Source organism: Lepus europaeus, chromosome 5, assembly GCF_033115175.1.
Source record: "Lepus europaeus isolate LE1 chromosome 5, mLepTim1.pri, whole genome shotgun sequence".
Taxonomy (NCBI): Eukaryota; Metazoa; Chordata; class Mammalia; order Lagomorpha; family Leporidae; genus Lepus; species Lepus europaeus.
Window position 1 is genome coordinate 7,854,248 of NC_084831.1, and position 67,090 is coordinate 7,921,337.

Consider the following 67,090-nt stretch of genomic DNA (forward strand, 5'->3'; position numbering starts at 1 on the left):
AAGTTCACAGAAATGTGTATTATGAAAACAACATGCTGTATCATGTATATTTCTTTCTTTTTTTAAAAGATTTATTTATTTGAAAGAGTTACACAGAGAGAGAAGGAGAGGCAGAGAGAGAGAGAGAGAGAGAGAGAGAGAGAGAGTCTACCATCTACTGGTTCACTCCCCAGATGGCCACAACAGCAGAAGCTGTGCCGATCCGAAGCCAGGAGCCAGGAGCCAGAAGCTTCTTCCGGGTCTCCCACATGGGTGCAGGGTCCCAAGGCTTTGGGCCATCTTGTACTGCTTTCCCAAGCCATAGCAGAGAGCTGGATCAGAAGTGGAGCAGCCGGGACACAAACCAGCGCCCTATGGGATGCTGGAGTCACAGGTGGCGGCCTTACCTGCTCCGCCACAGCACCGGCCCTGCGTATATTTCTGATGGTTCCTCCTCCGGTATCTTTCTGACGGGAGCTAGTGCCTGTGCTGAGGAGTCTTTACTGCAGAGCAGATGCTCCACCTGGAGACGTCCCCAGTGGGTGTGCGTGGTGCTGCGGCTGAGCCACCGCGGGGGACACCCGCACCCCACGTCGAGCGCCTGGCTGCAGTCCCAGCGCTTCCTGCTCCCGTGCACCTGGGAGCCGGCCGTGCTCCAGTGCTCGAGTGCCTGCCACCCATGTGAGAGACCCAGGTGGAGCTCCTGGCTCCTGGCTCCTGGCTCCTGGCTCCTGGCTCCTGGCTCTGGTCTGGCCCGGCCCTGGCCGTTGCAGGCATTTGGGGAGTGAACCAGTGGACGAAGATCTCTTTCGATCTCTTTCTCTCTGTGTCTCTCAGCCTTTCAAATAAAATGAAAATAAATAAATACACTTTTTAAATGTTCTCAGGGCATGGGGATTCGGCTTAGTGGGTAGGACGACAGCTAAGATGCCCACGTCCCGCACAGAACTGCCCGGGGCCAGGGCCCGACTCCGGCTTCCTGCTGAGCTGACCCTGGGAGGCAGAGGTGGCAGTTTAAGTGGCTGGGTTCCTGTCACCCACGTGGGAGACCTGAGTGACTTCCTGCTCCTGGCTTCGGCTTGGCCAACCCTAGCTGCCGAGGGCACTGGGGAGTCACCAGCAGGTGGGAGCTCTGTTTCTCTGCCTCCCTCCCGCTTGCTCGTTCACTCGCTCTGCCTCTGCCTCTCAAAGAAAATAGTTAGGAGCCAGCGCTGTGGCGTAGTGGGCTAAGCTCTTACACCGGTATCCCCTAGGGCACCTGTTCGAGTCCCGGCTGCTCCACTTCCAATCCAGCTCCCTGCCTATGCACCTAGGAAGGCCACAAAAGATGGCCCAGGTACCTGGGCCCCTGCACCTGTGTGGGAGACTGGGAAGAAGCTCCTGGCTCCTGGATTTGGCCTGGCCCAGCTCCAGCCACTGTGGCCATTTGGGGAATGAACCAGCAGATGGAAGACTCTCTCTCTCTCTCTCTCTCTCTCTCTCTCTCTCTCTCTATGTGTGTATGTGTGTGTCTCTCTCTCTCTTCCTGTAACTCTGCCTCTCAAATAAATAAATAAATCTTTCCTTAAAATATTTAAAAGTGATTTTTTCAACATCCACAGGTGAAGACCGACCTCCTGCCCCACAGGCCGGGCAGGGCTCCACAGCTGGAGCCTGTCTCTGCACCAGCCCCGGCCCTGTGCTTCAAGTCCTGCCTTCGGTGAGTCCCACACAGCGGGTGGGGGGCCCTGTAAGGAGACTGGGACTGTGACCTCATCCTACCGAGCTCACTCTAAGGACCCCTCCCCACCCCACCCCCGGCCTTAAACGGCTCCAGCCAAGGGCCATGTGCAGGTGAAGTGCAGCCAAACAAGACACATTGATGGACTGGAGTGAGCATTGTCTACGCGGGCACACGTCACGGGCAAGACCATGTGTGCACAACGCTGGGGCCCCTCCCACAGCCTCAGAAGACTTGTCGTCAGCCAGCGGCAAGTCCACACTTGCCTCTGATGGGGACATGAGCCTGGACGGCGGCCTTGTGGCCAAAAGTAGCGGCTTGGCCTCATCCCATTCGCCAGTGGGGGCAGGGCAGAGCCAGAGCCCAGTGAATGGGCTGGGGGGGGGGGGGCACTGGGCAGGTCCCTGCAAGTGTCAGGCACAACAGAGGAGGGTGACCCAGTGGCAGTGGCGGGGTGACCAGATGAGGAAGGGGAGGCGGGAGAAACAGCTATAGGGCAGTAGCCCCAGGACCTTGGGACAGGTGGGCAGGGGCTGGGAGGGGGAAGGGGGCCCTTGTGTTCCCAACTCCCCTCCCCACCCCGCCCCAGCCCCCAGGACAGATTCCCTCCCTGAAGCTGCCCAAGCAGGACCCTGGGACGTCCCTCAGCTAAGAATGCCCCTCCCCCCACATTACTAGTGGGGCCCGTGACCCTGCTCTGGCAAACGCTCCCAGGAACAGGACAGGGTCCTGTCTCAGCCTCTCAGCCTCCCAGGCCCCTGCGAGACTCCGCCCACCCCAAAGCCCCCACCTCTCCAACCTCTACCGCCAAACCCCCTGGGAAGTCGCCCTTCTCCCACCCCAACAACCAAGCTAAGCCCAGAGCCTTTGCGAGCGCTTATTAAGCCACTAATTAATTGATTTTTCCCCCTCATTGCGTGCTGTTAATTAGTTTCTTGTAGTAACAGAGACTATTATTCTTGGAAGTAATAACTTGGTCTAGGAGGCAGCTTTAATGTTACAATTACTGGGGGGGCGGGGTCTCAGGCTCAGGTGGCCAGGACTAATTCAGGAAAAAAAAAAAAAAAGGAGGAAACTCAACACAGCTCTCCCTCTGAAAGACAATGTCCGCTGGTGGCCTAATTCGTTGTTTTCAGATTTTCTCCAGTGGAAAATGTCATTTTTAAAATAACAAAAGCTCCTTTTTTTTAAAGCTGGGAAGAGTCTGGGAAAACCATCCCTGGGAGGAAGGGCCTGGGGTGCTGGGTTGGGGCCGGGCGGGGAGTGGGCTCCATCGGCTCCGATAGTTTCTGTTCCTGGCTGACCTTTCTGAGCCTGCCCCACGGTTCCCCAGCTGGGAAAGTCCGAAGCCAGCATGAAAACGAGGGGCCTGGCGCGGAGACCGGGGCCTAACCCTGGCCCACATGGCTGGCGCAGCGCGGGGACGCGCACTGGACGCCCCAGAGCCGAGAGGAGGAAGGAGAGGCGTCCAAGCTGGCTGAGCCCCTGTTGCCTGCGTTTCTGTCTCACGGAGCTTGTGTCCCAGTGAAGGAAACAGTGCAGTCCACAGCAAATGGACTGGAAAACCGTAGGGGCAGAGAACACCGTGGATAGGGTGCCCGCCCCCCCCCCCACCGTGCTGAGAGCAGTGGGCGGGGATAAGGGCGGGCGGGGCACGGCAGGTGAGCGATGCCCAAGTCCCACATCAGAGTGCTGGGTTCAAGTCCTGCCTCCACGTCCAATCCAGCTTCCTGCTAATGCACACCTGGGAGGCAGCAGGCGACGGCTCACGTCACCCACGTCACCCACGTCACCCACGTCACCCACGTCAGAGACAGATGGAGCTCTGGCCCCGGGCCTCCGCCTGACCCAGCCCTGGCTGTTGCAGGCATTTGGGAATGAATCAGTAGATAAGATTCTCTCTCTCTCTTTGTCTTTCAAATACATAAAAATAAAGAAATAAACATTGACGTAAAGAGGACTGAGGGAAGTGGCAGCTGGCCTGGTGGTTACGCCGCTTCTGTCCCGTGTCAGAGCCGGAGCTCCATGCCCGCCTCCTCTCCCAACTCCACCTTCCTGCTAACGCAGACCCCAGGGGGCAGCGACGATGGCTCAGGTGCCTGGGTTCCTGCCACCCACATGGGAGACCTGGGCTGGGTTCCAGCTGCCAGCTGTGGCCCCAGGCAGAGCCCATGCAGGCATTTGGGGAGTGAACCAACAGATGAGCACTCTCTCTCTCTGTCTAACTCTTTCTGCCTCTCAAACAAATAAATAAAAATTGGGCCTGGCATTGTGGCGCAGCGAGTTAAGCCACCACCCCGCAGTGCTGGCATCCCATATGGAGGCTGGGTCAAGTCCCGGCTGCTCCCCTTCCCATCCTGTCCTCTGCGATTGCGCCTGGGAAAGCAGCAGCAGATGGCCCAAGCGTTTGGGCCCCTGCACCCACATGGGAGACCTGGACAGAGTTCCAGGCTCCTGGCTTCAGCCTGGCCCAGCCCTGGCCGCTGCAGCCATTTAGGGAATAAACCGGAGGATGGAAGATCTCGCTCTCTCTCTCTGTCCCTCCCTCTATCTCTGTAACTGCCTTCCAAATAAATCAGTAAAATATTTTTAAAATAATAATTAATAAATCTTAAAAATAATAATAAAGAACTATTTGCCAAAGGAATGCTGGGTGCAACAGAAGGCACCACATGCCCGGTGAAGTGCGGAGACCACAACAGCGCCGGGACTGGGGCCTCCGCGCCCTGCTCTGTGCTCGGAGCCTGGCAGAAAGGGATCACCCAGTCAATAAAGCTCTCCTTAACCTGGAGTGAGACCTCAATCAGCAGCCAGGGCCTCCCCCACCGTTAACCTGGGAGGGGCGTGGGAGGGGAGGGGCTGTGGCTGAGCCCCCGAGTTCTTCCAGCAGGAAACAGCACCTTCCAGCAGGAGGGCATCCTGTGTGCTCCCACTCTCTGGACCAGCGGCAAAGCCCAGAGAACGTCAGGCCCAGCGGACAGGTGCAGGGTGGGGCTGCCACCTGCTAACAGCTGGCTCCCCGAGGATGGCAGCATCTGCCAATTTCCCACCATGGCCAATGGCAAACACCCACCTGCCACCGCTGGGGGCTGAGCTGGAAAGGACCCCCCCCCCCCGCCCCCTCCTCTCCCACCCCCCTCCAGGAGCTAAACTGCCACGCCCTTCCCTGCTCCAGGCTCCTTGTGCATAACGGGGCGGGGCCTGGGGGATTAAATGACATCCCAGGAGCAACCAAGGGGAAGGGCCTGGGGGTCGGGGTCTCCTGCTCCCACCACAGAAAGCCAGAGGCCTGGGACAGAGCTGGAAAAAGGCACAGGTGCATCTAGGGACTGGGTTTCTTCTTTGAATTTATTATTTGGGAGACAGAGAAAGCTTCCATCACTGGGTCACTCCCCAGATGCCTGCAGTGACCGCAGCTTGGCGGGGCTGAAGCTGGGAGCTGGGAGCCCCACCCCGGTCTCCCACAGGGGTGGCAGGGACCCCAGTTCTTAAGCTGTCACCTGCTGCCTCCCGGGGTGCGCACCTGCAGGAAGCCGGGCTGGGATTTAAGCCCAGGCACTCTGGTAAGGGGATGTAGGCACCCAAGGCAGACTCAACCTCCAGGCTAAACACCAGGCTCTCTTATCTAAGCACCTGCGCAGAGCTGGGCTGAGCTGGGGTAGGTGTGGGAGGGCAGGCAGGACAGAGAACGTAGGAGTCAGCGCCAGCCTCCAGCCAGCACTCTGGGTGGTGGCAGAGGGCGGAAAGGGGACAGGCATGGAGCTGGGGTGTGTGCCCACTCCCCTCCCCACCCCCGCCGTGTGCCCATCCGCCAGTGCATCGCACAGCAGGGAAGAGCAGATGCTCCATGGATGTCCGCGAAACGAACAAATGGTTCAGAATGCCTCCCCCCGGATCTCGGCGTGCCCAGCACACGTCCCTGACAGGCAGCCCGGAAGGTGGGCCAGGCTCTGGGATGGATGACCAGGCTGGCCGCCTCCAGGGACCCCGGGCCCGCGCCTTGGGGCCTGCGGCGCCGATCGAGGGCGAGTTAGAGACAGCCCTGTGATTCATGGCAGCAAACACCTGGGAAATAAATACCACCATGCCCTCGCCCTTCCCACCTCAGCCTGTAATATCCTCTCCGCGGGAAGAGGCCTTATTACTCAGCACCGGTGCTGACAGCTAACGAGTAAATCAGTGGCCTGGAGATGGCTCCCGGGGGAAATCGGATGCGGCTCCTGGTGATGGCCGCACCGCAGGGGCTGTGTGGGAGCAGAAGGGGTCATGTGGGGCAGGAGTCGGGGCAGGGGGTGGGTGGAGAGAAACTCACTGGCTCTTGATTGGGGTGACCCCACCTCGTGTGCTCACTGTGGACAGGAACGCCCCTACCGCCACCCCAGGGCTGTCAACCCCCTTCCTGGGACAGCAGCAGCTCCCAGGGGACACCCACGGGCAGACAATTGAAAGGAAGCCTCAGAGGGCCTTCCAGGCTCCAGCTCCTTCCAGAGCCTGCCTGGGAAGTTCCAAATCCACGTTCCTGGGCTAAAGTGGCTGGGAACCAAACTCCATGCATAAAAACGGTAAGAGGGCCAGCGCCGCGGCTCACTAGGCTAATCCTCTACCTTGCGGCGCCGGCACACCGGGTTCTAGTCCCGGTCGGGGCACCGATCCTGTCCTGGTTGCCCCTCTTCCAGGCCAGCTCTCTGCTGTGGCCAGGGAGTGCAGTGGAGGATGGCCCAAGTTCTTGGGCCCTGCACCCCATGGGAGACCAGGAGAAGCACCTGGCTCCTGCCATCGGATCAGCGCAGTGCACCAGCCGCAGCACGCCTACCGCGGTGGCCATCGGAGGGTGAATCAACGGCAAAAAGGAAGACCTTTCTCTCTGTCTCTCTCTCTCTCTCTCACTGTCCACTCTGCCTGTCAAAAAAAAAAAAAAAACGGTAAGAGATCATCTGCTTTCCCCATGTTAATACCTAATTCTTTACTGTGTGCCTGGAACATAATAGCTCCTCAATAAATACTGGTGGAGGGAACGGATGGACAGCTAAAGCCTGAACAAATGGCTGCAGGAGGAACAGGCACAGGGGTGCATTTTTCTTCCATTTCTCCGCCTCGTTACGTCCCTAATCCTTCCAAGGACGCGTCGCCACTTGCCATCACCGCAGTGATATAACTCACTGGGTCACGCTCACTTCCAGTTTCTCGTTCCAAGGCTGTTCGGCTTCTCTCCCTGTCCGCCTCCTGTCACGATGGCTCTACCTGCAAGTCCTGTTCCCTGCTCCAGGGGTGGCCATCACCAGCAAGCTGACCCCGGTGTCCAGCGGCCATCAGCACAGCAACCCCCCACCCCGTGGGAGAGCCCTCCTGGGGAGAATTCCTGATGTGGGGCTGGCCAAGGAGCTCTTCCAACTGCACACTGCATGGGGCTCTCCCGTTGCATCCACTGAACCTCCCGGGGAGTGAAGTTCTGAGCACCTGTGTCCACAGGGCGTGGCAGAGAACAGCAGCCATGAACTTGGTCAGAGTTAAAGGCCCAGTTCTCAGGGCTCCCCTGGTCGGCAGGATACAGCCGCACCACACCTGCTGACTGCCACTCCAGCCAGTCTTTCTCCTAATTGTATCCGAATTATGCAAATCAATATCAATGTCGATACACCATTTCCTCTAACAAGTCAAGAACACACAAGAAGCAAAGACCTGGGGAGATGGAAACCTACCTAATTAGGAGTGAGTTTCTCTGTTTTACTCTTGGCCAAGGAAACAAAAGGCTGCATGACAGCCGGAGTAGATCGGTGGACAGAGCAGGGCAGAAGGTGAACAGGTGGGGAAGATGGAGACGGGGTGGGCTGCAGCGCACGATGGGGTGGCAGCAGGTGGAAGTGTGGTCTCGGAGGCTGAGCCCAGGAACACAGAGCCAACAGTCTCCTACACCCAGCCTTGGGCTAAGCAGGCAATGAGCGAGTGAGTGAGTGAAGGAATGAATGGGGGGATGCCATGGCTAAGCCTCCACGGGACCTCGGCTGCAAGCCAGGACCTCCACGCTCATTTCATCCTCAGCTCTCCCGGTTAGGCACTGGCCTGACCTCATCTCAGAGATACAGACAGTGAGTTCTGAGGGGTGCAGGGTCCTGCCCAAGGCCATGTGGCTGTGAGCAGTGAGGCTGGGGCACCAGCCCTCGCTGGCCAACTGCACCCCACCACCTCACTGAGTGCAACTGGGAGATCACAGGCAGTGCGGGGAATAGGCAGAGTAGCTTATGGAAAGAAGCCCCAGGGGACCTTGGGCAGGGGACCTCACTGTTTTTATGATTTATTTATTATTTATTTGAAAGACAGAGTTACAGAGAGAGAAGGAGAAACAGAGAGAGGTCTTCCATCTTCTGGTTCACTCACTCCCCCAAATGGCTACAATAGCCGGGGCTGGGCCAGGCTGAAGCCAGGAGCCAGGAGCTTCTTCTGGGTCTTCTATATGGATGTAGTGGCCCAAGCACTTGGGCCATCTTCTGCTGCTTTCCCAAGCACGTTAGCCAGTAACTGGATTGGAAGTGGAGCAGCCAGGACACCAACTGGTGCCCATATAGGATGCCAGCATCGTCTATCACACAGGAAGCGGCACCAGGACCAAGCCCCAGGAGCAGGAAGCTCACCTCGGGGGCTGAGGTGCCGCCCTCTGGAGTTTGTGCCTGGTCACTTTGTCGCAGCATCTCTTCCCCAGGTAGGGACCACTGAACCCTAGTGTGTTCAGTGAATAAACATTCTGTGAGCGGAGGGCCTGAGTGAGACACACAGCCTAGGCGTTAAGAGCCTGGCCTCTGAGCACAGGCTGCTCACTGGTAGCCGTGTGGCTTATAACAAGTTACTCCCCATGCCTCAGTTTTTCCAGCTCTAACATGGGACTAATCGTGACGCCTGATCCATAACAGGTGCCCGGTAAATGTTAACTATTGTGATTGCTCAGGGCAGGGCACAGGGTCTCAAGAAGAACAAGGCACCATCCCTGCCCTTGAACAGCTCACAGTCTACACAGCGTGGGGCATACAGAGCACAGTGATGCTGAGTCAGACAGGGAGGTGTGCAAGGGGCCACAGGAGAGCAAGAAGCCTGGGTCAGTGCTCTGTGGAGGCATGGGGGCACTCAGGGAAGGCTTCCTGGAGGTGGTGACGCAAGGGCTGAGCCCTGAGAGATAAGTGGTGCTTACCAGGCAGACAAGAAGAGCAATGCGATGTGTGCAAAGGGCTTTCCCAGCCTGTGTAAAGGACTGGGGACCCTCAGGATGTCTGCAGCTGGGAGAGGCTGGGAAGGGAGTCAGGGCCTCGCCTGCCCGAGGCCTCGAATGACAAGCTAAGAGGTTAGGATTTCACCCTCTCAGTGCAAGGGAGACCCTGAAGATGGACCAAATGACCTTGGGAAAGGTTGCCCTGCTGCTGGGCCAAGGATGGAGCAGAGGTGAGGAGAGGCCAAGGCAGCAGGCTGAGCCCCAGAGCCCACTCTGCAAGCTCCCAGGCTGCAAGAAGTCTCCCTCTGTGGAGCTGCAGTGGGAGCCGGAGCTCAATGGGACCAGAGAAGTTTTAATCGCTCCAAGACGGCGCAGGCCGAGGTCCATTTGCTGCTTCTCCTGGTCTGTTTTGCAACTGCGAAATGAGCCCCAGTCTTCGAGGCAGCCATAATAACCACCCGATTCTGACATTTAAATTACAGATGGCATTTTCAATTAAACAGGCACTCTCAGCAGGTTTAATTTAGCTATCAGTTCTGGTCTGTTCTTTAACTGCTAAAAAAAAAAAAAGCCAGCAGTGATTCCAGGCCTCCCTCCTGGAGTCTGGTGGAGGAAGAGGGTCTTGGGGACTTGGACTCGGGACATCGGCTCTCACCCGCTGACTCTGCAGGGCTCTCACGCAGCCTCCTGCACCTCCCACTGAGTCCCGAGCCCGCCCCCCCCCCCCACACACACCCAGAGGCGCTCTGGGAGCCACACGCTCCTGCCGCACAAGCCAGCAGCTCTGGGGTCAGGGTCGCTGGAAAGCTTGGAGGCTGTGCCTCTCCCTTTGGTTAGAGCCACACAAGAGGCAGCTGCCAAGCCAGGAAAACTAGACCAGTCGTGCTCCGGCACTCAGGAGCTGTGGGACCCGGGGCAACCTCAGACCTCATGGCTGTTGGATGAGAATAAGCTGAGGTGAAACTGTCTGGCGGGTAGAAGTCTGGTCATCCTTGTGCCTCTCTCTGTCTCCTTCCCTGGGATCAAGGACAGGGGCTGGCCACACAAGTCCCAGTCCACTCAGAGACCCGGCCCTCTCTCTGTCTCCTTCCCTGGGATCAGGGACAGGGGCTGGCCACACAAGTCCCAGTCCACTCAGAGACCCGGCCCTCTCTCTGTCTCCTTCCCTGGGATCAGGGACAGGGACCGGCCACATACGTCGCAGTCCACTCAGAGACTCAAGGGCTTGAGTCGCAGGTCTCCCAGCTGTCCGCAGGGAGCTGTCCGCGGTGCTGACCCGCACCTACCTGGGAGACAGGGAGCTGTCCGCGGTGCTGACCCGCACCTGCCTGGGAGACAGGGAGCTGTCCGCGGTGCTGACCCGCACCTGCCTGGGAGACAGGGAGCTGTCCGCGGTGCTGACCCGCACCTGCCTGGGAGACAGGGAGCTGTCCGCGGTGCTGACCCGCACCTACCTGGGAGACAGGGAGCTGTCCGCGGTGCTAACCTGCACCTGCCTGTTTCCTGCTCCCAGCCAATTCCCTGCCTCCCTCCAGCCTGATCAGCTTGCTCTGAAAATCTCACCCCAAAGCCTACATTGTCCCCTAAGGGTCACCCTATCCCTGTCCCAGTGACTGAAACCCAGTGGGGACATAGGCACCCAAGGGAGAAGTACAACCGGCCCTGACTCCCAGGCCACATAACTCCAGAAACCCCCACTTCACCAGGGCAACCCTGAACCTGCTAGGCTCTGGCAGCTTTGGCCTGAGGGTTTTTTCCTGAATTTTTTGAGAGGCAGTCAGACAGAGAGAACTCCCACCTACTGGTTCACTCCCCAAATTCCCAAGCAAGGCCAGACTGGGCCAGGTCAAAGCCAGGGAACTCAGTCCAGGTCTCCCACCTGGGGAGCAGGGACCTTATCATTTGAACCTCCTAGAGTCTGCATTAGGAGGAAGCTGGAGTCAAGAGCTGGACCCCGCAGAATCTAACCCAGCCCAGGTGCCCTGACTCAGGATGTGGGTGACTTACCCAGTGTCTTCACCAAGAGTCCAAGGCTGGCCCCTTGTTTAAAAAAAAATGCAGAAGCAAAAAGACAGCCAGACAGCACTCCCTGAGGTCCTTGCTGTAGCAGGTGGATCACTGCTCTCCTTTGGGGTTCAGGCTCAGGTAAGGATTAATTGGGCTGTCTGCTCTGGCCACAGTGTGGGCATGGTTCCAGTGTCGCAGGGGAAGCTGGCTTTGGGGAGATCTCACCTGTCCCCTTAGCCCCAGATGAACTTCTGCTCAGGTGAATTTGAGCTGAGGGGAGGAACAAATAGGTGTTATTACCACCTGTGGGGGTGGCAACCCACATCCTAGTCCAGCTACCAATGCCACGAGAGAACCAGCACTCCACCCCCTGCCCTACGTGTGAGGTCAGGTAGGCAGTTCTATCAACCTGGGTGGACATCCTCCAAATGCATTAGCAGTTGGGGTGGGGCGGGAGCTGACACTGCAGACACATCTGCTTCTAACAGATGTCGGCCAGCAAGTCCCCACGTGCAGGCCCTGCGGGGACTGTCACTCACTCACACACACTCCCAACACCTCCAAAGCAGATCAATACCAAACTCATTAGTAAGCACCCGAGGTGTGCTGAAGTTTTAAACAGAATCAACTTAACCCTGAGAAGTAAGCATTACAGGTCCACTGGGGCCGGCAGTGTGGCATATGAACGCCAGGTCCAGTCCGGGATGCTCCTCTTCCAATCCAGCTCCCTGCTAATGTGCCTGGGAGAGCAGCGTAAGATGGCCCTTACCTTGGGCCTTATCCTTGGGCCCCTGTACCCACATGGGAGACCAGGATGAAGCTCCTGGCTCCTGGCTTTGGCCTGGCCCAGTCCCAGGTGTTGTGACTTAGGGAGTGACCCAGTGGGCAGAAGAGTGATCTCTCTCTCCCCCTCTCTTTCTCTAACTCTGCCTCTCAAATACATAAATAAATCTTGAAAAAGAAAGAACATTACAACAGCTCACCCAAGTCTACACAGCGCCAGAAATCAGAATTGACCCCAGGACCCACCTGCAGTTTTTCCACCCCTCACTTGCCTGGCTGCCCCAGACTACATTGGGCGGGGGGATCCTGGCAGAGAAGGCTTAGGGGACCCTGGGGGGCTTCCTGGAGGCAGAGTGCTGCTGTACTCCTCCTGCCTAGCCTCTACCTGCCCCGGCTGCCCCCACCCACCAATCTGCAGATGCCCTGGGTAAGGAGTGCACTCTCCCACAGGAGCCTCCTCCTCTTCCTCCCTGGAAATGATTGGTGTGGGAAGGGGGCTGGGAAGCACTGGGGGGGGGGGGCTGGAAGAAGGAGCCTGCAGGGACCTCTAGACCCTTAGAGGAGGACGCAGGTGAGAGCAGCCTTGGAAGTTTGCATCCTCAAAGAGGGGTCAGAGACATCCAGGACAGGCAGGAAAGGGTCACCCCCAGCCCTGGCCACCTCCTCCTCTTCCTTCCAACCCTGCCTCCTCCTCCTCTTCTGATAGCCCCTCCCCCTCCCTGACTTGTCCTAGCCCAGGCAAGTTGCACACAATCCCCCTTTTGGAGGTCAAATCAGAGTTCTTCCTGGGTCCCTTTCCCAAGGGCCCTGGCACGGGGACAAGGTATGGCCAAGGGCATGGTCCCCATTGTCCCCCAAGTCCTGTGGGCTAAGGAGGGAGCCTGGGCACCCCCTTCCCTGCCCTCTGCAGGGCCTCTGCCCCTCCTCCGTGCAGTGGCCTCAGTATTTTAGGGGGGCTCTGACAAAACCTGACGTTCATTTTGTGCCCGGCTATGCCAGAGGCTGCACTTACGCGTTTACACACCGCGTTTGATGCTCTCATGACCGCTGAGCCTTGCCCAGAGCTCACAGCCAGGAACCCAGGCAGCCACACTGCGTCCAGGCCTGCACCGGGGACATCGATGCTCTGCCCCCACCTTGGAACCCCAACTCCTCATCCCTCTGGCTCCAAAGAGCCCACGCTCCTGGCAGGCAGGGGCCAGGCAGTCAGAGCCCTGGACCTGAGGGCCCCCTAGAGGTGCTATTTCTGCCAGCTCTGCCCACAGACTACTTCACGCCTTGGATCCAGAACCTTCCCCATGCCTGTAGCCCCCTACCCTGGCTCTGGTTCCCATCCCAGCCCTTCTCCCACCCAGGGGAAACACCTCCCCCACAGCAACCTTATCCCAGAGCACAGGCGCCAAGGGCTGAGTCTCCCTCCCACACATGGCCATGGTCTCCTCATCTATACCTGCAAGGCACAGGGCAGGGGTGCGTTCATGAGCGCCCCAAGACACAAGCTGCCAGTGCTCCCCCTTCTCCCTCCTCCTCTGCCCCCTTCTCCCTCCTCCTCCTCTGCCTTCCTTGGTCCCTGGGAGCACAAGCAGAGGAGGGGAGGATCAGCGTCTCTCTGGATAGGTCTGAGGGGCAGGGTTTATATTGGAAAGAAGTGAAACAGACACCAGTGACTCCCCAGTGCAGGCAGAAGGTGCTGTAACTCGGTGAGATCATCCCGGCCATCGGGAATGTTCCCTGCTAAGGTGGGGGCAGGGGAGGTGGTAAGGAGGGAGGTGGGGATGCAGGAGGCACAGCGCACCTGCCTGGGAGCCAGCGAGCCCCCGGATCCCCCTCCCAGGCCCCGGCTCCTCTCTCCCTGGCAAGACCTCCGGTCTCTGCAGAACCTGAGCCTGCAGCTCTCTTGGCCCCAGCTCATTAGCCCTGAAAAACCCGCTCAAGTCCGGGGGGAAGGCTTCGCAGCTACAGCAGCTCTGTCTCGGGCTCGTTTCTCCCCCCTCTTGCCCGCGTCATTGCTGATATTGCAACTTCTGCAGCTCCCGGCATCCGAGGACAGGCACACCTGTCCCCAGGGAAAGCCCAGGCCCGGCATCTGGCCTGGGGAGGGACTCAGGGAGCAGATGGGGGGAGACCCTGAGGGAGGCTGATGGGGGCTCCGGCCCTGACCAGAAGGGGCTGCCCCTGCCTGCCTCCATGGAAAGTGGAGCTGTGCTAAGCAGGTGCTGTGCCAGGCACCAGGTGACATCATTCACCCGTGCTGGGGACAGTGGGAGGTGGGCTCCAAGCTAGGTGTCACATTTCTTAAAATGACTTATTGGTCGGCGCTGTGGAGTAGTGGGTTAAAGCCACTGCCTGTGGTGCCAGCATCCCGTATGGGCACTGATTCGAATCCCAGTTGCTCTAACTCTGATCCAGCTCTCTGCTATGGCCTGGGAAGGCAGTGGAAGATGGCCCAAGTCCTTGGACCCCTGCACCCGTGTGGAAGACCCAGAAGAAGCTCCTGCCCCTTGGCTTTGGCTCGGCCCAGCTCCGGCCATTGTGGCCATTTGGGGGAGTGAATCAGCATATAGAAGATTCTCTCTCTCTCTTTCTCTCTGTCTTTCAAATAAATCTTTAAAGAAAACAATTTATTTTGGGGACCAGCATTATGGCATAGCCGGTGAAGCCACCACCTGTGACACCAACATCCCACATGGGTGCCCGTTGGTATCCTGGTTATAACCACTTCTGATCCAGCTCCCTGCTAACAGCCTGGAGAAGCAGCAAAGGATGACCCAGTCCTTGGGCCCCTGCACCCATGTTCTTTAGAGAAAGATCTTCCATCCAGTGGTTCACTCTCCAGATGGCTGCAGTGGCCAGGGCTGAGCCAGGCCAAAGCCAGGAGCCTGGAACTCCATCCGGGTCCCCAGCTTAACCTGCTGCCCTACAACACCAGTCCCCAGGTGAGGTCTGCAGCCACTCTGCATTCAACCACAGCCAGGCCTTGGCCCTCAGCATGCCAGCCCTCTCGCCACAGTAACTGGCTCAAACATGGTTGCAGGAAACTGTTGGGCTCAGTGCTGGAAAGACGTGGACCAGGGTGCCTGGCCCCTTCTGCAGTGAGCCTGCCCAGGATGAAGCCACACAGAACCGAGAGGCGAGAAGAAACCCAAGTTCTGTATACACTGGGGGCTCCCCTAGGTCCTGCACCCCAGAAGAAATCTATACTGGGCATCTCTGTTACATGAACCCAAAAGGTTCCCCTTCAATTAAACCACGTTGGGTTGCATTTCTGTCACTTGGAGCTGACAGAGTGGCACCCAGTACAAGGACTGCAAATAACCCCATTTTTTGGATCGGAGAACTCAGGCCCACAGAGGTTAAGCTGCTTCCCCAGGTCACAGAGCGACAGCTAGAGCAGCACTCCAGGGTGGGACAGAATGCTCCCAACTCTGACCCGCAGCTTCCTGGGGTCGGGTGGGGGTGGGGGTAGGAACGTGGGGGGTGGATTTTCAGCAGGCCCCAGAGGACAAGGACAGAAAGGTGCTAGGTTGCCATGGTTACCAGCTCACTGTGACCCCAGAGAAACAACCTCACCTCTCTAAGCCTAAGACTGGGAAAAAAGCATCTTACTCTGCAGAGTGCAGGGAGTCCCTGGGACAGGCGGGGCGGCGCGCACTTGCCCACACCCCAGATGACTGGGGGGGGGGCTTGAGAGAAGCTGCCAGGCACCCCCTCTACCCACACACACCCCACCTGGCTTTCAGTGTCTCCCCCGAAGACCAAATTGAATTTGGCGAAGCCACCAGATTCTGCAGTGCAGAATCCACGGGCTGAGGAGGCTGCTTTCCGGGGGAATAATTCATTTTTCCGCTGTCGGCTTGGAGAGTAATTGATCCGGGGCTGACGCCTCCCTCTCCACAGCTCTCCCTCCCCGGGGTTGCTCTGATTTCAAATGCAGACCCGAGACTATTAGGTCAAAGTCACAGCAATAAAACAGAGGGGGCTTCTGCCTTAATAGATCGGATTACTGCACTCAGTGGCGTCGGAAAACAAGAATTCCCCAAGAAAATCGTTCTCTGCCTGCTTCCCTCTTCCTTTTCTTGCGTTTTTCTCTTTCTTCTTCTCAAAGACATCTTTGTCTTTCTGCAGTGCCCAGGGCCCCCGCACGCCCTGCACCGCTCCCCACACGCTGCCTGCAGGTTTAGGGAAAACCATCAGGACCCTCCCCACCCACCCGGCTTGGTCACAGGCCCCCCCACGCCCTGCACCGCTCCCCACATGCTGCCTGCAGGTTTGGGAGGAAGTGTCAGGACCCTCCCCGCCCACCCGGCTCGGTCACAGGGCCCCCCCACGCCCTGCACCGCTCCCCACACACTGCCTGCAGGTTTAGGGAGGAACCGTCAGGACCCTCCCCACCCACCCGGCTCGGTCACAGGGCCCCCCCCACGCCCTGCACCGCTCCCCACACACTGCCCGCAGGTTTGGGAGGAACCGTCAGGACCCTCCCCACCCACCTGGCTCGGTCACAGGCCCCCCCACGCCCTGCACCGCTCCCCACACACTGCCCGCAGGTTTAGGGAAAACCATCAGGACCCTCCCCACCCACCCGGCTTGGTCACAGGCCCCCCCACGCCCTGCACCGCTCCCCACACGCTGCCCGCAGGTTTGGGAGGAACCGTCAGGACCCTCCCCACCCACCCGGCTCGGTCACAGGTGCCTGCAGAATCCAAAGCCAGGCTGCTGCTTAGCGCGCGGATAGATCACATCACGCCCCAGGAAACAGCCAGCTGGTGCACAGCTCCCACTGACGGTGCCTGGCACTCGGCACGGGCTGGGGAAGTCACAGAACCATCTAGAATCACCCAGGTGTGTCCACTCACCCCTCCTCCAGGAAGCCTTCCCTGATCAGGGACAAGGTTAGCTTCCCCACATAGCCCCTGCACTGTGGTTGCCAGGCGCGTTCGTTTTGTTTATTTGAACAGCTTGTATCCGGTGCTTCGGAGGGCGGGTTCTGATCTAATGACTCGTGAGCATTAATTCAAGGGCAGCCATTGAGCCTCCAGCTTCCTGCTGGTAAGTGGTTGGGTCCCTGGCACCCTCGTGGGGGACTCGGATCGCATTCCCAGCTCTCAGCTTCAACAGGCATTGGGGAGTGAAGCAGTTAGTGGGAGCTTGCTCTCTCTCCCCCTTTCAGATAGACAAAAAAAAAAAAGAGGGGCCGGTGCTGTGGTGCAGCGGGTTAACACCCTGGCCTGAAGCGCCGGCATCCCATATGGGCGCCGGTTTGAGACCTGGCTGTTCCACTTCCAATCTAGCTCTCTGCTATGGCTGGGATAGCAGTAGAAGATGGCCCAAGTCCTTGGGCCCCTGCACCTGCATGGGAGACACAGAAGAAGCTCCTGGCTCCTAGCTCCTGGCTCCTTGCTTCATATCGACGCAGCTCCGGCCGTTGCAGCAACTGGGGAGTGAACCATTGGATGGAAGACCGACCTCTCTCTCTCTCTCTCTCTGCCTCTCTAACTGTGGCTTTCAAATAAATAAATAAATAAATAAATCTTTTTTAAAAAAGACAAAAAGAAAAAATACATCTTAATTCATTTGACCCTTATACCATCCGTAGGGAGGCAGCACTGTGGCACAGTGGGCTAAGCCACTACCTGTGAAGCCAGGCCGGCCATCCCATATCACAGTGCTGGTTTGAGTTTAGCTGCTCTGCTTCTGATCTAGCTTCCTGTGAATACATTTGGGAAGGCAGCCGAGCCACACATGTGCGAGACCAACATGGAGTTCCTGGCTCCTGGATTCAACCTGAGCCAGCTCTGGGAAGCCAGGTGTGCCCCCTACACACACACACACACACACAGTCTGTGAGCTCCCAGGGACGAGGACCTCACCAACCCACTGCTGTGTCCTCAGTATAACTGGTGCCTGGCACTTGGTGCCGACTATTGCCACACATGAGCCCAGGTCTGTGCCCGAGGCTGAGCCTAAACATAGAATATGCGAGATGCAGAAAACCCGGCAGCTCCAGCACAGCCCCGAAGCCCCCGCCCTGCACCACACTGCCTACGCCCCAGGATGGGGCCCCCCAGCACAGCCCCATCGCCAGGTGGGTGCTAGAGCGAGACGCACTCAGCTGCGTCCCAGCTTCACAAAGTCCCCGCTGTGTGGCGTCTCTGAACCTGTTTCAACTCCATCTCCAAAGTGGAAATAACAGGAGCTGGCGCTTGGGGCCCTGGCCCTAGTCCCAGCTGCTCCACTTCCGATCCTGCTGCCTGCTGATGTGCCTGGGAAGCCAGCAGAAGATGGCCCAAGTCCTTGGGCCCCTGCACCCATGTGGGAGACCCAGATGAAGCTCCTGGCTCCTGACTTCAACCCAGCCCAAGCCCAGCCCGTGAGGCCATCTGGGGAGTGAACCAGCAGATGGAAGACCTTTCTTGGTTTCTCCCTCTTTCTCCCTCATTCTAACTCTTCCTTTTAAATAAGCAAATCTCTTTTTAAAAAATATTTATGGGCCGGCGCCATGGCTCAATAGGCTAATCCTCCGCCTTGCGGCGCCGGCACACCGGGTTCTAGTCCCGGTCGGGGCACCGATCCTGTACCGGTTGCCCCTCTTCCAGGCCGGCTCTCTGCTGTGGCCAGGGAGTGCAGTGGAGGATGGCCCAAGTCCCTGGGCCCTGCACCCCATGGGAGACCAGGAGAAGCACCTGGCTCCTGCCATCGGATCAGCGTGGTGCGCCGGCCGCAGCGCGCCTACCGCGGCGGCCATTGGAGGGTGAACCAACGGTAAAGGAAGACCTTTCTCTCTGTCTCTCTCTCACTATCCACTCTGCCTGTCAAAAAAAAAATTAATTAATTAATTAAAAATTTTTTAAAAATATATATTTATTTATTGAAAGAGCCATGGGTTGGGGGGGGGTGGGCAGAGACAGAGAGAGAGAGAAAGAAAGAGAGAGACTCCATCCACTCCCAATTGTCTGGAACAGTTGGGGCTGGACTGGGCTGGCGCCAGGAGGTAGGAACTCCATTCAGGTCTCCTATGTGAGTGCAGGGGCCCAAGGACTTGGGCCATCTTCCGCTGTTTTCCCAGGCTCGTTAGCAAGGAGTGGCATTGGAAGTGGAGCAGCCAGGACACAACCCTGCACCCATATGGGATGCCAGGGTCGCAGGTACGACACAGCGCCGGCCCCGATCTTTAAAATAGAAATAATACTGCTCAGAGGCTGACCAAGCCACGTGAACACACCTCCCACACAGCGAGGGCTCAGGGGGCGTGGCCTACCACGGACGATGACACTGGGCTTTGGGGAGGCCTCGGCCTTGCTCAGAAAATACCACACCCGTTCTTGATCCAAGCGAGTGAAGCAAGTGCTGAGGTCCGAGTGGGAGGGGGGTTTCCTGCTAATGGTGGCAAGAAGGCTGAGCCACCAAGAATCACACAGAAAAATCCCACGAATCATGCGTGACCATGCACTTCCGGGGGCTACCCTGCAGTGGGAGAACCTGCAACGGGACTCACGGGTCAGAGTCGGCCCCCACGGGGTCGGAGCTGGCCCTCACGGGTCAGAGGTGGCCCTCACAGGGTCGGAGCTGGCCCTCACGGGTCGGAGCTGACCATCTGCACACACAAGCGTGGGCCCCTCGGACAGAGGCTCCGAGCCACGCCGTTCTGCAGGTTGCAGCTTTTTCAGAACGATATTGATTGATGGATTTGACTTGAACCAGCACTCATATAGGATGCTGGCTTCACAGGCAGTGGCTTAGGCCACAACACCAGCCCGGTACAACTTTTTAAAGACTTATTGTATTTGAAATGCAAAGCAACAAAGAGGAGAGAGGGAGAAGGGAAGATCTGCCATCCACTTGCCAAATGGCTGCAATGGCCAGGGCTGGGCCAGGTTATAGCCAGGAACATGGAACTCCATCCGGGTCTCCCACACGGTGCAGGGGCTCGAGGACTTGGGCCATCCTCTGCTGCTCTCCCAGGTGTGTTAGCAGGGAGCTGGATCGGAGGTGGAGCTGCTGGGACCTGAGCTGTCCTCCGTCATACGTGGGACGCTCGTGTCAAAGCAGTGACTTAACCTACTGCGACAACTGCAGCTCCTCCGGCTGCGGCTTCGCGACCCCAGCCAGGGGCCCTGTCTCTCTCAGCCTCAAACTGGGCTGACAAAACGGAACCTCCCAGGGAGGACCACGTAGGAGTCAATGAGAACAAGCAGAAGAAACGCGAGTGCCCTCCCGCGTCGCAACCAAGGCAGCGTGGCTACGGTCGCGTCCACCTCTCCAACCCGGCTGTCTCCGTCAGGGAACCCGGCGACGCTGGGGACCTGGCCGCAGCCGTGCCCAGGAGCACCAAACAGGCTGGCGGCGGGGACCCCGGCTTCCATTTTTACAGATGAGGACGGGGGCAAAGCCAGGTCAAGGCCAAGGGCTTCTGTTTCCAACCCCCCACCCTGCGCCCTGCACAAGCCGCCTCCCTGACTCCTGGGAGGGGAAGGGGTCAGAAGGGCTAGCAGAGTGGAGGCGGCTGCAGACCCCACACATAGCTCCACTGTCTTCAAATTTACCGACTAGTTTTGATTTTATTTGGGAGGTGGAGAAGCAGAGAATCTTCCCCTCTGCTGGTTCTTCCCCAGATACCTACAATAACCAGGGCAAGAGCCAGGCGGGAACCAGGAGCCGGGGACCGAAGCCTGGGTCTCCCACATGTGTGGCGGGGACCCGAGTGCTGGCACATCCACCAGCTGCCCCCCCCCAGGATGCATTAGCAGGAAGCAGGAAGCAGAAGTGGAGGCGACCCTGGTCCCGGGCAGTCCAGGATGGGGCACAGCTCGACCACTGCAGCCAGGCACCTGCCTTGTGTAGCTCCAGAGGGGGACACGAGTGCCTGACAGCCCGGAGCACACACGGGCAGGTGTCTGTGGCTGTGGGAAGCAAATGCCAGCGGGCGCGGGGGTCCAGGAGCCTCCAAGGCCCCGCCTCTCATGTCTTACGACCACCTCCTGCCTGGCTGAGTCCACCCATCTCCCTCCTCAGCCCGTCCAGCTGAGATCTTTCCTGCTGCATCGCCACAGCCGCCCGCTGAGGCGCTAGAAGGCGGCTCCCAGCCCTGCCCCCATGGGCTCTGCCGCGCTGGTGCGGGCGGGAACCCTGGCAGCGCGGGGAGGAATGGATGCCGGCTCATCTTGAACCTCCTTGTTCAGCAGAGTCAACACAAGATTAGGTTCCATTTACGGGGGAAGACAGCAAAGTCCCGCAGCCCCAGGAGGCCAGGCGTGGATCTGCCCGGGTGTTCGGTGTTCGCCGGTGGCGAGGGGACTCAAGGCAGGCCCAGGACTCTGCTGCGGTGGGGACAGACTGGGCCCCCGTCCCCACGAGGATCCCTGGAGATCACCACCCTCTCCTGGTCCTGTGGGACTTGCCCCTGGGGACCCAGCTTCGTCAGTGATTCTCAGGAGCCCCTGGCGTAAGAGCAGCTCCGAGGTCAGCCCCTAGGGGTACTCGGCCCCCAGCCATGGGAAGATCCAGGCTTTGGATTCAAACGCTGGCTTCTGAGGTCCCTCCCTCTGCAGAGAACCGGGCCCCACAGACCCAGCCTGGAGACTGCCTTGACAATGCTGACACCTTGTGGTGGCAGGAGGAACTGTCCCTTCCTTCCCTCCCTCTAGGCAGAACCCAACGCACCGTAACACAAAAATCCGATTTACAAGGGAAACAGGTCAGAAAGGGGGAGAGGGACTTTTCCCTTTACAAAATGGTTAAACGTAAGTAGCTACCAAAACATAAAGAGGAAATGCATTTCCCCCCAGATCCCTGAACCAAAAATGCCCCAGGAACACCTCGCAAGAAACACCATGAACTCCCACGTCCTGCCTGGGGCACGGCTATGCGTGGAAGCCCTGGGGACCACTGTCACCTCCAGCTCCCCTGTTCTCGGCTCTTCTGGTCCTGCTCTGTCTCCCAGCCTGTGCCCATCTTTGATCCTGTATGGCAGTGAATTGGTTAAGAGCCGGAAACCCAGCTCCGACCACTCGCTCTGTGACGAGTCACCGACATCCCTGAGTCACAGCTCGTATCTACGAAATGTGGCTATCTCTGTCCACCAGGGAGGGCGGAGGAGCAGGCCGAATGAGCTCCCGGCACAGGATACGCAGGTGCTCGGCGGACACCTGCTGTCATCGCCGTCACCTCCACGTCATCTCTGGTCAAAGGGCCGAGCACACAGTAGGATCACACAACTCTCAGGGCTGCCTGCCCGCAGCTCCAAGCTCAGGTTAAGTCACTTCCAGCCGTGCTGGATGCCTCTCTGATCTGGGAAATAAGCTCGTTCCCACCCCCAGCCTTTGCACTTGCAGCTCCTACAATGCTTTCCCCGGAAACCCACACACCTGGTCTCTCCCCAACGTTCCAACACCACTGCCTTAGAGAAGTCCTCGCAGCCACCGTGACCAAAGTGGGGCACGCACTCTCTCTCTCTCTCTCTCTCTGCCCCCCCCCCATCCCTCTCCCTCTCTCTCACTATAGACAAGGGCCTCATGGCTGAACAGAGTCCCGGTTCTGACCCTTGGCTGTGTGGTCTCAGGCAAGTTGTTTGCCCTCTCTGTGCCTCCATTTTCTCAACTGTAAAGATGGAATAGCAGTTCCCACTTCATAAAGTGATGAGGATAACAAATGTCCTTTGATTTATCCTTTATAAAGCTCGTACAGTAGCGAATGGAATGTAGATTAAGTGCTACATCATGTTGACAACTATCTTGTTCATTTAAAGATTTATTTACTTGAAAGGCAGAGTTACAAAGAGAGAGGGAGAGACAGAGAGATCTTCCGCCTGCAGGTTCACTCCCCAAATGGCTCCAACAGCCGGGGCTGAGCCAGGCTGAAGCCAGGAGACCAGAGCTTACTCTGGGTCTCCCATGTAGGTGCAGGGACCCAAGCACTTGGGCCACCTTCTGCTGATTTCCTAGGAACATTAGCAGGGAGCTGGATAGGAAGTGGAGCAGCCGGGACTCAAACTGGAGCCTATATAGGACGCCAGCATTGCAGGAGACAGTTTTACCCATTACACCGCAATGTCAGCCCCTAGCCTGTTCATTTTTTACAGATTTATTTATTTATTTGAAATGCATTGTGAGAGAGAGAGAGAGAGCTTCTGCCTGCAGGTTCACTCCCCAAATGGCTGCAACAGCCGGGGCTGGGCCAGGCCAAAACCAGGAGCCAGGAGCTCCATCTGGGTCTCCCATGTGGGTACAGAGGCCCAAGCACTTGGGCCATCACCTGCTTCTCCCCAGGCATGTCAGCAGGGAGCTGGACTGGAAGCGGAGCAGCCAGGACTCACTGGCGCTTGGATGACTGTTCGTTTACTTGCTTGCGTGTTTCTCCTTCTAGACTGTGCACGCCAGCAGGCCTTGTCTCCCACCCCTGACTGACTCACAGTAGGAGCTGAAGAAGTGTCAGTGAGTTAGAAAAGAGCTTACGGGACCTGCCAGGCCTCCTCTATGGCTGCCACCGCGCCCCACTGTTCAGAACAGGTCCGCGGGCACCCCCTGCTGGTCAGCAGAGAGGTGTGTGTGTGTGTGTGTGTGTGTTCCTTAGCTGGTGTCCTTTGCCCCCAGTCTCCTTGTACGTAAGAGGATGACCATGCCCTCTGCCCTGGAGCAGTCCCCAGGGGACCACAGGGTGCCAGGATGGCCTCACAGGCCCGCCTGGCTCAGAAGCTGTCTCGGCCCCTGAACCAAGCTCCACGGACAGCCCCTCCACAACAGCGGGCCTGGGGCACCCCATGATCCGGCCCCGGGGGCTCCCCTGTGGCCCTGAGCCCTGGAGAACGCACGAGGGAGAACCCAACTCAGGCTCCGGCTCCTGCCTGGGAGAGCAGCCAGGGCTGGAGGGACCCCCGGGGCACCACCTCCAGGCAGGGCTTGGACACCGACCAAGGGGAGCAGGTGCTCAGATGTGCCCCATGCAAAATCAGGTGTGGGGAGTGGAGGGGGTGGACAATAGGAAGTGTCATGAACCCGAGAGGGGACTCCTGACCCCAGCAAGGACCCCACGCCCACCCAGCCCTGGGCACCACAGGCCTGTCTTCAGAAGGACAGGGGGTGGGCAGCCAGGCCTGGGAGAGGGGCCTGGGGGGCAGCCCCGCCCCCACACCCTGTTCTGGCCTCTGGGCGGCTTGGGTGTTCTGCAGGCGCCAGACCCAGCTGGTTCCTCCTTGGCCTCACAATCCAGTCTTTGTCCGGCACTGCTGGCCAGGCCCGGCTGGCTCCACACCGGCCCCGCGGCCCCTGGAAACCGGAGCAGCTGGAGCCTCCCCAAGTATTTTTCCAACCCCGAGCGCGGGGGGGGGGTGCTCAGGAGACTGCGAAGGCTATGGGGGGGGGCATTCATTCATCCGTCCACTCACTCGGTCCTTCCTGGGACAAACCGTATTTATTGGGCGCCCACTGGGCGGCAGGCTCCGTGCTAGCGAAGGGATTGAGCAGGGAGCCCAGGCCCAGCCCTCACCCGCCTCCTACCGTGGAGGCGGCCACCTGCAGGCCGAAAAGACCCCCGCGCGCGTCCCGGGCTGGGCGTGGAGCTAGGGCGAGGAGGAGGGGGAGCGGGGGCGGGGCGCGGAGGGCAGGGATGCTACTAAGGGGAGGCAGGGGGGTCCCTCAGGGCTCCACCCACACGCCGCTGTTGGTCACCCGGGCCCCGAACCAGCCCTTCCAGTAGACCGAGTCCTGGCCCCCGTGCTCGAAGCGGACGAAGCGCACCCCGGGCCCGTAGTCGGTGAAGGTGTGCGAGATCTGCGGACCGGGTGGAAGGAGAAGCGCTCAGGGCGCCCCGCGCCGCGCCGCGCCCCCGCCGCCCGAGCCCGGGCCCGCCCAGCGCCGCCCACTCGGGGCTCACCTCGATCCAGCCCGCGTCGTCGCTGTCTGGGGCCACCGCCACCTGCCCGCTGTTGAACTCGGCCAGCACGTCCTCGTGCTCGGACAGCAGCGTCACCGTGAGTTCGTACAGGCAGCCCGCGTCCCTGCGGCCCGAGTACCTGCCCCAGCGGGAGCCAGCTCAGCCCTGCGGGGCCTGCTACCGGCGCCCCATTTCCCAGACGTGGAGACGTGGAGACCGAGGCCAGCGAGGCTGACCCAATGTCCGCGGGCCCCGGGGTTGGCCAGACCCAAGGTCGAAGGCGGATCCAACCCAGAGACACGTTTTATTTGGAGCGCAGACGGATTTAAACGTTTAGAACGTGCATAAATGCACACACACATACACACGTATGCACGTAACGCACGCACGCGCACACACGCCAACATACACACCCCGGGGGAGGTGGCTGTCCAGCTTCTGGAAGCTCAGAAACCGCCAGGCGCTGCAGGCCCGGGGCGCACGTGGCCACCGCCCCCACACGCGCCTCACCCTGCCCGCCCCGGCCCACGCCTCTCACCAGTCCTTCACCACGATGGCCGGCTGGGTCGTGTCCAGAAGCTCCTCCCAGTAGCCCTCCGCCTGCAGGTCAACGACCTGCGCTTTGCGACACCACCTGGGAGAGCCGGAGTCAGCACGCGGCGGATGCCCCCAGCCCCACGCGCGCGCGCGCACGCCCGCCCCCCTGGTCCTTACTCGAAGGAGGAGGCGAAGTACTTCCGGACGCTCTCATCGTGGGTGAATTCCGCCCCGCTGTCCCCGGGCAGGTCCTCCACCCTCCAGCCGTCCCCGCCGTGCTCCACGTCGCACCAGCCCTCCAAGTCCTCTGCGGGGAACAGACGGCCCCGCGTCGGCCCCCGCAGCCCCGCCACTGTGGCAGGGGGTGTTGGGACGGTGGGCACGACCCGGCCGGCCCTGGCTCCCTGAGGGTGGGAGCCCATGGGCAGAGCGCCCACCCCCACCCCGGGAAGCAGGTGCTCGGGGAGAGGCTGCGCCCGGCGCCCCGGTGCCCGCCTCCCCCCGGGTCTGGGGGCCCCAGGCAGCGCCCGCCGCTCACCCTCGCCGCACGGGTTGCGCAGCAGGTTGCGCCGTCGCTTGCTCAGGAAGTAGAACTGCTGCCAGTGGTCGCGCTCGTCGCCGGCGCCGCCCCCGGCCACCAGCCCCTCCTGCTGACACTTGAGCAGCCACAGCGGAGCGCCGTCCACCAGCTCCCGCCAGCGCTGGCACACCAGGCGGCAGGCCTGCACCAGCTCGGCGGCCGGCAGCGCGGCCAGCACCCGCAGCAGCAGCGGCTCGGGCAGCTCGGCCAGGTACGCCGCCGCCTCCGCGTCCTCCTGCTCCTGCTCCTCCTCCTCCTCCTCGGGCCGCTCCTCGTCGGCGCCCGCCTCTGCGCCCGCCTCCTCCGGCTGCTCCTCCGGGCTTGCCTCTTCCGGCTGGCCCATGCTCTCTGCGGGTGGGGGAGGGGGAGGCTGTGACTCCCGCACTGGTCCCCTGCCCGCGGCCACAACCGCATGAGACCAGGAGCTGAAGAGCGTGGCAGAGACTGTCTCCCTGCAGGGCCCATCCGTCCCCTACCTGAGCAGGTGCCATCATCAGTGACAGCAGTGTGCAGCGCTGCCCCAAGCCTTCAGCACGAAGCCTCCTATCCCCGGGGTATTCCGAGCAGACCCCTGCTCCCCTCACCTTGGGCACTGAACACAGCCACTGGGCCATCCTGCAGCCCTGGCACTCCTGCCTCCTGGCTTTCGCCCTGGGATGGGACAGTTGGACAAAAGCACCTTCAGGAGCCCACGCTCACTGGGCACCGGGCAAATGTCACGTCTTGCTCTAAGCATTTCAACTTTCTTTCCTCTTTAAATCCTCCCGCTGTGTCTTCGAGGTTGCTTCTATAGCTGTCCCCATTTCAGTGATGAGGAGACTGAGGCGTGGAGTGGGGAAACAGCCCAGGGTCACCGGCCAATAGGTGGCGGGAGCCTGGATTTGAACCCAGTCTGGCCCCAGAGACACCGTCAACCCCCACAGGCTCAGCAAAGCACGTGCTGATTTGGAGACAGATGAAAAGGCTGGGGCTTGTAGAAAAAGCGACCTGGAGGGGCCGGCGCTGTGGCGCAGTGGGTAAGGCTGCCACCTGCAGTGCCAGCATCCCATATGGGCACCAGTTCGAGTCCCGGCTGCTCCATTTCTGATCCAGTTCTCTGCTATGGCCTGGGAAAGCAGTAGAAGATGGCCCAAGTGCTTGGGCCCCTGCACCCGCGTGGGAGACCCGGAAGAAGCTCCTGGCTCCTGGCTTCGGATCGGCACAGCTCCAGCCATCGCAGCCAATTGGGGAGTGGACCAGCGGGTAGAAGACTCTCTCTCTCTCTCTCTCTCTCTCTCTCTCTCTCTCTCTCTCTTTCTGCTTCTCCTTCTCTCTGTGTGTATCTCTAACTTTCAAATAAAATAAACGAATCTTTAAAAAAGAAAAAAGTGACCTGGAGACCACGCTATTAGTATTCAGGGCTGGGGACAGAGGATCCGAGGCCCGGGGGAAGGGAGAACAGGATCCAGAGACCCAGCTGTGCCCAGCCAGCCGCTGCTGCGCGAGCCGTGTGTGTACTAACAGGGAGATGCACCGGACGCGGAGGAAAGCAGTTTCTCCCCCTCCCGTTGTCCCACCTCTGGCCCGCAGCGGCCCCATCTACCAGACACCGTGATCACTGCCCAGCCCTTCACCCAGGGCTCGGGTTCGGACTCCATGCAGAGGGGCAGGGGCTGCCTGGACAGATGTCACCGCACAGGCTGGACGCCCCCTGGGTCCCCTCCAGCCTGGCCTGGCCATGGAGACCTGGAGTAAGCAGATAGCAGTGGTCCAGCATCCTGGAAGAGGTGAGCCAGTGAGGACATGGGGCCGCTGAGTGACAGGAGGCCATGGCTCTCAGACCCAGGATGGGGCACTCCCGGGGGCTGGGTGCTGCTGGGAAAAGACCAGGCCCTGGGGCAGGGGACTGGTGGCAGGGCCTGGACTCGAGGCTGGGAGTTGCAGGAGGGCACCTGCTGACCCTTAATCAGGGATGCACCCCCCCCATGTGCCCCCACACAGGGAGAGCCCAGCACACACGCAAGTCCTTGCCAGCCTCCCGGAACACAACGCTCTCCTGCCTTCGCACCAGGTTTTGACCACAGGTTTATGATGCGGAGGGGGGAGAAGGGGTCTACCCTGCCCTTTTGGCAAAGATAAGCTGGGGCCCAGAGACTCCAGGTCCAGTGGGAGGCAGAGAGGAAGACGCCTGTCCATCCTGCCACCCACAGCTCCCTGGGGAGCTGGGCCCAGCGTCCTCACCTCTCCACTCCCCCCTGGCCCTGCCCTGGCCCTCGCAGACACCTGATGCTCAGGGGAAAGGTGCACCTTGCCCAGTCCCCTCTCCTGGCCCCTGGGCCTGGCGCTCCGGGCCTGGATCCGATTACGGCCCCCCACCCCCTCTCTCTTGCACACAACTCCCCACATTGTCACCACTGGAAAGTTATCTGGCACTGGAAGCTACCTCCAAGGCCACCTGGCCTGGGCCCTGGGGACAAGCAGGAGCCACGGTTGGGACCCTGTAAGGGCTATGGCGAGAGGGCCACGGCCTGGGAAGGGGGTGGGGGCTTGGCCACCGGAGTGGTTTTCAGTCTGTCTGTCTCACACCGAGCCCCAGCCATGCCCACCCTCTGGGCCTGGTGAGCAACCTACAGGCAGGCCTCTCTCCTGTCCTGACTCCGGCGCCCAGCAGGGGGTGGAGGGATGGGAAGGGGGTCTTTGGTGCCAGAGAAGATGACTGGGCAGTCCCAGAGGGCCCTGAGCACCGGCCACCGGCCCAGAGCTGCCTCCGAATCCGCCCTCGGTGCTGGCCTGCTGGGCATCCTCCCGCGAGGCCTCCCGCACCCAGGTGAAAGGTGGCCCCCTCCCCGGAGGAGGGCTGGGATGGTGGATCGGGGGCCTCAGGCAGCTCACACCCCGAGCTGGAAGGGCACACTGGCAGCCCCCAGCCCGACAGACCCTCCGAGGCTGCGGGGCGGGGGTGGGGGAGCGCCTCTCTCTGCCTGCGGCCCCCAACGCCTCGCGCCAGACCAAGAGGCCGGAGCTCCCTTGAGACCGATTCCAGGGCGCTCCTTGCGGGAAAGTTGGCGGCACCGCGGGGACCCTCGCTTTCCGAGGAGCCCCTCGCGCACGCTCCCGCCTGCCCACTGCCCCTGACGGGCCGGAGCGAGGGGGCCCCAGGCGGCTACCTGGGTCACCGTCTCCGTCCATCGCTGCGGAGGGCGGTCGCGAGTCCCGCGGCGGCGAGTCGGGCGCTGCGCGAGTCCGGGGAGCTCCCAGCGGCCGCGCCTCTTAAAGGCCCCCGCCCCGCCCCGCCCCGCCTCTGGCCCCGCGCCCCGCCGCCCCGCAGTCCCCGCGGTCGCCCCGAGGCCTGGGGCTACGGAGTCCTCCGCGGACCCGGGAGGCCGAGAAAGGTCAGGAGTCGGTGTGCTGTTTAATGGGGGGAGGGGAGATTTGGGGCGCTGGGAGAAGAGGCGAGGGGGGCAGGGAGAGTCTGGGTCATGCGGAGGGTGCGGGGCGCGGGCCTCCAGCGGAGTTTGCAGGGGTAGGAGGCGCCTTCCGGTACCCACCCCAGGTAATTTTCCTACGCCGCGGTGGGGGTGCGTCCAGGCTCTGCCAGGAGCGGAGCACAGCGGCGGGCGGGGCTCGCGGCGGGAGCGGGGCGGGCGGGGGCGGAGAAGGGGCGGGGGCGGAGAAGGGGCGGGGCCTTGCGGCGGGGCGGAGCTGGCGGCGGAGTGAGGCAGGCGGCGGGGGCGGGGTTGGCGGTGGGGAAGGGGCGGGGCCTCTCGGCGGGGCGGAGCTGGCGGCGGAGTGAGGCTCGCGGCGGGGCGGGGCTCGCGGCGGGGGCGGGGTTGGCGGCGGAGAGTGGCAGGCGGTGGGGGCGGGTCCGGGCCCGCATCCACAGGCTACGAGGCCCAGGCGGTCAGTCTGTTCCGCCGCTGCCCAGCGAGATTGCGCAGCGGCCGCTGAGCGCAGGTGACCTGGCCGGAGGTGGCACGGGGCGCGCCGGGGCGGGGTCGCGGCCCTGCGGGGGCCTGGCGGGACAAGAAGGGAGGTTTGGCGCAGAGCAAACCCGGGCCGCGGGGCTGGTAGCGGCTGCGCTGCGGGGCTTCGCGAGGCGGCGCGGGCGGGGACCAGGGGGTTGGGGTCGCCCTCGACGCGCGGGGGTCCGAGCCCCGACCGTGAGGGGCATTTTAAAGTCACAGGGTGGGAATGAGCGGCCGCAGGCGTCCGGAGGTGAGGAAACAAAAAGGGCCGGCCTCCCCCGTCGCCCACCCTCTGGCCAGGCCTAGCGACACGGAAACCTGTGCTTTGTGGCCTCTGAACCTTTGGAGTCCGTGGAGGACAGTGATCATTATCCCCCCACTGTCCCTCTCCGAGCTTTTTGAGGATGGGGGAGACGATGACGAAACCTGCGGTGTTATCCCCCTCTAAAGGCGGCTGGCCCTGGAATCCGGGAGGACCCAGCCTCCTTGCCCGGCTGCCCGTGGGTGGGACCGTGGACAGCTCCTTTGGCTCCCTGGGCCTCCTTAGCGGCCATGGGGAGGCGCGGTGAGGACACCAGGTTCAGCTTTCACTGAGCACCTGTGGAGCCTGGGCTCCCTGGAGCACCCCCGGCCCCTCCTGGAGCAGTCAGGGGCAGAGTGGGGATGGGGGCTCCCACCCCCACCTGGTCCTGGGGAGAGGCCCGGTCTGAAGCCAGCTTTTCGACAGCCCCAGGGGGCCGTCCTGACGCCCGGCCATGGCGGCGGTCAGCATCAACGCGCTGCCCGAGACCCTCCTGCTGGAGCTGTTCACGCACGTGCCCGCCCGCCAGCTCCTGCTGCACTGCCGCCCGGTCTGCAGCCTCTGGCGGGACCTCATCGACCTGGCCACCCTCTGGAAGCGCAAGTGCCTGCGCGAGGGCTTCGTCACCGAGGCCTGGGACCAGCCCGTGGCCGACTGGAAGATCTTCTACTTCCTGCGCAGCCTCCACAGGAACCTGCTGCACAACCCCTGCGCTGAAGGTGGGGTGCGGGGGGACGGGGGTGGCACGCTCTAGCAGGCGCTGGTACCGTGACACCAGCTCGCCTCACCGAGCGAGCGAGCGCTTCCCATCCACTGGTCCATTCCCCTGCGGCTGCAACAGCCAATTCTGGGCTGAGCTGGGGCCAGGAGCCCAGGACCCACAAACTCGCACTTGGGATACAAGGGCCCAAGGAGCTGAGCCATCTTCTGCTGTCTTCCCAGGAGCATTAGCAGGGAGCTGGGTCGGAAGCAGAGCAGCCAGGGCTCAAAGCAGCCCTCTGATATGGGACGCTCCAAGCAGGGGCGTGACCCAGGGGCCAGCACACCAGCCCCTCCCAGTAATATTTAGAATCGGGTTCAGTTCCTGCAGCCATTGTTTAGCTGGGCAGACAGAAGCCCCGGGTGGTGTTTCTTAGGTCTCCCCAGTGGACTCTCTTAGGAGCGAGGCAGCTGGCCAGTTGGGACTCACGGTGCTCCAGACACAGGACTGGGAACACAGAGCCACGCTTTGGTAGCCTCGTTCCCGGACCCCTGGGACCGCCCCAGAGGTGGACGGGGGTTTTGGTTGTGGTAGAACGAGGGACCCGGTCACCTGGAGCCCCTCTTCCCTTGGTGCTTTGCCAGCTGTCAGATGGACACTCGGATGGGAAGGGAGTGTTGTTCTCCATGACGTGGTCAAGCTCCGGAGCACGGCGATGTCCAGAACTTTCTGACTTGACTCCCCCCCCCACCCCACAGGGGTTCTGGTCCAGTGTTTGGCAAACCACGGTCCAGAAGGCAAATCTACCCAGGGAGACAAAAATGTTCTTTACATTTTAAAGTGTTATTTTTTTAAAAATAACAAAACCACGATACAAACAGTGCACAGCCCATCAAGCCCAAAATATTTTAGCCTAGAGAGTTTCCCGGCCACCGCTCCTGACAGCTTACAGAAAGCCACAGCCAGGAGCAGTGGGGCTGGGAGCAGACTACAGAGGGGTCTGGGGTCACAGCGCCCTGAGTCTCGGAGTTCCCGTGGAAATCACTTGCCTGTGCCAGGGACGGGGACACCGCTGTGAGGTGGCACAGTTGATGTGTGGCACGCACCCCTCCAGCTGTTGAGACCAGGGCTGGGAACGGGAGGGAAGGGGCGTTTGGGAGAAGGTGGCCACAGGGGGGCTTCTCTCTGGTGTGAACTCCGCCTTCCCGCCAGAGGGGTTTGAGTTCTGGAGCCTGGACGTGAATGGAGGTGATGAGTGGAAGGTGGAGGACCTGTCCAAAGACCAGAGGAAGGAGTTCCCCAATGACCAGGTCAAGAAATACTTCGTGACTTCTTATTAGTAAGATCCGGGGGCCTGGGGGGGGGGGGCCCGAGTCACTTCACCCTGGGGTCGCCTGCCCCAGGGATGGGCTGTCCTGGCCCTCCAGGACCCCAGTGGTAAGCCCCAGCCCCCCCCCCCTCCCAGCACCTGTCTCAAGTCCCAGGTGGTGGACCTCAAAGCTGAAGGGTATTGGGAGGAGCTGATGGACACCACACGGCCGGACATCGAGGTCAAGGACTGGTGAGTGCCTGGAGCAGGGCTTGGGGAGGGGGCCTGCTCCTCAGGCGCCCTGCCCCCCAACTCCAAGGCCCTAATGGGCCCTCCCTCTTCCTGTAGGTTCGCAGCCAGGCCTGACTGTGGGTCCAAGTACCAGCTGTGCGTTCAGCTCCTGTCGTCCGCACATGCCCCTCTGGGGACCTTCCAGCCGGATCCCGTGACGATCCAGCAGAAGAGCGATGCCAAGTGGAGGGAGGTGTGTGGGCCTGGGGCTGGGGGCTGGGGGCTGGGGGCTGGGGGAGGCGGACCACCCAAGGCTGAGGCTGCAGGCAGGCAGGCCTGGGCTCAGAGCCAAGCCTTGGCCTCCACTGCTCTGCACTTGACTTGCCTTATCTGTAAAATGGGCACAACAGTGCTTCTGTCTCAGTGCTCTCAAAGAGGTCAATGAAATGATACTGGAAAAACCAGGTCCAGAAACTGCCCACCAGGTCAACTGTCAGTTAGTAACCTCGTTTATTACTTACTGTTGCCTGGGTTTCACTTAGCGTTTTCTTTTTCTTTTTAAGGACTTATTTATTTATTTATGTGAAAGAGTTACACAGAGAGAGAAAGAGAGAGAGAGAGAGAGGTCTTCCATCCAGTGGTTCAATCCCCAGTTGGCCCCCAAGGCGCCGGCCCCTTTTTTTCTTAAGATGTGTTTATTTGAGAGGTAGAGTTACAGACAGAGAGACGGAGAGGCAGAAAGGTCTTCCATCTGCTGGTCCACTCCCCAAAAGGTCACAACGGCCAGAGCTGGGCGGATCTGAATCCAGGAGCCAGGAGCTTCTTCCAGGTCTCCCACGTGGATACAGGAACCCAAGCACGTGGGCCAACTTCCACTGCTTTTCCAGGCCATAGCAGAGAGCTGGATTGGAAGTGGAGCAGCCAGATCTTGAACCAGCGTCCATATGGGATGCCGCACTGTAGGCAGCAGCTTTACCTGCTATTCCACAGTGTGGCCCCCAAATGTTTTCTGAAAAGGCCAGATAGAGGGCTGGTGCTGTGACGCAGTAGGCAACGCCATGGCCTGCAACCCCAGCATCCCATATAGGCACCAGTTTGAGTCCCGGCTGTTCCACTTGTTATCCAGCTCCCTGCTAATGCACCTGGGAAACCAGTGGAAGACGGCCCAAGTGTTTGGATCCCTGCACCAAACACCAAACTCCAAGTGTTTGGGTTCCTCCAAGTGTTTGGAGATTTGGAGGAAGTGCCCAGCTCCTGGCTTCAGCCTGGCCTAGCCCTGGCCGGTGCAGCCATCTGGGGAGTGAACCTGCAGATAGAAGATATCTCTGTGTGTGTGTCTGTGTGTCTCCCTCTCTCTAACTCTGCCTTTCAAATAAAAAAATAATTTTTTAAACAAAAAGCCACATTCAAATATTTTAGGCTTTGCAGGTCAAACTCTGTCACAAGCAGCTCTCCAACTCTACTGTTGCACAAAAACATTTTTAGACAATGGGTGAACAAATAGATGTGGCTGTGTTCCAATAAAACTTTATTTACACAGCTCTGGACAGTATGTAGACAAATGGCTGTGGCTGTGTGCCAGTAAAACTTTATCCACAAAAACAAGCAGAGGGCCCCTGATGGAGACCAGCGATGTGCACCGGAACTCTCTGCGGTACCGTACGTGGTCTCTGCTCTGTCCGGTACCGGTGCCAGCAGCCCCAGGTGCCCACTGGACGCCCCGTAAGTGCCAGGCCCCAGCACTGCAGGTGCAGGGCCTTCTCCAGGAGCACATAGAACCTTTCAGTCGATAACCCAGTGGTGCGCACAGGGGCCAGGTCTTGCTCCTTTTTACATGAGACGGGAGCGCAGAGACGGAGAGCAGTCTGGCCAGACTCAGAGCTAGGACGAGTCCATCCTGCGGCCTCCTGGCCGAGCCTAAAGAACTCATCCCCTCCCCGCTCTCCTGTTCCCGAAGACAGGTTCACCCTCGGGGTCAGCCCCCTGACCTCTCCCCTCCCTCCGCCCGCCCCGCCCCCAGGTCTCCCACACGTTCTCCAACTACCCGCCCGGCGTCCGCTACATCTGGTTTCAGCACGGCGGCGTGGACACTCACTACTGGGCCGGCTGGTACGGCCCGAGGGTCACCAACAGCAGCATCACCATCGGGCCCCCGCTGCCCTGACCGCCCGCGCGCACCCATCCACCGACCCCTGACTGGTAAATTGTTGGGCTCAGGGCGGGGAGGCGGAAGTGGGCCGTCCCTGCCCCCTCCGTGTGTGCCCCCAGTTGCCTTCCGTCTGGGCAGTCCCCATGAGCTGTGGAGCCAGCCCTCCCCCATGGCCCCACTGGGATGGTGGCAGGAGCTCGCGTGGGTCCCTCAAGGAGATGGGGCGAGCAGTTCAGGGGGTGCAGGGCGTTCTCCCAGGCTCCCCTGCGAGTGGGTCTCCAAGCCTGGTGCCAACCTAGAGAGCTGTGTGTCTACCGGCCCCGCCACAGAGTGGGGACTGGTAAGATGTGTGGCAAGCGTGCACGTGCTGGGTGGCCACCCTGGGGTCTGCCGCCCCTCCACTCTGTCTCTGCCTGTCCCCTGAGAGAGGCCCAGGTTGGGCCGGGCTGGGGCGTCCTCCCTGTCAGCCAAGCCCCGGAAGCCACGTGGCTCTCAGGGCCGACGCTCCCACAAGCCCCAGGGAATCCTGCACAGGTGACCCGGGCAGGTGGGGGACAGGATCGGGCCCCGACTTGGGGAGCTTGGATGAGTGTGCGCCCCGGATGAGTGTTGAAGGGGGTTCTCAGGGACCACCGAGTACCACCCACCTCCAAGTACCCCCTCCCCATGCCCTTGGAACTGCTGCTCACAGGATCCCACCCCACCCCCCACCCCCGCCTGTGCTGCAAGGACAGTGTTCTGACCTCGCCCTCTGCTTGAAGCCAAATAAAAGGAGTTCCCAGGCCGACCTGTGCCGTGTGTCTTGTGGGTGGAAAGATGGAGCCCGCAGGCGGCCTGCCTGGAGGAGGTGCCCGGGGTGGCTTCTGTCCAGGGGACACAGGAGCCCGAGCTTAGCAGAACCTGGGCCTCCGCCCAAACACCGGCCAGACATCCCACCGGGCAGCCCCCTCCCCCGCGGCTGCTGCCTGCCGCGGGGGGGGGGGGGAGGGGAGGGGGATCCTGTGGCTGCACCTGGCGGCCTCGGGTGCCCCTCGTGACGTGGGCAGTGCTTTACCGTCACTGGAGGAAGCCGGAGCATTTAGGTGGTGCCTGGCACCGGAGGTGCTCGGTGCTCGTCCAGTTTAATCAGCTTAAGAGTGCCCAAGATGAGGGCCTCAGCAGGGTAGGGCCACCCTGCCCCCAGGCTCTGTGGCGGCCGCTGGACCCAGCCCCCTTGCGCAGTGCACAGCCTGCGCAACCCTTGAGAGCTATCTGCAGTAGGTGCTGGAGAGAGAGGCGTCACCCTGTGAGTCATCGAGGCCTCGGCGCTGGCCCTGCGGGGCAGGCCCGCGGCTCGGGGCGGAGAGTGGGCCCCGCCTCTCTCGGCGGGGAGGAAGCGGTGCGAGGCGGGGCTGCTCGGCTTCCCCTGCAGAGCGGAGGAAGCCCGGGGAGGAGGTGAGCTCCAGCGGCCGGCCGGGGAGTGGGGCCTGGGGAGACAGGCTCCCGGCGGGGCGCTGGCGGCCGGCCCGACCCGACGCGGGCAGCTGGCGGCGCGTGACGCGGGCGGGGCGGGGCGGCGGCGCGGCGCAGGCCGCAGGCTCCAGGCCGGCCGGGGCTCCGGTCCGCAGGACCCGGCGAGGGTGGATCGGGGCCGCGCGCGAGGGAGGGCCCGGGGCCGGGGGCGCGGACCCAGGCCCGGGGTTCCGGGGCCGCCTGGGGGTCCCGCGCCCCCGTCGGGCCCTGCCTCCGACTGGGGCCTGGTCGCGGAGCCGCCGGGCCAGAGGAGTCACGAGACTTCCCGGCGCTGGGCCCGGCCCCAGCCTCAGCGGCCGCTTCCGAGAAATGGGCCCAGTAGGAAGGCGGGGGCGGGGCAGGGGGTCCGGGCCAGGGGCGCGGCCAGCTCGGGGCGCCGGCCCGTAGGGAGCCGGGGCTGTGAGTCAGTCCCTTGGGGCTGGCCTGGGCTTTTCCCCAAGGTGCCCCTGGATGGCCTCGGCCCCCCACCCCCACCCCCGCGAGGAGCGCCATAAAGTGAAACCGAGGGACTCTCCTGCGTGTTAGACGCCGGTGATTGGAGCCCAGTGGCTTGGGGGGCTCTACAATGCTTACAGAAGTCGCCCGTTTTTCAGGATCTGAAAGGCAGAGCGTGGGCGGGGTGTGGGTCTTCCACCTGCTGGCTCATTCCTCCAATGAGCAGCAGCCTGGACTTCCATGCAGGCCTCCCACTGCCTTCCCAGGCCACAGCAGAGAGCTGGACCTAAGTGGAGCAGCCGGGTCCCGAACCAGCACCCATATGGGATGGCGGCGCTGCAGGTGGAGGCTTAGCCTTCTACGCCACCCCCACCCAGGTTCATATTACCTTTAGGACAGGTTTACAGTCCAAAAAAGGAGACCTGGCCACGCTGGCTGTTTCTGTTTCCCATCACAGCACTTTCCACAAACACCCAGTTGTCCTGCTTGGTTTGTCTGCACCAAGCGGGAACACTGCCCCCCCCCCCCAGCTCGGCGCCCACCCTTATCTTCTGGGGAGGAGACCTCCGGACTATTCGGATCTGATTCCTGCCGGAGCTGCACCTGGAGGCCAGGGCGTGGCATCTGCAAGTTTTCCAGAAGCTCCAGGGGGGGAGGCGGCCCACCACCTCGGAACCAGCCCCGCCCTGGAACGTAGACTGTTCTAACAATGAACGGCACCGCAAGCCCCTCGGCTGGAATCCTGGGCTTGAAGAGTAGGCAGCTGTGGGCGGGGCTTACTTCCCCTAAAGGCGTGAATTTGGGGGACCGTTTCCCCAGCGTGACGTGCAACTCCGTGTGTCCAGGACTTCCTGTGTCGTTTTCACAAAAGAGGAAACAGGACAGGGCAGGTGCCTGGGGATCGGAGAGTCCCCTGCCTGGCCAGGGCTCCTGACTGCTGTCCCCCGACAGGCCAGCGCGGCCCCGCCCGCCCGGCCATGGCGGTGGTCAGCATCAACGCGCTGCCCGAGACCATCCTGCTGGAGCTGTTCACGCACGTGCCCGCCCGCCAGCTCCTGCTGCACTGCCGCCCGGTCTGCAGCCTCTGGCGGGACCTCATCGACCTGGCCACCCTCTGGAAGCGCAAGTGCCTGCGCGAGGGCTTCGTCACCGAGGCCTGGGACCAGCCCGTGGCCGACTGGAAGATCTTCTACTTCCTGCGCAGCCTCCAGAGAAACCTGCTGGACAACCCCTGCGCTGAAGGTGGGCTGGGGGCTTGGGGGAGGGGAGAGGCTGCCTCTGCACTTGCCAGTCCCCGGGGGAGTGCTCCCTGGGCTCTGTGTGCCTCAGGTCGGCCTGGAGGCCTGCCCCAACCCCGTGTGTGAAGACCAGGGCCGTCACCCTCACTTGGCACCCCTGGCCTGCAGTTACCTTACTCCTTCTTCCCTCTGCTACAAACATCAAGTTCCAAGGATCTGGAGGATCTCACCCGCCCCCCTCTCCAGGGGCCGTCACGCAGCAGGTCTCACACATGCCCATGGAGTGGACACTGCAGACCCACCTGACCCGGGGTCAGGCCTGCCCCTCAGGTCTTCACTGCCCACCCGGGACAGCCAGTGTGCCCATTGCTCAGATGAAGGAAGTGAGGATCTGGAAGTGGCTGCAGACACGTGCTCTCTGCCAGGGTGTCCTCGCTTCGCGTGTCTGGCGTTTACTGCGATCCGGGGCCACAGCAGGGGTGAACGGGCCCTCGTTCTATCTAGAACCCCTTTCCTGTGCACGTTCCGTCCTCACTGTGGTCCCGGAAGGTGGCCGATTTGTGAGGGCTCCAGCTCACAGATGGGGCACTCTAGACCCAGAGACCCAGGACTGCCTCCGACCCCTGAGGCTCCTTAGACAATGGCCGGACACTCGATCTCCCTGCCTGCCCCAGATCCTGTGAGAAGCTGCGGCCAAGCCTCCAGCTCAGCTCACCCGGCCCCACAGAGCCGGCCTGCTCCTTCCCTCCCCCGCCTCGCCTCACAGGGGGCCGTGGCCCCAGCACTGGCCAGCCCGGCCCTGCTGGGCTCTCCTCTGGGGGACTCTGGCCAGCGCCAGCCCAGCTCCTCCAGTTCTCTACTGGGGGACCCCGGGCACCCAGGAAACAGGTGTGGCCTCCTGACGGGAGGACCAAGCAGTTATTTTGGAAAAGCCCCAGTGATGGTTCAGCGGCCTTGGGGAGAAGCAGTGTTGCTGCCGGAGGTCCTGCCACCCACAGCCTGGAGGACACCACCCCCTGCCCCGGGCGCCTGGCGTCTGACCTGGCTCCCTGGGACCCCGAGGTGCTGGCTGTGGCCCTGCCGGGGCCTCCCTCCAGGGAGGCGGCTGCCTCCGCAGGGTTAGACGCACCATCACGGGCTTTTTGAGGACTGAAACTTGTGTATTTCCCAGAGCCCCACAGCAACCGAGAAGGAAGGAAAGGGTTGGCAGAGGGTCCCTGGTGGTGGCCTGTGTCCCGGCCAAGTCACTCGGGCAGGGAGGGAGGGAGCAGGCCCTGGCCGGGAGTGGGCTGGAGGGGAGCCCTGAGGCAAGGTGCCCCTGAAAAGGAACAAGCTGGTTGACCATCCACAGCCTGGGCCCGAGCGGCTTTAAACTCCCACCTGGCTCCGTCTTCCCTAGACGGGCTGAGGGCCTGGCAGATCGACTCCAATGGAGGAGACGAGTGGCAGGTGGAAAGCTGCCCTGGAGCTCACGGGACCAACTTCCCCGACCCCACAGTCAAGAAGTACTTTGTTACTTCCTACAGGTGAGAGACTCAGCGAGCAGGCCACCCTCTCCGACCCCTGGAACCATGGGCCTAAATGTGCCTCTCTGGGCAGCCAGGGAGGGGTTCCCGCCCCACCCCAGCCTACCACTTCTGGAGCCGGTACACTGGGCGGCTTCTCAGTGGCTGGGTGACCTGCAAGGCAGTGAGATCAAGGAGGCCCAGGGGCCCATGCTGGATGTCCACAGGTGTCCCTACCTTGGACAGGAAGTGCAGTGCACCCTCGGTGCCCTGGAGACAGGGCCTCTGGAGTGGTACCAGGTGCTGCCCAGGCACAAGTGGGTCAGCACCAGCCACGCTGGGCCTGCAGCGTTTAGGGGACACTCCCGGGCCCCGGGGGCTGCCGGGTCTGGCAAGGAGGGGCCGTGCAGTCCCAGCTCGGAACACAAGCCTTGCCCTCTGCCCCCAGCATGTGCCTCAAGTCCCAGCTGGTGGACCTCAAGGCCCACGGCTACTGGGAGGAGCTGCTAGACAAGGTCCGGCCCGACATCGTGGTCAGGGACTGGTGAGTGGGGCCCTGGGCTACCTGTCCCCATCCCCTCCTGCCCTTCCTGCTGGCTGGGTGAGAAAACCCACAGCAAGTACCCTCCGCGTACCTGCCCTCGCTCTCCCAGCAGCACCTCTCGGCCTCCCCAGCCCTGTGTGACGTGGCCAGCAGGCTGCACGTGAGGCCCGGAGCCAGAGGACACCAGCCCCAGGGAGGGGCTGAGGGGAACTGCACAGCCTTCTCACCTGGGTGCCTCCCTGGCCCCGTACCCTCTCCACCCCCCAGCTCTCCCCAAGTTCTATACAAGGCCCCTGGCTTGACCCATAGCAGAGGCAGGATCCAGTTCTAGCCAGGCCCCAGCACCACCACACTGAGGGTGGAGGGGTGAGGCCTGAGGGGTACACAGCACTGCGCCAGCCCCCACCACACAGAACAGTCCCCTGCCGCCCTAACCTTCCACTAAACCCCCCAGTGCGGTGCACCTAGGTCCAGGGGATGCAGCCTGCACAGACCGGGCCTCTGTCTCTGTAGACAGCCTTTGAATTTTGAGATCACGTCTTCTGTGGACCACCCCAAAGAGTTGCCGCTTTTCTCAGCTGGGGTAACTGAGGCCCAGCAGGGAGACACTGCTGAAGCCAGCTGGGCCTCCCGGACCGAGCAGAAGGGAGCAAGCTCAGGGCAGCGAAGCTCTGAGCCCGGGTATGGGCCTGCCCCCTGCGCCACGCCCAGCACAGGCCCTGGTGGCCTGGCGCGCAGCTCTAAGCCGGCCCTCCCCAGGTTTGCCGCCAGGGCAGACTCCGGCTGCTCCTACCACCTCCGGGTCCAGCTGACCTCCGCCGACTACATCGTCTTGGCCTCCTTTGAGCCCCCGCCAGTGACCATCCATCAGTGGAACGATGCTGCGTGGACAGAGGTGAGACCTTGGCTGCTTGCTGCGGCCCACCTACCTCTCCCGGCCTGGAACGCCCGCTGCTCTCGGGTCCAGAGTCCCTGCCTCCCGCCTAAGCAGTGTCTCCCAGGTGACCTGGCCTCCCCCACCCCACACCCAGGTTTCCCACACCTTCTCGGACTACCCCCCCGGCGTCCGCCACATCTTCTTCCAGCACGGAGGCAAGGACACGCAGTTCTGGGCGGGCTGGTACGGGCCCCGAGTCACCAACAGCAGCATCATCATCAGCTATAAGACCAGGAACCCGGCCCCCTCCACGGCTCAGCCTGAGACGCTGCCGCCCCCCGCACCTGGCCACCACGGGCCCTGATGACTGCCAGTGCCCACTGACAGCCAGAGGTCCCCTCCAGCCAGGAGCTCAGCCTGTGGTGGGCAGGGGGCAGTGAGGTCCCCGTTCTAGCCTCGAGCAAGCCCAGCAGCTGGGGTAGCTTCCTGTCACATAGCTGCCACACTCCACCCTAATAAATGTTTTCAGCGAAACCAGCTGGGGTCCCTCCCACTTCTGAGTGAGAGCCCGGCGCAGCCCTTGGGGCCCCTTTATTGAAACAACTCACAGCACAGTATGGAGACAGCGTTGGCTGGCTGGAGCCCAGGAGGCTGAGAAGCCGAGGTCCCAGCATCCCTCATGGCCCCTGGGGAGGCTTCCTCCGGGAAGGCCACCAGCCCCAGCAGCCCTGGGCAGGAGGGGGCGGTCCGTCCACGGAGGCCATAAGAGCACTTGGAGTCAGGGGGGCCCTGCAGCGCTGCCCGAGGCTGGGGGCCCCCAAAGTCTCACAGTTGTGGCATGAACGGGGTGGCAGGTGCACCCTCAGCTGCTTTTCTGAGCTCGCTCTTCCACGTAGAGCTGCATCTGATGGACAGAATCAAACAGCCTCAGCTGGGTGCCAGCTCTGGAGGGGCAGGCAGGGCAGCAAGCTCTGGGAGGTGCTCCTCCCGCCTTCCCCCTCCCACAGGGCCGAGGCGGCGGGGACTGGCCGCCTGGCTCTCCCCTCCAAGCCCTGCTCTGCAAGGCCGAACCTCCAAGCAGCCCCTGCAGCTCACCTTCAGAATGTCCGACGTCATGGTCTTCAGGGGTATCAGCCGGGGGTCATGCATGTGGACATCCTGCTCGTCGGCCAGGATCCATGGGAAATCCTAGGAGGCAGCCCAGGTGAGGGGTGGAAGGGGCCCGGTCCTGGCCCACCCTCACTCTGCTGCCCTCCCCTCCAGAGCTGGGGTCCTGAGACTTGAGGAGCAAAGGAATTCTCAGGGGCCTGTTTGGCAATGCAGATTCCCTGGCCCCACCCGCGAGGCTGAGCGTAGATCCCCGCTGGCGCTGGGACCCCAGAGGATTTCACAAGCCCAGGCGCTGATTCCAGAACCGGTGGACAGAGGCCCCTCTGTGGAGAACCCACCCCCGTCACCACTGGGTGCCCGCAGGAGCAGTGACCAGGTGTGTGGCCAGGCAGTCCACACACAGGAGGACCTGCAGGGTGCCAGGCGCTGGCCGCCGCCCATGCCCCTGCCCAGCGGGGACAGAGGCGCTATGAGCCCCCTCTAGCCTCTCACCTTGATGACCTGGATCTTCTCCATGTTGCGAGTGGCAGCTTCTCGCGTGTGCACCAGGACTGTGAAGGTGCAGCCTGGAGGGGAGAGCTTGGTCAGGGCTAAGCAGCCCCGCCTGGCCGCCTCCAGCCCCACAGGGTGTGAACCGCGTGCTAAGAGAAGGCACAGCCCGGGGCTGGCGTTGTGGCCCTGACCCTGCAGCCCACACGAGCTCCCTGCAAATGCACCTGGGAAAAGAGAGGAAGATGGCCCAAGTGCGTGGGCCCCTGCCACCCACGTGGGAGACCCAGATGAAACTCCTGGCTTCAGCCTGGCACGGCCCTGGCCATTGTGGCCATCTGGGGAGTGAACCAGCAGATGGGGAGATCTCTTACTCTCCTCTCTGGAACCCTGCCTCTCAGACATCTTTTAAAAAAGGGCACAGTCCCCAGGGAGACTGCAGCCAGGTGGCATCGATGGGGAACCTTCCTGGAGGAGACGGGTTCCCAGGTGCTGAGGGGCAGGGAGAGCCAAGGCTGCTGCAGCCAAACGGGGGGCGGGGACCCGTGGGGGGGACAGGAGCGGCCCACCTGGGGGGTTGTGGTCCAGCACGGCGTCACACACGCTGATCTTCAGGATGAAGGCTCGCAGCAGCTGCTCCACGTGAGACAGCAAGGAGTCGGAGCTGGGAAGGAAGAAGGAGCCTCCGTGACGCGGTGCCCTCCTTCCCCCTGGCAGGTCACCCCCGGAAGCAGACTGGGGACCCAGGGCCCTGCGGCACCCCCCGGAGTCGCCCGCTCCCGGCGGCGCTGACCCTGCCACACAGGATGACTGCGGTCACCACACCTTTCTGAGGGGGGACAGCCCAGCCAGGTGCCCCGGGGGGCCGCTCACAGAGAGCAGCAGAGGACGTTGTAGGCAGCTCCAAGCCCAGTCCCCTGACCATGCACACAAGCACAACACCCCACCTCCCACCGTTCCTGGGCGGATGAGCCTTGCCACGGCTACAGGGGGCCACCTGCTGCCCTGGTCCAGGATCTCATCGTAAGTTACCCTGATAAACCCTTCTCTCACATGGAATGTCCTTTTTTTTTTTTTTTTTTAACATTTTAACCTTATTTGAAAGGTAGAGACAAGACACATACACAAATCTTCCATCCACTGCTTCACTCCCCAGAGGCACCCAACGGCTGGGGCTGGGCCAGCCTAACCCAGAATTCAGTCTGGGTCTCCCATGGGTGGCAGGGCATGAGCACTGATAGGCATTAGCAAGTGGAGCCAGAACTGGAACCCAGGCTCTGACACGGGACAGAGGTGTTTCAAACAGGGTCTTCACAGCCGCACCAAACACCAGCCCCGGGAGCTTCCCCGGTTAGCTGCCGCGCAGACCAGTTACCACGGCAGGGTCTGGCTGCCCAACAGCCCCTTGCTGCCTTCTCCCCGTAATGACCACGCAGGGGAGAGCCCCGGGAGCCACGACCACTAGGACTGTGGGCGACTGCACGTGGGCTGAACCGGCGGCTCCGACCAGTCCCCCGAAGCAGCAAGGCAGGAAAGGCGGCCCTCTGGCTGGGCACTCCCCGCCGCAACACCAGAGGTGGCGGGATTATGCTGGCGGAGACCAAAGGAAACACAGACCGAGGGCAGCGCCCCACCCACGGGAGGCCTCCCCAGGACAGACAGACAGCATCCTGCTGGGCTCAGCGCACTTTCAGAGCAGCTGCAAGCTACTTACCAGGCTCTGCCCAGAAATCAAGGTTACTAAGAGTAAGGGGGAAAATGTAATCAATATGCAGTAAATAAAAATAAGAGTAGGGGCTGGTGTGGCACAACTGGTTAGGCTGCTACCTTGCTGACACCAGCATCCCACATGAACTCTGGAGTCCCGGCTGCTCCACTTCCCATCCAGCTCCCTGCTAGCGTGCCTGGGGAAGCAGCGGAAGATGCTCCAAGTACTGAGCACCTGCCACCCACACAGGAGACTCCACAGAGTGCCTGGCTCCTGGCTTCAGCGTAGCCCAGCCCTGGCTGTTGCGGCCATTTGGGGAGTGAGCCAGAGGATCTCTATCTCTCCTTCTCTAACTCTGCCTTTCAAATAAATCTTTCAAGTAAGTGAATCTGCCAGTTCAGCCCACGTGCAGTCACCCACAGTCCTAGTCTTTGGCTCCTGGGGCTCTCCCCCGCGTCGTCATCACAGAGAGAAGGCAGCAGCCAAACCCTGCCGTGGTAACTGGTCTGCACAGCAGCTAACCGGGTCCACCGGCTCCTCGTGGAAGTCCCTTCCCTCCGCCATGACAGCCCAAGGCAGGCACAGGGGTGCGTTTCCTCTGCCCCTGTGCAGCTGTACACACTGAAATAAATCTATCTTTATAAGTAAATCTTTATTTGAAAGGCAAACTTACAGAGAGAAAGAGATCTTCTATCCACAGGTTCACTCCCCAAATGGCCACAACAGCCAGGCCTGGGCCAGGCTGAAGTCAGGAGCCAGGAGCTTCTTCTGGATCTCCTACATGGTACAAGGGCCCAGCGTCTTGGGCCCTCCTCTGCTGCTTTCTCAGGCACATTAGCAGGGAGTTGGATCGGAAGTGGAGCAGGGAGCACCTGAACCAATGCCCATAAGGAATGCCGGCACTGTAGGCGCCAGTTTACCACAGTGCCAGCCCCAATAATTCTTTTTTAAAAAGCTAAAAATAAAACAATTCCACCTATGAATTGGTAAGTGAAGTTATAGGATATAAGAGATGTGTTTTGGTTAAGGGGAAAAGTAACTTGTGTTTAATTTTGATGCCTTCTGCTGGCTTTTAAGTTATTCATTTACTTACTTGAAAAGCCGACCGACAAACAGGGAGACAGAGGGAGATCTTCCCGTCTCTTGTTTGCTCCCTGAAGGCCCCCAACAGCCAAGACTGGGCCAGGCCAAAGCCAGGAGCCCAGGACCCCACCCCGGTTCCCCACTGAGTAGCTGGGCTCACGTCACTGCCTCCCAGCACGTTAGAAGAAAGCTGGATAGGATGCAGAGATGGGACTCGATCCCAGGCACTCCAATATGGGATCCCACGTGGTGGCTTAACCCACTGCACCACAATGGCCACCCACAAAGAGTAATTTTTGTCCTAAAGTAAGATGGTAGGGCTGGCGCTGGGCCGCAGCAGGTTAAGCCCATGTTTGCAACGTCCACATCTCATATCAAAGTGCAGATGCACTTCCCAGGTGCTCCGGTTCCAATTGGCTCCCTGCCAAAGCACCTGGGAAGGCAGCAGCAGGTGACCCGGGGACTTGGGCCCCTGCACCCCTGCGAGAGACCCGGATGGAGCTCCAGGATCCTGGCTTTGATCCGCCCCTGGCCTGGCTGTTACGACCATTTGGGGAGTGAACCAGCAGGTGGAAGATTTCTTTCTCTGCCTTTCAAGTAAATAAATAAACCTTAAAAATAAAGTACAATGACTGTTGTTCCAGAAGGAGAAAGAGGGAAAGCTGAGGGCAAACGATGAAGAAGCCTCAGGAGTCTATAGAAGGAGGATTAGGAGACGGATCTTGGTGGTCCGGCTGGCTGAGGTTTGAAGCGAATTATTTATACAATTTTCTAAGAATTGAGCATTAATATCAAAGGTACACTAACGCCAAACTAGCATTGGTCCCCTGGGTTAAAGTAACACATTTTTCTTAAAATCCTGTGGCTGGCACTGTGGCACAGCAGGTTAAGCTGCCATCTGCAGCGCTGGCATCCAACACGGGCACCAGTTCGAGTCCCAGCTGCTCCACTTCTGATCCAGCTCCCTGCTAATGTGTCTGGGAAAGCAGCAGAAGATGGAACAACTGCTTGGGCCCCTGGGCCCACATGGGAGACCTGGAAGGAGCTCCTGGTTCCTGGCTTCAGATCAGCCCAGCTCTGGTCATTGCAGCCATTTGGGGAGTGAACCAGCGGATGGAAGATCTGTCTCCACCTCTCTCCTCTCTCTGTAACTCGGCCTTTCAAATAAATAAATAAATAAATAAGCCTTCTTTTCTCCCCTACCTGTTCTAGGGGCATTTGGGGTTGTGGGATGGGACCCTGACTCAGATTGCCATGCACCTGGGGGTCTGGTGAGACAAAGGTTAGGCCTGGCAACTGCTGATAAAGTTCAAGACTATCTCACTGCCGCTACAGCAAAGGAGTGGCAGGTGAAACACAATGGGCACAAAGAGATGAGGCCTGCTCTCCTGGAAAGAGAGCTGCCCTGGAAGACCAAGCCCACCGTAAAACAGGGACGATGTCCAGGCCGTGATGCCAAGGGTCCACCGTGAGCTGGACAAGACTGAGATGGGAGCTGGGGCAATGACGATGCAGACTGAGACCCGCTGCACGGGACAGGCAGTCCAGGGCTGGACTCAAAGCCCTGAGGTGCCACAGCACCTGCAGCTGCCACCCCCCTCCCCCCATCCCTGCAGGCAACAGGGCTGACAGCAAACTAGGACAGCCTTCATGCCAACAGACGCAGGCCCTCTCGGTGCCTGAACAAGGGCTCCGGTCTCAGCTGCGGAGCTGACAGAGCTCCCAGCAGCCAGGGGCGTCGCTGTTTCACGCGCACAGACACTAAGGCAGGACAGGGACGGTCAAGCGGGGACTTGGGGTTTGATCCTGGGGTGGATCGGCTATTTCCTGCTACAATGTGAGGTGCCCCTGGCCCCCTAATTGGTCCCTAACAATCCTGGTGACAGAGGACCTGGGGGCACCACCGCTGCCGACTGGGCTCAGGGGAGCACCCTGGGGGCACTGAGGTTGGCCTCCTGTGTTGGATGCCGCTGCCCAGGGCCCCAGCTGCCGCTGCCCAGGAGGTTTCCTAACAAATGATGCTAGCGGTGTAGTCCCAGGAGACGGTGCAAGTTCGCAGTACAAGTCCCTACTAAACATTTAGCACTCGGATGCTTCTTCCACTAGGGCTCTGGGTAAGAAAAAGAAACAGACTGATTGGTATTGTCATTACCACGGTCATCTTTTCTCTCTGTTCGTTCACGTGCCTCTGTGATAGCTGTAGACTTTACAAGCCAAAGAGCCTCACGATATGCCAACAAGACAACGCTAGAAACCTGTCACGTGGGGCTGGCCCTGTGGCGCAGTGGGTAAGCTGCCACTGGTGATGCCGGCATCCCACATGGGAGTGCAGGTTCAAGTCCCGCCTGCTCCTCTTCTGATCCAGCTCCCTGCTGATGCACTTGGACAATGGCCCAAGTGCTTGGACCCCTGTCAACCATGTGAGAGCCCTGGATGGAGCTCCTGGCTCCAGCCTGGTCCAGATCTGACTATTGTGGCCATGTGGGGAGTGAAGCAATGATGGAAGATCAATGTCTCAGTCTCTGCCCCCACCCCCACCCCCATCACTGTGCCTTTAAAATAAATTAGTAAATCTTAAGGAAGAAAAACAAAACGCCCAAACCCTCCCAGGCTCAGGGACACGTGAGATCATAAGCAGCTGCTGCAAGGGCGAAACACCTAGACACCACATCCTCTCTCGCGGACTCTCCCTCCCTCTTGGCCCCTGCCTCTGCCGGGAAAACGGGGTCCTTGTCACATTCACTGTTGCCCTGAGATGGGGCTGCAGGCCCTGCCTGATCGCGGCTCGGAGGCCTTCATGGAAGAATGGTGGGCACGACCGCACGAGCTCCCGTGTGTCAGGGCAGGGGGATCACAGCAAACCTCCGTGACTCCAGCTGGAGCCGCCTGCTCTCAGAGTGACCCTGGCCCTGCTGGCCCACTCCCTAGCCACACAGGATGCCTGCGGTCACCACGAACGCAGCTCCCTGACCAGGCATAAGCACAACACCTCGCCTCTCCCCTCCCCCACTCCGCGGTGGAATACGTGGGTAAGCCTGGCCACAGCCAGGGCCGCCGGCCACCCTGGTCTGCGATGCCCCAGCACTCTCCTCTGCTCCCACACAAAGCGTCCGTCTTCATCCTTTGGTCTCAGGATTCCTGGGCTGGGGTGGGGGAGCATTACGAGCCCCACCCACCAACACCACACCCGGACAGCTTCTAGGACCCAGCCCATGTCAGAGTGAGAGGGAGGGGCCCGGGGGCCTCCGGGGTGTTTGTAAATCACCAGGATGCCAAGCCAGGAGGGAGGGGTTTATGTGAACTCACAGGGCCAGTGGGGACAAGCTCCTGACCTCCCCACAGGAAGCATGGGCGGACGCTAACACCTGTGCACAAGGTCAACCTCAGCTGCCTATGGGCCGGGCGCTTGCCTGGGAAACCAGGACATCGGTCAGCGTCCTGGCTTGCCCCCCACCAGGGCACCCCGGGAGGCCATGCCATTGCCCTGGACCTTGGTCTCTGCAGCTTGGGACAGACATTCAGAGGCTGTGACTTCCCAGGTGACACAGGAGGGTGTCCGTGTGACCGGGGCCACCAAGGCCAGCGTGGGCCAGCCACGCCCCAGCGGCTGACAGGCTGAGGCCTAGCCGGGCAGGCACAGCTGGCGTTTTCTCCTCCATCAAGGTATTCAGGGCTGCCAGGAAGGGCCAGGGCAGGGCGGTGTGTGGCTCAGCAGGTTAAGCCGCCGCATGCTATGCCGGGATCCCATATTGCAGCACCAGTTTTGAGTCCTGGCTGCTCTGCCTCTAACCCAGCTCCCTACTAATCCACCTGGGAAAGCAGGAGGATTGGCCAAGTACTCGGGTTCTTACAACCCACACAGGAGACCCAGATGCAGTTCCCAGCTCCTGGCTTCAGCCTGGCCCAGCCCTGGCTGTTGCACCCATTTGGGGAGTGAACCAGCAGATGGAAGATCTCTCTCTGTCTCTCCTTCTCTCTTACTCTGACTTTCAAAAAAATAAACACATCTTTTTAAAGAATTTTATTTATTTGAAAGTCAGGGTTACAGAGAAATCTTCCATCCACTGGGTCACTCACCAGATGGCCGCAATGGCCAGGAGCCAGGAACTTCTTCCAGGTCTCCCACACATTTGGGCCATCCTCCACCGCTTTTCCCAGGCCATCCAGCAGGGAACTGTATGAGAAGTGGAGCAGCTGGGACCCAAACTGGTGCCCATATGGGATGCCAGTGTTGCAGGTGGTGGCTTAAACCTCTGTGCCACAATGCTGGCCCCTCCAAGAAATATCTTTTTTTTTTTTTTTTTGACAGGCAGAGTGGACAGTGAGAGAGAGAGACAGAGAGAAAGGTCTTCCTTTACCATTGGTTCAACCCCCAATTGCCACTGTGGCCAGCGTGCTGCGGCCAGCGCACTGCGCTGATCCGAAGCCAGGAGCCAGGTGCTTCTCCTGGTCTCCCATGCGGGTGCAGATCCCAAGCACTTGGGCCATCCTCCACTGTACTCCCGGGCCACAGCAGAGAGCTGGACTGGAAGAGGAGCAACTGGGACAGAATCTGGCGCCCCAACCGGGACTAGAACCCAGTGTGCTGGCGCCTCAAGGTGGAGGATTAGCCTATTGAGCCGCAGCGCCGGCACCAAAGAAATATCTTTTAAAAAAGGAAATAAATAGGGGCCAGCGCTGTGGTGCAGCGGGTTAACGCCCTAGCCTGAAGTGCTGGCATCCCATATGCGCGCCGGTTCTAGTCCCGGCTGCTCCACTTTCGATCCAGCTCTCTGCTGTGGCCTGGGAAAGCAGTAGAAGATGGCCCAGGTCCTTGGGCCCCTGCATCCGCGTGGAAGACCCAGAAGAAGTTTCTGGCTCCTGGCTTCAGATCGGCACATCTCCAGCGGTTGCAGTCAATTGGGGAGTGAACCAGAGGATGGAAGACCTCTCTCTCTGCCTCTCCTCTCTGTGTAACTCAGACTTTCAAAAAAAGAAAGAAAGAGCGAGCGGGAGCCAAGGGGCCGACTACTAGGGACCTCACGCCAGTGAGCAGGAGGGGTGGGGGCAGCAGCTCACCTGATGGACAGCAGCGGAGGCTGGGTGATCTCAAAGACGAATTTCTCCACTGGGCGGTGCTCTTTATCCAAAATCACCACCACCACTTTCTCCACGTCATTCTGCAAGGGCAGAATCCCCACTGCAGGGCCAGACAGCCGCTCCGCCCCACCCTCCCCACCCGAGGATGCTGGGACAGGCACACTCAGCTCTGGGCGGCTGTGGGGCCAAGGGGCCCCGAGCACCCAGAAAGGTCTGAGGCGTTCAAGTTGACAACCTGGGATGTGGAAGGTAGGGATGGGGGTCCTAGGAAACCCGAGACCAGGAAACCTGGAGCGGCCTGGCCCAGACAGAAGTTAGTGCGGGTGGAGGACAGCGACAGGCTCTGGGACAGCTCCACGAGGCTGAGGCACACTGCACGTGGCTCGCGTGGCCTGGGGCCCATCCCTGGGTGGCAGCAGGGAATGGCTTCCGCGGGTTAAGACCGCGAGGGGACGAGCTGGCCGGCAGGGCCCTCACCTTCTCCAGGAGCGGCTTGACGCAGTGCAGGGTGTCCTGGATGTACTGGTTCAGCTCCGGGTGACAGGACATCTGCACACAGCACACACCCGGGTGGCACGGATGGGGAAACGGACCTGCCACCCCGCCCCCAGCACCCTCCATGGAGCCCTACCCGAGACCCCGCCTCCCTTCACGGGGCTACGAGCCGTGAACCTCTGCGTGTGGAAGCAACGGCGAGGCTAGACTTAGCAGCAGGGCTCCCGCCCGAGTCGTGTGCACCCGGGATCTAGAACTCCAGCCAGACTTCGGGGAGGTAAGCCCTGGGCTGCTGTGCGGCCTCAGGCACACGGCTTCTCTGAGCTCCAGTGACTTCATCTGTGAAGATCTCAAGAAAAAGTGCTCACTTCCGTCTAAATAAGTGAACACCGACACGGCGGGCACACACAAGGGCCAATGATTGGCTTTTCCCTGTCTCTCCTTGAAGCCTCCACTACGTTCCCAGGGGCAGGCACTGCTGGGCCTGCCTTCCCACCTTAAACCACCCGCAGAGCTCAGGGTCCACGCGGGCAGGGGGGAGGTGCCAGAAATCTACACAATCCTCTCCAGACCCCAAGGTTCCCCGGCTCCAGGGGCTCTCCGAAGGCGCCCCGGCCCCAGGGCCGCTCTCTCCCCAGAGCCTGGTCCCCAACTTCCGGCGAGCAGGGACATCAGAGGCCCAAGGGCGGCTGCAGGGACCGCGAGGAGAGGGGCTGGGCCCGCCGGCGTTGGGGGGGGGGGGAATTCCCCTAAAAATCCCCCTTCCCCCCGCGCCGCGACTCCGGGGCGCACCGGCCCCAGCACCGCGCGGGGCTCACCTGCACCGGCACGTTGTATTTCTTGCGCTTCTGGAAGATGCCCACCGGGTAGACCTCGCGCACGTAGAGGATGAGGTGCACCGCCACCTCCAGGAACTCGCAGAGCACGTCGGCCACCACTGCGGACAGCACGCAGCCGGCCGCGCTCACGGGCGCTCGCGGACTCCCGCGACCCCCGGCCCCGGCCCCGCCCGCAGGCCCGGCCCCTACCTTGGCCAAAGTTGAGGTCCTGCCGCGTGAGCGTGGTCATCCTCCCCGCTCCCTGGGGTGGGCACACGGGCGGGGTGGGTCCACAGGCCCGAGAGCCCGGGCGCTCCCCCCCGCGTCGGCGGAGGCTCGGGGCACTGCGGCCCTCCCCACGCGGGGTCAGGGACGCCGACCCCGGAGCTCAGGGGGGCGGCAGCAGCGCCCCCGACCAGCCTCCGAGACCCGCAAAACCTGCGGGCCGCGGACGCAGAGGGAAACAGCCGGCGGCCAAGGGCCGAGCGCGCAGAGCGGGACGCGCCCGCGCTGGAAGAAAACCCCGCCCCGCGCGGAGCCGAGCGCCTCCCTGGTGGGAAACCTGCCCTCCTCCCTGCCCTCGGCACCGGCTCCGACCTCGGCTCCCGTACCGGTTCCGGTCGGGGCCCCCGGGCCGGGAGGCAGCGACCCGACCGCTCGCGCCTCCCGCCCAGCCCGCACCCTCGGCGCGGCTCGGTGACGTCCGCGGCGCTCCGCCGGGTCCTAGCGCCGCCTCAGGCCACGCCCCCTACCCGGAACAGGCCAACCAGGGCCTGCACTGGGCGGACCCGGCCTGTTGTGGGCGGGGCTTGTGTGGGTCGGGCTAGCGGAGACCGCTGCACCGCCTCCTTTCGACGTCAGGTGGGGCGGAGAAAGGCAACTTCGGTGTCCAGCGCCGCACGCACAGCCTTTTCCCCTCCAGGGCATCTCCCTTGCTCCAGGGGCACTGGATAGGGGTTGTGGGCGAGGGCCGGGTGCAGGACTGAGGGCAGAGACATCTGCTAGCCTCGAACACTCAGCCGCCCGAGCGAAAGCGCATCCGCGGGGTCCGGGCGGACGGGGTGGGGGTGCACCGGGCGCGCCCCCCGCCATCCGCACGTGGAACCTGGAGCCAGCTCGGCCCCGGAGCGTAAGGACAGTGAGCTCCGGACGTGTGCAGGCCCCAGGCTTGAGAGTGCCCGGGGAGACCTCGCTAAGGCCTCAGAGTGACAGCACGTGCGAGCTGCTGGGACGACTAAGCTGGGCACAGAGCGGCGGGGTGGCCACGGAGGCTCACAGCTAGTTGGGGTGGGGGCACCGGCCCAGGGGCCTCCTTCCACAGGCGTGGACCCGGTCCGCAACAGCCGAAAGGGCTCTCGGAGATAATGGCAATAGCAACGCTAGCACAGAGCAAGCATTTACGAGCCAAACACCGGCTGCTTTGATTCCTGCGTCAGCCCTAGGAACCAGGTATCCACCTCACAGCCCCGCTTTAGCGACGGTGAGACGTTTCCCTGATTCGCCAAAATCCCACGGTTGAAATAGAAACCCAAGCGCGCGTCACCATCTGTGCACAAACTGAACCCGGAACGTTAACAAACGGTTTACACCTCCTTGTTGGAGACCTGCCCACCCCCTCCCTCCCTCCAGTCCTGCACCCAACGCAGGTGTGATGGGAAGGGAAGCAGTCATTTGGCCAATTAAACCAGGAATGTCAGCCCGACCACGGGAAGCTGCATCAGAATCCCAGGGAGGCTCTTCAACCAGGCCCTGCAGCCCGGACCCACCTGATCGAGTGATCGAGGTCCAGGTGCATGCCGGGCATTGGTCCTTTATTTTTTAAATTTATTTTGACAGGTAGAGTTAGAGAGGGAGACAGAGAGAAAGGTCTTCCTTCCATTGGTTCACCCTCCCATCCCCCAAATGGCTGCTACGGCCAGAGCTAGACCAATCTGAAGCCAGGAGCCAGGTGCTTCCTCCCGGTCTCCCATGCAGGTGCAGGGCCCTAGCATTTGGGCCATCCTCCACTGCACTCCCCGGGCCATAGCAGAGAGCTGGCCTGGAAGAGGAGCAACCAGGACAGAATCTGGCGCCCCAACTGGGACTAGAACCTGGGGTGCCGGCACCTCAGGCAGAGGATTAGCCTAGTGAGCCACAGTGCCGGCCACACTGGTCCTTTAACTAGCTACACCCCTCCCCCCCGGGCCCAGGGTTGCCCGAGGAAGTGTGGAAATTGCCTTGGTTTGGGCTGTTCTTAGGGAGCATCTGCATTTTGCAAAATTGCAATGCTTAACCCCAAGGGACAGAAGACCTCCTCCTGGTGTGCCTAGTGGCACACGTGGGGCAAGCGACCTTTCTCAAGACTTGGAGACCAGCAGGTGCACAGGGCGCCAGGCTGAGGGCTCCCCGGTGTGAGGGAGGTGGAGCCCAAGCCAGGCCCTCCCTCCACGGGCCCCCGGCCCCACCCCTTGCACCTGAACAGACACAGTGCAAGCCACCCATAGGTCTCCTGACACACAGAGCTAAGTCCTGAGGACATAAACCAAACAGCTTCCCTTTCCTTTGGGGAAATCGAGGTCCCAGTGGCCTCTGAACGGAGAGAACTGGCCTTCTTGACCTTTGGATGGAAACATCTGGGTTTGGAACCTTGGCTTCAGAGCCGATCAGTCAGCTGGGAGGCACGTGGGCCGGGATTCACCTGGCGTGACCCCTGGCCCCCCAAAGGCATCAGTCAAGGAAAAACAGGCTGGACAGATGTTCTCTGCGCTGCTGAGGGCCTGAGGTTCCACAGGGGCCAAGAACCTGGGGGACAGGAAGACCCAGCCATCCATGGGGCTCTGAGCATCTGGCTTCCCCTATCTTAATCGCATCAGCATGATGGATGGGCCAGGGACTGGATTACATTATGGGGTTAATTTATTGCATTCTGGAATACCCATGTGCCCAGAGACTGTTTTTCAGAGTTATTTGCGTGTTTTCCCACCATAATGACAATAGGCAGACAGGCAGCCGGGAGCAAAGGATGCGGTTTGGGAGGCCAGAGAGCTTATTTGCCACCTGGAGCAGGTCCCTGAGGGCCGCCATGGGGAGAGAGGCAGACTCACTCCCAGAGATATTTCACAGCCAAGGAGAGGAGGCACCGGGAGAGGGGTGGGTGCCTGAGCTCCGGCCACTGCCCCTGTGCAGACAGAGGCCTTCAGCACACAAGGAGGGAGCTGGCTCAGGCAACAGGCCCAAGGACCCAGACCTAAGATGCTTCCAGAGCCCCCTACCCACCAGGCTACCAGAGGACCTGTCCTCTATTCCGTCCTGCCTAAGGCTCCCAGGGCACCATGGTGTGGCCGGGGGGCACCACGCGTAGCCTGGCAACGGTTCCACTGCCACCCCGATGCTCGGGGGCCCAGCCAGCGGGATCGCCCCTTGAGCAGGGCGTCTGCCTCATTCGTTCCTAGCTGCGCCCCATCTGGTTCCTGGCCACGCTCAGGCTCTCGAGGAGTGCATGTTCCACGCGTGAATGAAACAGTGACGAAGAACGAGGTGATGGGGGGCCGCGGCTCCTTCCTGCTGCCCGGCCTGGATATCACATGAGGGGCAGGGCCTACAGGTGGTGGTGGCAAGGGTGGAGCTGTTTGCAAAGACAAAGCCAGGGCTCTGGGATGTTCCTGACCGGGCCGCTGTCCCCACTGGGCCTGCTCGCGTGTCCGACCTGCTGCGTCTCTCCCCAGCCCTGCTCCTTTTGCCAACTGGGAGGCCCGCCCCTCTCTGAACCTCAGTTTGCTCCCGTGTAAGATGGGCTGAGCATAGGAGGTAGCGTTTGTGAAACTAGAAAGGGCACAGTGGCTGGCACGTGGCACGTGGCTGCCGAGTCAGTGGTTGCCAGGACACTGAGGCGCTCTGGAGCCACTGAGCTTTTCAAACCCCCTTGGCTGCTTCCCCTTTCCCACGTCCCAGGGCAGCGGGGAGCCCTCGGCAGGACAGGCAGCCCCATGGGCCAGGGGGCCCCTCCCCTCCCTCATCCAGCCACTCTGGCATGAGGCCTGACCTGCACAGCCGCCCCAGGGCCTGGGCCCCCAGCCGGAGCGCTGACCTCTGGCCAGGAACACCGACTTCCAGGACTTCAGCCGGAGTGATGCCCGAGACAGTCGCTCAGTGTCTCAGTCTCAGGGGCTCCCGGCCCACTAGGACCTCAGAGTCAACCCACCTGCCACTCCAAAGTAATAGGAAGTCCTTTATTGAGCTAGCATCCACGCAGCCCAAGGGCCACCCCTGTGACCTGAGCGTGGTCACAAAGTGCGTTGGTCGCCACCGTCAGTTCCAGAACCTTCCCCACTCCACAGCCCCTCCCCCACGCCCAGCACCGGCAGCCTGGCTTTGCCTGGATCTCCGCGAAGTGTCCTTCCCTGTAAACGGAACCAGGCGGCTCTGTGTCTGGCTTGTTTCACGTGGCGTAATGTTCGCAGGCTTCCTCCAGGCTGTGGCCCCCATTAGCACTGTGGTCCTTCGTGCCGCCAAGTGACGGCTCCTGGTATGGGCATAGCACATGTGCCTATCCACTCACCAGCTGGTGGCTACTCGGGCTCACGTTGGCCATTCAACCATCACATTTTACAGATGGGGAAACGGAGGCCCAGAGTCGTACAGCCTGCAGGGGATGGGAGTCCAGGCCTCCCCTCACAGCCACCTGGCGCTCCTGGGAGAGTGCAGGGAACAGGGTCCAAGGATGTGGCGAGCTCGCCCAGCTAGAGAACCTATGACAGCAGCACTGGGACCGGAGCCTCGGCGCTCCGCTCCAGCTCACGGATCCCAGCCACACTTCATCTGTGCCGTCTCCCAGGCCCAAGCCACCGTCACCTCCTCTCTGCCACCACTCCTCACAGGGCTCCCTGCTCTTGCGCTGACTCCACTGTGCTCTGTTCTCAACTCTAAGAGTCACAGTGACACTGTTAAAACCCACACCAGTTCCTGTCTGTCCTGCTCACAGCCCTGCAATGGCTCACAACTCAGACCGAAAAAGCAAAGTTCTTCTGTAGACTTTGCAGGCTCTTGGGGTCCATGGCACCTCCCTCTCTGACTTACCACACTCGCTTCCTCCCTCAGGCAAGCACATTAAACATGCCTCCTGCCTCAGGACCTTTGCACTGGCTCTTGCCCCTTGGCACATCACTCCTGTCCCAACACAAGGATCATAACCTAATATTCTTTGCCAAACACTTCCTTGCCAGAGTTCTTTCCAGATGACCTTATGTTAAATAACCTCTCTCCTAGGGCTGGCACCCGTGGTGCAGTAGGTTAATCCTCCACCTGCGGCGCCAACATCCCCTATGGGCACTGATTCTAGTCCCGGCTGCCCCTCTTCCCATCCAGCTCTCTGCTATGGCCTGGGAAAGTGGGAAAGCAGTAGAAGATGGCCCAAGTCCTTGGGCCCCTGCACCCACAGGGGAAACCAGGAAGAAGCTCCTGGCTCCTGGCTCCTGGCTCCGGGTCGGCATAGCTCCAGCTGTTGCATCCATTGGGGAGTGAACCAGCGGATGGAAGACCTTTCTCTCTGTCTCTCCCTCTCATTGTCTGTGACTCTGACTCTCAAATAAATAATCTTTTTTAAAAAATAACCTCTCTCCCCTTTCATGCTTTCTCTCCCTAAAATGCCTAATTTTTCTTCTTACAACCATTTATGTGTTAGCTCACATGCTAATCTTCTGTCTCCCTCAACAGGACCCAAGCTCCATTGGCCATGGTTAACTGCTGTATCCCGTGTCAGCACACAGTAGGTGCTCAAGCCGTGTTTGTGGAAGGGGAGACGCAAACCTGTCTCCGCTGATCATCCTGGTACACACCTCCCCCCCCCCCCCGGGCTGATGATGTCACAGCGGCAATGGCTGCTATTTTTCTCTGGAGCAGTTTGCTGTGGCCTGGGACCTTAGCAACATGATCTCCTCCCAGGGGTGGGGGTGGGGGTAGCTACAGGTAACCCTTGAACTCTGGGAGCTAGGTTGGGAGCTCAAGGAGTCAAGTGGCCCGCGACCACCCAGATCTCAGGGAAAAAGGATTCCAGTCTCCAGTCTGCATGGCAGTGCTGTTAAACCCCTGAGCCATAATTTGCCACGCTCTGCAGAAAAAAGGAAGAAATAGTGGAAACCGAGCCAGCTTTTCCCACGTGCCAGGATCCGCCCCCGCCGCTCTTTGATCCTCGCAGTGCCCGTGGCCCCCACTGACCCCGTCGTGAGTTATGGGGGCCGTGGGACCCATAACCCAGCATTCCTGGACTCCCGGGGTCGTCAGGACGCGGCGCCCCGCGCGGTGACGGATGCGCCGCCCCGAGCGCGCTGGCTTTGTCCCCATAGCGCCGGCCTACGGAGCTTCGGAACAGCTTTGGACGGGGCGTGGCGAGAGGCGGGCCCTGAGTAGTGAGGAGTGAGTGAGTGAGTGAGTGTGTGTGTGTGTGTGTTGGGGGCTTTCTCCCTCCCCTACCGCGGAGGGGGCCCGCAGGTGCACCGTCGGCGCCCAGGTGAGATGGTAGCCTCTGAAGATCCCCTGGACCCGCAGATCCAAGAGCGACTTCTGTGGGAACGACCCCGCTCCGTACCCCCGTCCACACCCAATCACGCACACTTTCCGAGGCGACAAAGGTCCCGCCGCCTCCTCGGCCCGGGCATTTCTTCTGTCCCACTTGACAGCCAGGGCGGAATAATCCTTTTGGGGACCAGCCGGCCCCAGCCCTGCCGGACGCCGCCGCAGCTGAGCGCGCAGCTTCTATCCATTGTTGGGGTCTGCCGGGGACCCCCCGCCGCGGCCCTTTGTCGCCCGCTCCCCGCCGGGCCACTCCAGATGCGCCACCGCTGCCCGCGTCCGCCCGTCCCACGCGCCCCGCACCGCGCCGAGGCGGCTGTCACGCACCGGGAGGAGTGGGGCCGCCTCGCCCGGTGCCCGCCTTTGTCTACCTCCTTTGTCTGCCCCGCGCCCTCGCGGCGGCTGTGGCTAGGCCTCTGGGGAGAGGGCCCAGAACGCCGAGCGCAGCTGGCGAGGGCGCGCCGGCCGGGAGCGCGCGGGGCCCGGCCGGGCCGGGGCTGCCCCTCGGCGGGGGGCAGTGGAGCCCGCTGCCCTCCGCCCCTCCCCTGTCCCCTCCCCCGTCCCCTCCCTTCCCCGCGCTCCCGCCCCCTCCCCTCCCGCCGCCGTCCTCCTCCCCCTTCCTTCAGCCCCGCTCAGCCTGGGCACAGCCTCCTGCCGCCCGCGCACCTCTCGGCGCCGTCCCGGCTCCGCGGCTCAGCCCTCGGCTGCGCTCGACTTCCGCGGGCGCTCGGCACCGCGCCCCTCGCCCCTCGCCCCCGCCCCGCCGGCCGAACAGGTAAGGCACGGCCTCGGCCCTCCCCCAGCCCCGCCCTCCCGCCTCACCTGGCCGCACGCCCGGACAAAGGTGGGCTACCTGGCGCGCTCAGGGGCGGGGCGCACGAGGGACCGGGGCTGGAGGTGAGGATGCCGCTTCTCCCCTGCCCTCGGACCGGTCCGTCCGCCCGCTTCGGCCCCTCGGTTCCTCGCCGGGCTCCCCTAGGCTTCTGGCCGGGCTCGCGCTCTCCTCGGACGCCCACTCTCCGCGCTCTGACACCGCCTCGCCGCGCCCTCGGGGGTCCCGGCTCTCGCCCGCGCTCCTCCTCGGCACTAGCCTCGCCCCCTGGGACCCGATCTCTCTTTGTGTGTCTCTGTCTCTGAGTCTCCGGTCGGGGATCCCAGTTGGCCACCGTTGGAGACGACTCCAGGACTTCTGCGCCCTGGGCAGAGGCGACGGGAGGGAGCGCCCTCCCGCCCTTTCGGCGGCGTGTGTTGGGGGAGCGCTGGGCAGCCCCACGCGCTCCCATCCCGGCCCCGCCGGTGCCGCGCCCTAGCAGCCCCGACGGCGCCGGGCTCCCTCCTCGGAGCTCCTGCTCCCTCTCCCTCCCCGCCCCTGGCGCACAAGGGTCTCAGCGACCTTCGCGAGCCGAGGTTGGAGACTGGAGAGCGCCTGTGTTTCCCGCCAAGTCTTCCTCGCCTTCCTCGGCTGCGGCGTGCTCCCTGGGCCTCTCTCTTCCTCAGGGGGTCCCCTGCCCTGGCTACTCCTCCACACTGCCCACCTCCCAGCCTGGCCTCGCACAGTCGCCAGCAGTTCAAGTATCAGGGGTCAGGCAGGCAGGAACTCTGGGAGTGATCTTGGACAAAGACTCTCAGAGCCTCAGTGGCCCCAACATAAAAGGGGGTAATAATAGGACCTACCTCCGGAGAGGAGAAAAGCATGTCGGGTGCCCCCCCTCGCACACGGCTGGGGGAGGGGAGGAGTGTCTACAGGCCCAGGCGAGGCTGGGGCTGGGGGCTGCACAGAAAGAAATGGATCACAAATTCAAGGCTTAGAGACACTTCAGAGGAATCCAACCGTGGCACCCTCGGCATTTACACTGCCTGCCAAACCCTCCCCTGCCCATCCAGGCTCTCACACTAACAGGGTGAAAGAGGGGTCTCTGCTCTCAAAATGAGGTCAGTGTGGCTTTGCCAACAGCTGGCCCTCGGTCAGCAGGCGTCCATGTGTCTCATCCCAGTTCTGAGCCGGTGCCTGGCTCATCTCTGTGCTAGTGGCACCGGCTCAGAAGCCATTTCTGATCCTCTGCATGGGGGCAGGGGGTTGTCCTGCTGCGATCGTCCAAACCCCTGGCCATCATCTATGTGGTGAGAGCAGGTGACAGCCACTCTGGGAGTCTGGCAGTGACGTGGGCCAAGTGGTTTAATGAGGGCAGGAAAGCGCCCAGCCGGCAGGTGTGGGCGCCCCTGGCCGAGTTTTTGTTTCAGCCACAGACGGAGGCTTTCTCTCCTGAGAGCCAAGGATGGGGCTGGGGACTCCCTAGCCCAACACGCCCGCCCCACCATGGCTCCTGCTCAGCATCCTGCCCAACGCGAAGACCCAGCTTCGGTGACCCCGGCCCTCCTCCCATCTCCCCCCCTCCCTGCCTTCTTTCTGAGCTGGAAGCCAGCTCAGCCGCTCCAGCAACCCCCAGGCTTCTCCCAGCCTCCTTGCCTCCAACCCAGAGGAAAATGATGGCACCCCTGCTGCCTTCCTCCCCCCCCCCCGCCCCATTCCATCTGTCCCCTCTCCAACCCAAACCCCTCAACGCTTCCCTGTGGCCACTAAGTTAACTGTAGAGACCCTGCAGCACCTAGCATAGCCTGCCTGCCTCTCACCTCGGCTTCGGCAATGCTGGACAAGTACTGAGCTCTTCCCTCCAGCCGAGGGTTCCCCTACCGCGTGTTCAGGTTAAGCCCGGCCGTCCTTGCAGGCCAAGGTTAGATGGATGTCCTCTCCCGTAGGCAGCCCCCTGCCCTCCCTGCCTCCCTGTCTCCTGTGGTCTGCTCCTCACGGGGTGGGGGCTGGCTCCGCACACACTTATGTTGAATGGCGACCTCAGTCAAGAGACAGGAATGAATGGGAAACCGCAAGGCACAGCCCCCCCCCCCCCCCGGTTCTGCCGGCCAGGTCAAAGGCAGAGTCAGCCTTGCCACGGGTGTTGCAGAGGAGCGAGCACCTGCCTCTGGGTGGGTGCAGGTTACAGAGGCGGGATGTGACTCGGGGTCACGCAGACCTGATTCGCATCGCACCTGCTCACTTAGCCACTGTTGGGACCCAGAGGGAGTCGCTTCCCTGGTCTCTTTGGGGCATGGATGGGGATGGGGCAGTGAGCAGGAGCTCCCTCCAGGGAAGGTTCCCAGGGGCCATCCCAGCTTCCGTGGTGTGGCCCAGCCGGGTGGGGTCTGCCTCTCCCCTCTGCTCCAGCCCTTCCCTTTGGGAGTGAGACTCTGTGGTCAGGGACCAACAACCCTTCCCCCACCCCACCCCCGACCTCAGAAGGGCCAGTAGGCCCTTGTCCTTTGATGGGGACAGCAGCGGTGACAAGGGAGAAGCCGATGGTGGAATCCAGAGCAGCCGGGATGAGCTAAGTGCACAACTCAACAGCTTTAGTGTTCTCTCTGGGCTGGGCCCCAGCACGTGGCACGCGTGCACACACACACACACACACGTCCTAGAATAACAGCAGCGGCACTGAACAACAGCGACAAGTGGTCGAAGGCCGATTTCATTGGGTGGCTGTGGGTTCGAATCCCAGTTCGAACACTTGCTCCGCCGTGTACAACCTTAGCTAAGGCCCACAAAGCTTTGTCTGGACAGCTCTCTGCAGTGTTGGGGCTGGTGCTGTCTGAAGAATGTTATCCTCTTCAAAGAGCCAAACTGAATAGGGCTTGAGCTCCAGGCCTGTGAAAGCCAAGGCCCAGTAATTGACACCCAAATACTTTTCAGATGTGGGAATGAGGCACAGAGAGGTAAATTGACTTGCCCAGGGTCACACAGTCATTAAGTGCTGGAGCCAGGATTCGTACCCCACACCCTCTGCCAGAAGCCATCATCAGGCATTACGTTAAATTGTCTGGGCACTACGATGATGAAGTTTGGGGAGTAAGGGGTTGCCCATTCCCCATCCCCCCATCACACATGCGCACACACATGCACATACATACACACGTGTGCACATACATTGCTTGGGAGGGGTGAGGAGTACCTGCAATCCAGCAGGAGCGAAAACTAACACTCAGGGCCGGCGCCGTGGCTTAACAGGCTAATCCTCCGCCTTGTGGCGTCGGCACACCGGGTTCTAGTCCCGGTTGGGGCACCGGATTCTATCCCCGTTGCCCCTCTTCCAGGCCAGCTCTCTGCTGTGGCCTGGGAGTGCAGTGGAGGATGGCCCAAGTGCTTGGGCCCTGCACCTGCATGGGAGACCAGGAGAACCACCTGGCTCCTGGCTTCGAATCAGCAAGATGCACTGGCTGCAGCGGCCATTGGAGGGTGAACCAATGGCAAAAAGGAAGACCTTTCTCTCTGTCTCTCTCTCTTACTGTCCACTCTGCCTGTCAAAAAAAAAAAAAAAGAAGAAGAAAAGAAAGAAAGAAAGAAAAGAAAACTAACACTCAGGAGGTGGGTGGGGATCCTAGGTCAGGGGCGCACAGAGCTGAGAGGGAGGCCTCTATGGAGGCCCCAGCACGCCCCCTGCAGGCTTCTGAGTTGTGAGGCCTTGGGCTGGGCACCCCAGGGCTGCTGCTGGCAACAATCAAGGCAGATGGAGCCGCCCCTGCAGGGCAGCGCAGCCTCATCTGCCAACACAATGGGCCCCTCCAGGCTGGCCCAGACCTGTCCGGCTGCCATCCATCACCCCAGAGAGGACAGAGGACGTGGCCACCTGCGCCCACTCCCTGCCCATGCTGGGGGCCTCCCAGCCCCCACCCCACCCGTCCCTGGCTGTCTCACCCCCCTCTTCCAACAACAGCTACTGCCGATTTCACCCTGGCTTGCTGTCTCCCATGCATCTTCGCCTCCCCTCATCCTCACAACCCCCCCCCCCCGACATTTTACGGGACAGGTTCTGAGGCTCAGAGAGGCTGAGAAATGGCCCTCGGTCACACAGCACAGCTCTTTCCGCCCTGCGTGGTGAGGGCTGTCCCAGGGCTCCGCTGGAGGTGGTTGGCGTCTGTGTGCTGGGTTCAGTAACAGGTCTGTGCCCCATCTTTCATTAGACCTTGGCCTCTCCACCAGGCTGTGTCCCCCTGTCGGTGGGGACACCTGAGGACAAGGCTGTGTCTTTGTGTAGTTTAGAAGCTGCAGGTACTTGGCATTTCCCAAGGCCAGCGTGTGTCTCCCCTCTCAGACTGGGAATTCTCTGAGGGCAGCAGCTCTACCTCCCTCGTTAGACTGATGGCTTCTGCAGGGCAGGTGCTGTTGCTTCTTGCTTGGACTGTGGATGCACAAAAAGCAGGAGCTATGTCTGGGGACCGTGGCAGCTCCACACTCCAGCCCGGATCTCCCCTGTCACCCTGAGCCAGGACTCTGTCCCCGTCAGATTGTCAGTTTGCAAGAGGGTGAGCCGAAACTCCCCCTGCAGACTGGAGCAGGTTCCCTTGCACGGGGCCCTGTGCTGCACCCAGAGGGGCGGGGCAAGTGGCTGTCCACCAGGCTTCAGGCTCCCATGCAGCGTCCATTGCAAAGAAGCATCTGGTACTCAGCTGGCCAAGAGGCAGAGAAAGGCCTGGGGTGGGGCAGGTGGCCCTGGTGGGGGATCGGGGAGGCTGGAGCAGGGTGGGGGTGGGGGAGTGGGAGGGGTAGAGCCCCAGAGAGCAGGGACATGGACAAGGATTAGCCCAGGACTATCAAGGTATCTGGACACCAGGGAGTGCCCACCAGGGCAGCTGTTGAGTCCCAGCCCCTGCTGGCCACCACTGTGCTTCCCAGCCCAGCCCTGTACTGCACCTGCTCCGTCTCTCCCTGGAGCGCCCCGCCCTCCCCCCCCTCGCCCCCCCCCCCCCAAACACTGGAAGTACCCACTTCCTCAGCAGCCGGTCTCCTGACAGGCTAATAACCCCACTTTACATTCAGGGAGATTAAGATTCACTCCGGAGGAGGCGGCGGTGGGAAGGAGAGAGATTAGAGGGACAACACCCAGCCCCAAAATGCCTGGGGAATGAATGGAGAATCTGCCCCTCCCCCCTCTACTTTCACTTAGGATGTGAGATTTCCGCTGCACCAGCAAAGTCACCTGTTTTCCAGGCAGCTCCCCCTGGAGGGGACAGGAGTTTCTTTCCCGGGGTCCAGGAGCTCCGAGGCCCCCAGCTGGAGCTCCTGGGTTTGTGGAGCTGACTGGAGTCAGACCTAAGATCGAGCGGGCAGGGGGTCTGGGCCCAGCCGCTTCTGTCCTCCAATTCCAGCCATTCCGGAAGTGTCCACCTGGTGATGGGGAGGTGCCGGGAGGCGGGGAGGCTGGGGGAGCACTCGGAATTCAGGCATTCTTGCAATCCTCCTGGAAGTGTGAAGTCACTAGACAGGAGCGGATTCCAGCATCCTCCGTGTCATGGAGCCCTGCTCTGGGGGCAGCACTGCCTGCCCTGCCCCGGGGCCCAGGCTGGGAATGGGGCGGTGCATAGTGTTTGGGGAATCTTTTGGAAAGCAAGGGCAGAGGAGCAGCACCGGAAGCTGTTTCCTTGGGGGCGGGGGGTGAAGCATGGATATGGTGCCAAGAGTTTAGTGATGGGGCGGGGTGGGGGGGCACCTGCACGGCGACTGATGATGGAATTCGGCCCCCCTGAGTGGCCAGGGTCCCTGGTGTGCAAGTGGTGAGCTGCCCAGCTGTGGCCCGCAGGCCTACAAACCCCTGGCTCGTATCCCCATGAGCAAAGAGGCCTCGCCACTGGGCTGGAGGAGAAGACCCCTGGCCCCCAGCCAGCCAGAGTGGAATCAGCGGCTTCCTCCCTGACTGGGCGCGCTCAGAACAAGATCCCTTCGAAGGCGGGTCCTGGTCTCCCGCTCTGCCAGGGGCCCCTTCCTGCCCAGGGTTAGCTGAGGGAGCTGCCTAGGAGCTGCGGGGGTAGAGGGGTTCCCTAGGGAGGGTCTTTCCGCACCCAGGACGCTGCCCTGTCCAGCACCCTTGCCCCCAGCACCGTGCCCTCCTTTCTGAGGAGCCCTGGAAAGTTAGAAGCACCCCAGTCACCCCAAAGGGGCCCTGTGCTGGACCCAGGGTGCCATCCCAGCAGCCAGGCCCGTCAGGGTCTTCCTGTGACCGAGGGTGAGCGAGGTTAGAGAGGTGGCCCTGGCAGGGGATGCAGGGCCTGGCCAGGCAGCAGGTTGCTGTGATTGTCTTGTGTGTTTTGTGCTCACAAATACTTCCTCTGAGTCCACACTGGCTGGGTGCACGTCCTGAGGCCCTGGAGGCTCTGCCCAGACCCAGGGGATACGCCCGTCACCTCTGCCCCTAGGGGCTGGCTGTGGGACAAATAGGAAGAAGGAGGAGTGGCTGGGGGTGATAAATGCCAAGCTCTCTTGGAGAAAGGGCCTTTGAGACCGTCTAGCCCAATGGTCAGTGGCTCATTTCCCCTACCCCCTGCCAAAAATAAAATTTTTGTTGAACAGAGGAAATATTTTGCCAAATGAAATATAACCTAGAATCATCCCAATTCACACAAAGCCAATAAAGCAAGTGTTTATGAGCAGTGCAGCGGCCTCCACCACTGATGATTCTTGAATCAAAATTTTCTCTATTTGGTTCCCAGCAGGCTTTGAGGCACAGTGGGCAAAGCCGCACATGGAGCGCCTACACCCCATATCAGAGTCCTGACCACTCCGCTTCCAATCCAACTTCCTGCTCATGTGCCTGGAAGGCCGCAAAAGATGGCTCCAGTTCGTAGGTCCCCGCCACTCACACGGGAGACCTGGACTGAGTCCAGCCTTGGCTGTTGCAGGCATTTGGGGTGGGAAACACAGAAAAATCGATCTGTGTGTGTGTGTGTGTGTGTCCACCCACGCTCTCTGTAGATCTGCTTTCAAGTAGGTGAGAAAAGTTATTTCTAAGATTGATTTTATTTACTTGAAAGACAAAGTTACAGAAAGAGAGAATGGAAGAGAGAGAGAGAGAGAGAGAGAGATCGATCGATCTTCCATCCACTGGTTCACTCACCAGATGGCTGCAACAGCCAGGGCTGGGCCAGACCAAAGCCAGGAGCCAAGATCTTCATATGGGTCTCCCACAAAGGTATAGGGGCCCAAACACTTGGACCATCCTCTGCTGCTTTCCCAGGCTGTTAGCAGAGAGCTGGGTCGGAAGAGGAGCAGCCAGGACTCGAACCGGTGCCCATATGGGATGCTGGTGCTGCAGGCAGCAGTTCAATCCATTCATTAAGTTTTGCTTTCTCTGTCTATGCAGACAAACCCTCAAGCCCTTCATTCGCTCACACTCGTCCTCGGCGTCTCCCACACAGATTTGCCACGGCCCCTGCTATGCCTCATTTTAGATTATTTACTTATTTGAAAGTAAATCAGTGAGGGAAAAAAAGAAGCTGTCCCCAGTGGTAGAAAATCATGCCGCCGATGTCAGTTAGGCTCTTTGAAACGAGGCTGAGCCTCTGCCGGCTTTGGGCGCACAATGAAGTCGAGCAGCAGCTCCTTTATCGTATTCAACCGCTTGCTTATGGGAGAGTCAGAGAGAAAGCTCTGGCTCACTGCCTGCAGGCCCACCGAGCTGAGGCCGGGCCGGGCCAAAGCCAGAGGCCTGGCACGCAATCGGAGTCTCCCACGCAGGTGGTGGGGACCCAAGTACTTGAGCCATCACCGCTGCCTCCCGGGGTGGGGGGAGCAGGAAGCCGAAGTCAAGAGTGCGGCTGGGACTCACCCTCCCAACCCCCTCACCCTGCATCCAATGTAGGTGTTTGGGTCTTTTTCCTTTTTTTTTTTTTTTTTTTTTTCTTTTCAGATTTGTTTATTTATTTGAAAAGCAGAGTTACAGAGAGAAAGAAGGAGAGACAGAAAGAGATCTTCCATGTACTGGTTCACTCCCCAAATAGCCGCCATGGCTGGGGCTGGGCTAGGCCAAAGCCAGGAGACTAGAACTCCAGCCAGGTCTCCCACACAGGTGCAAAGGTCCAAGCGTTCGGGCCATCTCCTGCTGCTTTCCCGGGTGCATTAGCGGGGAGCTGGGTTGGAAGTGGCGCCCAAACCAGAATGCGTATGGGATGCGATATTGTGCCCCAGCGCCAGCCCCGGACCTGAGTTTCTTCACGGCCACGCCCAGCACCTGCCTCCACGGTGGTTCTGTGCTCACCATGCACCCTGGCACACTCTTCTGTGAACCAGAAGGAAGCCCAAGTTACAATGGGGATGTGGTCGTGTTCAGATTGGGTAGAGATGGGTCTGGTGCTGTGGCATAGAGGGCAAAGCTGCCACCTGTGACACTGACACCCCATATGGGCACCGGTTCGAGTCCCAGCTACTCTGCTTCCGATCCAGCTCCCTGCTAATGCACCTGGGAAAGCAGAGCAAGAGATGGCCCAAGTGCTTGGGCCCCTGCACCCACATGGGAGACACAGAGGA

The 67,090-nt window shown here is 61.1% G+C and overlaps 4 protein-coding genes across 5 annotated transcripts; 2 read left to right on the forward strand and 2 right to left on the reverse strand.

Moving 5' to 3' along the window:
* Window positions 1-24,081: 24,081 nt before the first annotated feature.
* On the reverse strand, window positions 24,082-28,891 carry FBXO2 (F-box protein 2). Its single transcript, XM_062190438.1, has 6 exons — window positions 28,818-28,891; window positions 25,630-26,019; window positions 25,269-25,398; window positions 25,093-25,188; window positions 24,555-24,693; window positions 24,082-24,451 (listed from the first exon to the last, which is right to left on the reverse strand). Exons 1-6 carry the CDS (start codon window positions 28,837-28,839, stop codon window positions 24,317-24,319), a joined length of 912 nt encoding a protein of 303 aa, XP_062046422.1. The 5' UTR covers window positions 28,840-28,891; the 3' UTR covers window positions 24,082-24,316.
* Window positions 28,892-28,991: 100 nt separating this feature from the next.
* Window positions 28,992-35,165, forward strand: LOC133759428 (F-box only protein 44). 2 transcript variants are annotated; one of them, XM_062190440.1, is made up of 6 exons: window positions 28,992-29,042; window positions 30,343-30,635; window positions 31,829-31,955; window positions 32,082-32,177; window positions 32,274-32,409; window positions 34,177-35,165. In XM_062190440.1, the coding sequence occupies exons 2-6, from the start codon at window positions 30,371-30,373 to the stop codon at window positions 34,318-34,320; spliced, it is 768 nt and encodes a 255-aa protein (XP_062046424.1). In that variant the 5' UTR covers window positions 28,992-29,042; window positions 30,343-30,370; the 3' UTR covers window positions 34,321-35,165. The 2 variants fall into 2 exon arrangements, with proteins under 2 accessions (XP_062046424.1, XP_062046423.1); XM_062190439.1 differs by lacking the exon at window positions 28,992-29,042 and adding an exon at window positions 29,543-29,604.
* Window positions 35,166-35,639: 474 nt separating this feature from the next.
* Window positions 35,640-40,953, forward strand: LOC133759429 (F-box only protein 6-like). Its single transcript, XM_062190441.1, has 6 exons — window positions 35,640-35,739; window positions 37,204-37,494; window positions 38,890-39,016; window positions 39,444-39,539; window positions 40,299-40,434; window positions 40,571-40,953. The coding sequence occupies exons 2-6, from the start codon at window positions 37,230-37,232 to the stop codon at window positions 40,778-40,780; spliced, it is 834 nt and encodes a 277-aa protein (XP_062046425.1). The 5' UTR covers window positions 35,640-35,739; window positions 37,204-37,229; the 3' UTR covers window positions 40,781-40,953.
* A 2-nt stretch (window positions 40,954-40,955) lies between these two features.
* On the reverse strand, window positions 40,956-51,852 carry MAD2L2 (mitotic arrest deficient 2 like 2). Its single transcript, XM_062190442.1, has 9 exons — window positions 51,810-51,852; window positions 51,409-51,460; window positions 51,199-51,317; window positions 50,363-50,434; window positions 49,865-49,965; window positions 42,585-42,679; window positions 42,019-42,092; window positions 41,512-41,604; window positions 40,956-41,320 (listed from the first exon to the last, which is right to left on the reverse strand). The coding sequence occupies exons 2-9, from the start codon at window positions 51,446-51,448 to the stop codon at window positions 41,279-41,281; spliced, it is 636 nt and encodes a 211-aa protein (XP_062046426.1). The 5' UTR covers window positions 51,449-51,460; window positions 51,810-51,852; the 3' UTR covers window positions 40,956-41,278.
* Between the last annotated feature and the right edge of the window lie 15,238 nt (window positions 51,853-67,090).

Coding starts and splice junctions, on each gene's coding strand:
- LOC133759429 (XM_062190441.1), top strand. CDS start 37,230: ATGGCGGTGGTCAGCATCAACGCGCTGCCCGAGACCATCCTGCTGGAG. Junction 39,540..40,298: donor GACATCGTGGTCAGGGACTG/GTGAGTGGGGCC, acceptor GGCCCTCCCCAG/GTTTGCCGCCAGGGCAGACT. Junction 40,435..40,570: donor ACGATGCTGCGTGGACAGAG/GTGAGACCTTGG, acceptor CCCCACACCCAG/GTTTCCCACACCTTCTCGGA.
- MAD2L2 (XM_062190442.1), bottom strand. CDS start 51,448: ATGACCACGCTCACGCGGCAGGACCTCAACTTTGGCCAAG. Junction 42,680..49,864: donor CCTCCGCTGCTGTCCATCAG/GTGAGCTGCTGC, acceptor CTTCCTTCCCAG/CTCCGACTCCTTGCTGTCTC. Junction 41,321..41,511: donor TGACGTCGGACATTCTGAAG/GTGAGCTGCAGG, acceptor TCTGTCCATCAG/ATGCAGCTCTACGTGGAAGA.
- LOC133759428 (XM_062190440.1), top strand. CDS start 30,371: ATGGCGGCGGTCAGCATCAACGCGCTGCCCGAGACCCTCCTGCTGGAG. Junction 32,178..32,273: donor GACATCGAGGTCAAGGACTG/GTGAGTGCCTGG, acceptor CTCTTCCTGTAG/GTTCGCAGCCAGGCCTGACT. Junction 32,410..34,176: donor GCGATGCCAAGTGGAGGGAG/GTGTGTGGGCCT, acceptor CCCCGCCCCCAG/GTCTCCCACACGTTCTCCAA.
- FBXO2 (XM_062190438.1), bottom strand. CDS start 28,839: ATGGACGGAGACGGTGACCCAG. Junction 26,020..28,817: donor GGACGGAGACGGTGACCCAG/GTAGCCGCCTGG, acceptor CCCCACCCGCAG/AGAGCATGGGCCAGCCGGAA. Junction 24,452..24,554: donor ACGACGCGGGCTGGATCGAG/GTGAGCCCCGAG, acceptor CCCGGTCCGCAG/ATCTCGCACACCTTCACCGA.